We start from the raw sequence: 70,840 nt of genomic DNA on the forward strand, positions 1-70,840 counted from the left end.
CATTGTGGTCAGATATATGTCCTAGTCCTAGTTGCCATGGACAGTGCAGTTGTTAGGGGAAGGCTTTCCATGACTAAGCTCTTTTCTACCCTCTCCCAGGCTCCAATCAGTGTGGATTTCATTTATCATGGAGAAGCATGCTCCTGAACAACTCTTAGGACAGTTCTCAAGGACATTAGCAGTGATTATGCACTTGTATGAAACATGATATTTAGATAGACAGATATAATTGTGTAATAAATGATTAACCATTCCTCATTTTATCATTCCAATAGCCTTATGAGCCCACAGCTGTAACCCTCTCATTCAAATACAGCTTTTGAATTCTAGTTTTCAGTGCTAAAAATGGACCAATAGATAAATCAAGGAGCATCAAATATTAACAGCAATAAAGTGAAAAACTCTAGTTTCCTTCAAAACCTCCACTCAAGACATCCCAAGCACGAGGGGGATGGTCAAAACAGCACAAATAATAATGGGAATATGTAGCCAGAGTGTGAGCAGCACAGAGCCAAAGGATTAAAATGGGCTCCCAAAATTGATAGCCACTGAAATACTAGTAGGTTCTAGTAGGAAAGCTGGTAGTTGGAAATGGGCCCTCCAGTCGACATCAGCAGCAGAGTCAGCAGGCCGTTAGCCACATTCAGCAGCAATGAAGGCGTAATCCCCCCAGCAGCAGTCAGGGTCAGCGCCAGCAGGCCGTTAGTGGCCAAGCAGCAGCAATGAAGCAATTCCACCGACTAATATCAGCAGAAACTAGTGGCAATATTACCAAACCGATACCCACCAAGCAACAGCAATGACGACCTGCTCCCTTGGTTGCCATAAGCAACAGCCAGCAGGAACGACAACAGGACGCCAACCACTGGAAAAGCAGTGAAGAAGACGGGGTCCCCTGGCCAGCAGCTAAAACATATGATAGTGTAGCAAAATGACAATATTAGCTCAAGAATAGGATTAAACTTTAGAAGTGAAAGTGAAATTAACCTCAGGTCAGCCTGAATAAAAGTCCTGCCAGAAACCAACATGGAGGCACAGCCAAAAAACTGACGTCATTTGCTTCAGTGTCATTTTAGAAACCGTCTAGGTGTGCTGTACGGCTATGTGCCTCTGATATCTCCCCACTGTCGCTGTACATTATAAGCTTCATCAATCAGAAATGTGCATTCGCTTTAAAATGAAATTCTATCAGTCGCTTCAGAATGAAAGGCGGGCAGAAATGAGTGGTAGGGCAGTGAAGTGGAGAGAATGTGAGAGACCGTGTTATTTCAGGGTGGAAGCTGGATGCGGAACGGAAACCCAGGCACCAATTAGCACACAGCAAACCTGACCAGGGCTTTGCAGGCTGTGGTCTCAGGGCACCGTGGTTAAAACAGCCGCTGTGTGTGAGCCGCACTGGGGTTGCTAGGCAGTGCACACACAGCAGGCCACTGGCATGTTGGGAGAATCCAGCAAAGCTTGTGCTATAGGGAAGGTTGCCATTTACAGCATATTCACATCTTCAAAAACACACAATATCTGCTTTATTGGACACTCTTGGTCTAATTGCGAGTCCTGAGCATTGTGCGAGGTCATGCTTATATATTGGTCCACTGTGTGTTGATGTACAATTATAGATGCTAGCCACCCTCGAGCCAATTTCTTATTGGTCTGTTCATTTGAACTCCAACATTATACAAAATGAACCACTTTGGGGACACACAGAGGAATGTTTCAAGAGACATTCCCATCTGTGTTGTCAAAAGTAATGGAATGTGTTCTAAAATTGTTTTATAATTCATAAACAACAAAATGATCAGGTTTGGGAATGAATAAAAAAACATAAAATAAATTCTACACAGAACTACAGATTTTTCAAAGTAGGACAATTCAGAACTCAGGGCTGAGAATAAGTCTGAATTTGGTGGCCGGAGAGTAATTTCCCCTGGGTCGATTTAGTATTGCTGCATAACAGCACATATGCCATGGGCCAGTTTTCCAGGGCTGTCACAGATGAAATGTGCGCGGGTTTGTCCGCAAGAGGCGAAGGAGGAAGGTATGAGCGACACCCAAATATTATAAGACTGTTGAGACCAGTGGATGAAGCCAGCAGCCACAGCCACCAAGAGAGAGTCACACCCAACCGCATGCTAAACGAGCACTGAGATTCCAACCAGCCTGTACGGGTAAAGCTGCCCATATTGTTTGTGGGCTTCCAAGACTGATGCTCCGTTTTAATGGAAAAAGGAGGGCAAAAAGTGTAAGTGGGGTGAAAAAGAAAGACAGGCCAATGTCTTGCAGGTCGTCCACAGTCCAAACCCCCTTCTCCTTGGCTCCGGAGTGTCTTGTTGCCAGCATCATTGGCTGAGGCGTCTGTGGGGATAACGGATCACACCTCTTTTGTAAGTGTGGGATTGCACAGCAGCCAAAGCTCAGTAAATCAACACCAGCAGGCGAAAGAAGTGGCTGCAAGAAGCCAAGTGCCATGGAGGTTCAGACCAGGCCAAAGAAATTAGCTCCTTGATTTGAAAATTTGACAAGGAAAAAATTAAGCACAGAGTGGTTTTCCTTCCTGGTGTTCATGTCATTTTCAGTGCAACTGGAATAATGGAATTACACATAACACACCGTACTGGAATATGTAATACCAATGCTCGATTAACTCTGTTATTTACCTTTGAACTTATAAGTTTAACTTTGTTACCCAAAATGAGCTTATTATTCGACAAATCTAATTTGCAAGGATTTCAGTCCAAGGTCTTTGAACAAACGCTGGAATATTTCTGTAGGGGGTTAAGTGATGATGGTGGTGCAGGAATATATTACACAGATGATGACATTCATTACTCTGCTCTACAACCACAAGGATCACCATTTCCATACACCTCTATGTTACTTTCTGGGATGACATAGAGTATGCCTTGCTTGACCAAAGCATCACTCAGTATTACTCACTCTCTCCCTCTGTTGGTCACTACAGTAGCTGAGTGATACAGATAATGAGTGCCAAACAGATTCAGTTTGCTTCAACACAGATTGTCTTACTAGAAATGCCAAAAAGATGTGTGCACCTTTCTACTTGACATAATTAATTAACAAACATCATACGGCAAATACACAAAAACAGAATTATTTTTTGTAACCTCTGTACATATGAATAAAGGCTGTTCCTGAAGCTAAAAACAGTGAAAAATGCATTGTAATGATACGAGAAACGTTGTAAGTTGTTTTTTTTTTCTTTGCTGTTTTCAAGCAAGCTTCTAAATAATTTAATGCAGGATGAAGCTGTAAACGCATGCATTTCAGTGACTTCATTTTGTGTTTTAAGTCATTGTCAGTAAGTAGGAATGTGTAGATCAATAATAATAATAATGTTCATCATCATCATCATTATCTCAATTAAATTTTTAAAAATGTTATTGTAAAAGATTATCCCTAATAGCAAAATAGCATCTGTACCACAAAGCACATGCAACTGGGGGCACTGAGCCCAGGAGGGAATACGAGGAACCTACTGCCAAGAAGTTGTACCTCAATCCTTGAACAGGATGAAGAGCTGCTGATCTGAATCCCTCTGAAGCACTTCAAAACCACCTGGCTGTTACAGAGAGAATAATAAAAATAACATAACACCATTTTGCATGTTCTAAACTTGCCCTCACACACACACACACACACACACACTTGCATACTATGTTACCAAATGACCCATTAGTAGACATCAGCTTTAAAACATTGACATCAGACATGTTTGTTTGGAGCTGAGACACCAGTGACAAAATGCCTAAATTATATTCATTTTAATGTATTTATAATCCCATGGCAATGTCACATCTGTCTGCAATGTTAATGTTAATTGTGTCTGTATTTTATAAAGCAGTCCCCTTCTGATCTTTGGACTGTGTGAAAACATCAGGGTACACTGATGGTAATGGCGCACAATGACTTCCATCCATTATCTGTAAGCGCTTATCCAGTTCAGGGTCACGGTGGGTCCAGAGCCTACCTGGAATCATTGGGCAGTCCTACCAGTCCTTCACAGGGCAACACACCCACTCACACATTCACTTACACACTCACACCTACGGTCACTTTTTGAGTCGCCAATCAATCTACCAATGTGTGTTTTTGAACTGTGGGAGGAAACCCACGCAGACACAGGGAGAACACACCACACTCCTCACAGACAGTCACCCGGAGGAAACCCACACAGACACAGGGAGAACACACCACACTCCTCATAGACAGTCACCCAGAGGAAACCCACGCTGACACAGGGAGAACACACCACACTCCTCACAGACAGTCACCCGGAGGAAACCCACGCTGACACAGGGAGAACACACCACACTCCTCACAGACAGTCACCCGGAGGAAACCCACGCTGACACAGGGAGAACACACCACACTCCTCACAGACAGTCACCCAGAGCAGGAATCGAACCCACAACCTCCATGTCCCTGGAGCTGTATGACTGCGACACTAACCTGCTGTGCCACCGTGCCGCCCCAATCCTTCATTTCCATAAACTTAAATTTGCCCTCTGCTATAAGGTGAAGCATATGTTGTCAGTGCACAGCTGTACAATGCATTCAGCTCATCCGTGGGGCAACCACCCCAGCACTGGTCAGTTGCTTTGTTCAATGGTACTTCAGTCGTGGATTTTAAAGGAGAAAAAAATGCACACAGGTTCCCTACCCATCCATGGGTTTAGTCCCAAATGTCTCATCTCATCTCATCATCTTTTCCGTTTGTCCATTTCAGGGTCGCGGTAGTAATAAAGCAATAAGTAATAATAAACTTTAACTTGAAATCCTCTAAAAATGAGATAATGTAAAATACCAACTTTACTGCCATGACCAGATATAAATATAAATATTAGTCTAAAAGGCCCACCATTTCCATAACATACACACAATGTTAAACCACACAAATAGAAGTCAATAAAAACTAAGTTATTCTGCTGTGAATGATGACTTGAATATGGGATAGAATCAAAATATAATATCAGGTTTATTTTCCTTCTCTAAAAGAGTCAGAAACTAAATCTAGCCATAAACCATAGTTTACAACAACTAACCAGAATATCTTTCAATTCCACCACTGTGTGAATAAACTTAACTCATAAATGCTTAGCCCAAGAACACACAGGCACATACACACACCTCCCCCAGATGTCGCGCCGCCCCTCCGCAGCTCTTTCAGGAGGAACTAAAGTGAGGTGGGAGCTCCACTCTGGGCTCAGTACCATCACACACACACACACACACTGCAACAGCACCTCACACACTCTCTCTCTCTCTCCAAGCGCAGCCCCCTCATCCTCCTCAGCCTCATGGTGTTAACGAGAGAAAGAGAGAGACACGAGTATGGACAGACAGACCGAGAAACCCCTTCACTCACACACTTCCTTCACATCTCTCCTTCTCTCAGTGTGAGGACACAGGCGAGAAGCCGCTGAAAAAGAAAGAGAAGAAGCAGAAGAGAAAAAAAGGAAGAGAAGAAGCACCCTCAACTACCTGATGATGGATTAATTCAGCTGCTCTTTCCGAGAGATAAAACTCCTGTAAAACTCAGCTCCAGCTCCCGGACTCATCTCCTGTGGATTGTACCTCGACACTTTTCTTCTGTGGTTTCTTTTTTTAAATCGTTTTAACTGAATCTTCCAGTATGTCTTCTGAGCATGTTTTGAAGTCGCTGCTGATGCTGTTCCTGGCGCTGTTCTCCGCCAACGCGAGCAACTGGCTGTGAGTAATAACAAAAGTAACAAACCGTCCCTCATTCATTTCCATTCACTTGTTGTTAGCAGAATGTGCTAATTTTTCAAAGTCGGAAAAAGCGTCAGTGCGGCATTTTCCTTGACATTTTTTCAGTGACCTGCTCTGAGGAAGGTCCTGACTACTTATATTCCCTCAGTTTGCTCAGTGCTGATGTAACATATTGTGCTTTTGTCAAGTTTTAAATCAAATTTAATAATAATAAAAAACCCGGCACCGTTCACTGACGCTCGAGCCCGACTTCTGAGGCGCCTCACGTCCATTTCAGCCTCAGAATTATTCTTTTTTTAATTTTTATTAGTTTAATTCTGGATCGAGCTCTTGTAGTCTATTTCTTCGAAACCGCAGATAATCACTCAGTTTTAAGCTTTAATATTATATTCAAAAAGTCAAAAATAGCTGATAGAGGCTGATATATAATCCACAGAGGGACACCTGATATGATCAAATAATAACATACGTTAATGTTATCACGATGTTTTAATATTTTCTCGCTATACAACATGTATCAGGACAATAATGTTTAACAAAAGGAATAATTAGTGCTTTTAAGAATGTGAATACAAAGTTTTTTTTATTCAACAGAACATTTAGTTGAAGAGGACTCATTATTTTTTTCTTTACAAATAAACGTGCAGTTGGAAACTTTCTCCAAGCACCGGTGATAAACAAAATAGAGTTAAAAAACCTATTTCAATTATAATATATAACCAATCTGTCCACCCACAGGTCCACTGCAGCTCTATGTGCAAATTTATAATAGACTTCTGACTTTTTCCCACTGAAGCAGGTTTTTGGTTAAAACCTCTGTAACCTGGATTTTTTTTTTAACTGGACATTGTTTCTTATGTAATACTATTGTTTTAGGCTACTTAATGTGAGACACTGTTTCAGTTATTAAACTCCTTGGTCAGCAAACGATGACAGACATCATTCAGTCTCCACACCTGAGGCGGGTTGTGTCATCTGACTGAGGCTTTTGTGCTCATTCCTGTGGTGAAGTTAGTGAGTTTTTGATGAATTAAGGTGAATTAAATCAACCACAGACATTTTGTGCCCTAAATCACATATAATTTAGGCTGAAGCCATGTTAACACCATCCTTGTTTGAGATACAACCCTGAGAGGAAAACTGAAGAAAAAAAACATTCTGTGAGGAAAATAAAGTCATGATTAATGGTAGAATTTTGTAAAATATGTGAATGCCGACATATATTCTACTTAAATACAGCTGTGGCCTAGTTTGGCTTGAGAAAGTATTCTGTTGTAGCATACAGTGGCGTTTGAAGGACAGGTTACAACACCTGATTTAACATTTTAATATGTTTTAAGCATTATTTTGAATATCAGTCCGTATTAATATGTTCACGGAAAGTACAAATATGCAATGGAAAGATCAGACTGTTTTGGTCAGAGGTATCTTGGACTTGACAAGACATGAAATGTCAGTCTTTCTTATGTAGAGTCTAAATCTTCATAGGTACAGAACAGGCATTCAGAAACAACCCGTCCAGGCTACAGTTTTAGCTTCTGGATGAAATGTGCCCTATGGGGAAAATCTACAGTGCTGAATGAATGCTTACTCTGAGTTAGACCTAAATGAACTCTTTAAGTGTAAATGCAGTGCAGTATGTGTTCTTTCACCACAGTAAGGGTATATTATTACAGGTAGGTGTCCGTTTACCACAGTAAACATGGATTCTTACACTGAAACTGTTACTTCAACACATTAAGAGTTAATTCAGCTGGAGATTTGTCTATGCAAACACTATTAAAGTGCTTGTTGGTGGCTTGCGCAGCAGCTGTAGGTGTGGTGGAAGCAGCAGGTCTAGGGCAGGCATGGGCACGCCGCTCACCTGAGGAAAAAAAACATACCCCCTCACCTGTCTGCAAAATATGATTTTTCTGACAGAGTAAATCCGAACAGGAGCTCGCCCACCCCTGTCACAGAACACGTATTAGCAAGCAGCATAGGCCACAGGAGCCAATGTCAGGAAACAGACAAAACTATACACATTATATCTGCTTTTCTTACCTGGTGCAAACATTGAGAGCGAGTTTAAAATTCGAGTCCAGGATGAGGGCTTAAAGGTGTATTTGAAAATCAAAAAGTAATTTGTACACTTGAAACCGACTGAAAGTTTTGAAGAGTAACTTTAGAATAAGTTTAATTAGACTAATTATGTTCTGCTATATGCTGTATTATACTAGTATTGTTTGTTTACTGTAGGCTGACAGTGAATGGTCAGGTATATGAAGGAAGTCTGAAATCTACTGTGTCAAAACAATGATAAACTAAAAAGTGTTGCTCTATTATGACCAACACTTCTGACACTATTTAGATGACCTTTGGAACTGACTGAAACATATGAATTAAAGAAAAAATGGAGGGGGGGGGTAATTACAAAAATATATAATAAATGCATATTGATTGTACAGTGTGTAGTGCCTTTAGTAAAGTTCAGGTGTGTAGTGTATGAAATTTGCCTGTAATCTTTGATATATTTTCACATTGCCACCAATCCTGTTACATTACAAACAAAGGCTGCACAAGGTTGTTGTGTCTGTAAATGGGCTGGTTTAAAACTTGCTGTGAATAAAATGTTTTCACTTTGGCCTTGTGCATGTGCTGCTGCTTTTACAGAGTGATCACTGACTAACACGAACAAACAGAACTCATTTAGACTTGTTTGTTGCTTTGTGTGCATTGTTAGTGAAATTTTAACATCAGTTCAGTGGGACATTTAAACCTCATATTAATATTTATTTAATTAATGTGTTATTAGTAGTAATATTATTCCTCATTTAATTTTTGCAACTTTTTTCTAGCCTGTTACTATTCGCATCGGTTTACCATTCGTTCATTGATGGGTCCGGAGCTTATCCGGAATCACCGGGCGCAAGACGGGAACACACCCTGGAGGGGGCGCCAGTCCTTAGCAGGGTGACACACACGCAAACACAGGTTCACTCACACACTCCTAAATACACTTTAGAGTAGCCGATCCACCTACTAACATGTTTTTGGGCCAATGTTCACCTTTTTGATACATACTTCCAGAAGCCTGCTGCCAGAAATGATTATTGGATATTGCAAGCTTGCAGCTTGTCATGCTAAGCTAAGATAGGACTGATAGGATTAGGTAGGCTAAGTTGTGCAAATAGATAAAGAAATGCACATTTTCATAATGAAATGTAAGTCGCTGAAGGCTGCATTGGCAAAGTTGACATTTTACAGTTTTTCAAATCAACAGCTGTGGGCTCAGGCCTTTTCATGCTGGGATTTCTTCACTACTGTTCATGCGTTTGTCCATCAGCACCTCCAGTTTATACGGCACTCTATGAGTGAGCACTTTGTGCTGCACCTGCACTCTAGTACAAATAAGCAGTGCTAGGTTAATGGGCTCAATAAGCCATGAGGAGGAGGACTTATTACTTTTATAAATATGCAACATTCCATGCTGGTTTTTTGTTGCAAAAGGCAGAAGTTTTTTTAGTTTTTTGGATCAGAAATGGAAAACAAGACAATCATACTTCTATTGACACTTTAAAAAATTAATGCTTTAAGTGTTATTTATGTCACATATCTTAGTAGCCCTTGTGGTATTCTGGGGGCTTACAAAGGTTTCTATGTGTTTGATTTAAAAGGCTTTAAAAATATGTCGGAGCTCCAGAATTAAAGAAGATATAAATATTTATGTTTATGACATAATTTAAAATACCAGCTGCTGTTTAGTTACATATAAGTTTCATGGCAAATGTAGAAACAGAAATGCTCCATCAGGAAATCTTGTTATATGAAGTTACATAAGTTATGAAGGTTATCTCAGATATTTAGAGGGAGAGACAAAATAAGTTTCATAACCATGTTTTTAAAGAAAGGCTGCGGGCCAGAATTGTCTCCCTCACAACAGCAAGATTTGAACAGGCATTTATAATCATTATATTAGAGTTCGTATATATTTCAGAATGACTAACATTTCTCTCTCCAGAGCTATAACTAATTTTCTAGAACCTTTATCTGTTATACATCCACCTACTAAGAAACTGTTAACAGCATTAAGACCTACTAACATTGACAGACAAGACAGATAGTTCATTTGAGGCTTAGACGCTGTGCTCCTAACATCTGAGCTGCACTTATCTTGTTGTAATGACTACGAAGGCGGATACTTGAATGTTGTGTCATGTTTAGTGGACGATTTGGTGTCACACTGCCGGGGGATGGAAAGAATAGCGGTTTAACCATCTGCAAAAGGACAGTCAATAAATAGTCTGCAGCTGATGAGCAACTCGAGAAGAGAGAAACCCCTAATGCGAAATATATCCTGGCGCCTAACGCCACTAACACAAATAACACCAGTGACAACAGGTCAATGAAGTCGTGAAAGCTGTGTTGTCACATACCTTCAGTCTTTCAGCGGCCTATTCTAAGGACCCCCAGGATGACTACTAAAACGCTTCCTTCTAATTTGGTCCTTCAAGGACTTCCTTCGTTCATCTGGAGAAAGGGAAAGCTTTGAAGACTACACCAGGATATACTGATGCCACCAGATGACCTTCCTATCAAGAGTCTTATGAGCAGGACTCGTTTGTGTCATGGTCCAGCATGCACAGACCTGCAGTGGGCCCCTGTCGATAGACATTTGGTTTTTAGGGTTACAGGGAAGGGGTAAGTGGCCCATTAGCACTTTAGTTCAGAGTCGATTACTCCAGCTAGACCACCAGATGAAAACAAACGAGAGGCTAATTTTTACTACCCCCTTTTGCTGTTTTTCCAATGTTCACATTATTTTAATGTGCTACACGGTGCCCACAAAAAAGTGCCTGGTTTTGCTCGAGTTAATTCCCCCCCAAAAATAAAGCAGCCGCCAGAGCTCTGGAAATAACCCCTACAGGCCCTTTCTCCACCCAGGGAGCTCCAGTAATTGTGTTAATTGCCCCCTACTCTCTCGTCTGCCTTCTCTATTCCTGTATGTTCTCCCAAGCTTTACCTCAATCCCTCGTCACTTCTCAGGGGCTGTGTTTTATCACAGTGACCGCAAGGCATCGCCAGGATATGGCGTTTAACACCGTTGAGCTTCATGGCTCAGGAGCCTGACTCCATCCCCAAGATATACAGCCATACATCCAAAATGCTTCTGAAGTTTTATGTGCAAGAGTAGGCCATATATTATGATTTGCGGAAAAAAAGACTTAGCTTGTTCCAAATCTTATTTTTAGGTTGACATGTGATCTCTAACAATACGAAGCCCAAAAAATTGTCCAGATATATACTGTTTACATAAAGAAAACTGGGTGTCAGCAGCAGCCAACTTTGCATTACATGTATTCGCATTATATATATTAAAATTATAAAGCAGCGATTCCCATACTTGTTCTGTAGTGTCCCCATTTTGTAGATGAGTATATTTTCAAGCCCCACTACTTTTACTTCCACTGGAATTTATTTTAAACTTAGTATTTCATTAAAAAATTGCAACTTACTACTATTCATCCACTCTTTATCTCAGTGGCCCCACTTTGGAAAACACTGAGGTCTCATGACCATGACTAAAATTGCTAAAGTGTGTCTGAACAGCGCTGTGAGGTTAAGTGGGGTTAAAGATTGCCATTGTGAAAGATGGTCTATAGAAATGTATGGGACCGTATGAGAATGCACCGACTTGGATTTGTGGGTTTAATTCAAATCCTTTACTTAAGTACTGTATTTATCAACGGTCTGTTGAAGTTTAATGACTACTTGCATGAGAGGGTGGATCACGCTCAGATGCCAGACGTTCATGGGTTCGATATTTCTAAAAGACAATGCTGTTCTTTAAGTAATGCTCAAGGGAGAAACTGAGATAACACTGCCCTCTAGAGTTAAAAAGAGATCCATAATGCATGGGGAGAGGTGGTTAAGACTTGCCCTGAAACTGAAAGCATGCATAGTGACCTCTACCTGAGTGTCTTCCTTGCTCTGAGTTTGAGTTTAAGGAGTAGTGTATGCAATAAACATCATGATGACTGAGACTGAGCTGATATTGTGAGTCAGAGTAATGTACATCCCTCTCCCTGCTTAACAAGCACAACATTCATTTATTCACATTTGTTTGATATATCATCACAGGACTCAAACTGAGACTGCAAGGTCTCGCGTTGGTTTTGATGTTTGTATGGTTTATTTTCTTAAGCATTTGGGACTTTAAATTTAAGACTTACAAATACATTCCTTCATTCATTCATCAATTTTCTGTAAATACATCTTCATCCTGGTCAGGGTCACGGTGGGGCGTACCTGGAGTAATTGGGCACAAGGCAGGAACACACCCATCTTACGCTCAAACCTGTGGACAATTTTACACGCATTTGGACTGTGGCAGGAAACTGGAGGAGACCCACACAAACTCAGGGAGAACATGGCAAAATCCACAATCTATGGACCGTCCCAATCCATTTTATGTAAGAGCCATTTGAAAGATAATTTTAGAAACAACCAACCAGTGCTGTTTTGTAACTGTGTAAAAGCTAGTGAAATCTGGCTGTGTATCTTCAGTTGTATATAATATGCATCTGCGAGAGTTAAAAAAAATTCTTTATAATATCTCAAAGAAATTTTGATCTTTTTATAAGCAGAATCTCCTAATTTTCTGACAAAAATTTCAGGTAGAGCTTTAGCATCAGAAAAAATTTAACGAAGTAAATTAACATTAAAGAAAGGGAGAGAGAGAATTATGATATTTAATATGTATTTCACCATAAATAAAATGTAATCTACCTTCTGAACGCTACAGTAGCGAATGGAGTTTTGGCTAAATTTGGTAGCATGAATAATTAGTGTTACAAAATGTATATATTTTTTAACTTTAAAACATAAAACTCATTAACACGTTAATTTTGACATCACTAGTCTCTGAAATTTTCACATTCATTTGACCTTTCATGTAGTCCTTGTCACAAAAGAGGATTTAAATAATCTAATATAGCAACCGATAACTATGCTATTCCACCAGTAGAGAGTCACTGGGGTCAGTAGAGTGAACTGTGTTAGTGTTGTTCAGGACAAACAAATACAGGACTGATGAAGTTTATTCCAGCTATCTACTGAAGTGAACAAGAAAGGAAGTGGGGTGGGGGGGGGTTAGAATGCATCAGTTCCCCTAAACGTGTCCCTAGGATGGTGAAAGTACTCCAGATAAACATGCAGGCGTGAGTACTCAGCAGTGCAGAGCTGAGAAATATGTAAATATCAAATATTGCTATAAACACAGGCGACGTGGGGCTTTGCTCTGCACAGAACACGCAGCTCTGTTTGCTGTAAGCAGCTCTGGCAAGTTTTGTATTTACCCCCCCACCCATTTACCGTCGATAATTTTCCCCCAGAAAGGAAATGTAAACAGCTGCTAGTTTGATGATTCAATAGACCTCGAAAAAGGTGCTCAGAGAGGTCTGACTCTGTGGTGCTCTCTGTTTCTCAGCACCTTTCATCTGTGAAATTGTGGATTGCTTTTTCTTTCCGATCTCTATCCTTGCTCTGGCCTTAGAGAACCACCAAAGCCTAGTTAAGCATTTTCACTGCTCACAATCATCAGGTCAAGAACAGACTTGTTCATGTACTGACCCTGTTCATTACTGTAGGGTTAGACGATATGAACTGATATTTTGATTGTGAGATTTTCCAACTGGGCAGTAATAATACAAGTACTATATGGATCATTTTAAAGACAAATAATTATTCAAATTAGTCATGCGGTTAGGTTTAGGCTTTCAGGTGGTGAAATGGGTTGCTGATATATTTAGCCTATCTTCATTTGCTGTAGCTCAGTTTGATCCAGGTATTCATCCCATGGTTGGGATTGGACTGGGACCAACTGGCTGACAATGTGGGCAGTCAGTAGCCTTTTTGGGACAACACACTAGCAGATGTTTAGTAAATTTTGATACCTGCGTACTCTTTAGGGACACGCATATCATGCTTGTTCCAAAATGTAGTTTAGTGATGGGCGTTCTAAATTACACATCAGATTCAACTGATTTTGCCAAGAAGCCAGAGCTGATGTGTGTTTCGTTTCATAACAAAAGAATCACTAAACCTAAAGTATGGCTTGCGTTGTATGGTATCCTTACCATGGATACCTCTGACATGCTCAGCATAATGCACTTACCAAGAGAGACAACAGTGAGCAGGTTTTGTGTAGAGAAGAGTCTAATATCTTTACAAGTGAGCCTCTCTTACTCAGTTTTCCCTTTGATTCTCTTGTACGGGACGTTGCGTGCTAAGCCTCACTGGCCTAAGCCATGTGGAGCCGTCTGTGCTCAGAGGCCAGAGTAGCATAATTCAACACAAACATGTTACAGAAAGAGTGAGGCAGCCTGTGTCCAGGTGGGACGCTCAAAAAAAAAAAAAAAACTGCTCCCAGAAAGGAACAGTGAAGGCCTGCTCCCATTCCCTCCACGGCATCAAAAAAAATCCCAGTCTCCTCTCGCTGTTTTGTTAACTCTAGGCTGTGGATGGTACAGAACGGCTGGAAAGCAAAGCCGGAATAAGACAGGGAGGAAGAGAGAGCGAGAGATAAAGTGAAGTACCACAAACAAGATCACCCACGCTCTGCCCTCAAGGTCTGGGCTGGTTTATTCCCATGTGAAAAAGGGTTTCAGAACCCAACGCACAATCTCTTTCTGAGTAGTCTATCAGGTGTTTTGTTTCTGGAAGAGGCAGGCTTGTTATGAGCAGCTGGTTCGGATATTTTCGGCTCTGGTCCGGCTTTGATTTTATGGAACAGGCCAGTTGTCTGCGATCATCATAATCACATGTGCACAGGGTGGATGAAAACCTGTGTTTGATGAAAGGGGTTTGAAGAAAACTGCTTGCTCTTAGAAACGACAAAAGCTTTTATAAAGAACTGTTGGTTGAAATTAAGTCATGTACACAGACTTCCATTTGGGCAAACGTTGTCATCCAAAGTTTATCTGTAAATATGGGGCTCTAGATGACTTTCTGTTGGTGCAGAATGGCACTGAAATTTGCACCACAATGGACACTGTACTCGTTTCTTATAGATTACAGTGGACACTAGTGTCCAAAACCACAAAAGAATACCCATTTAACGTTCCACAACTCAGTAACAAACTCCCCCCACCACCTGTACTGTAAAAGGATGTTTATAGCCGTTCACCTACCCGTGATAATTAGTGTCCAAATATTAAGAAGCACTAGACTGGTGAATGATGTCATGCTGCTTGTCTGAAGGAGATAGAGGACGGTGAGGAAGAGGTTATCAGCATGGCTGAGTGCTAAGATAAATGTCTTAGGGATGAGGGGGTCTGGGTGTGCTATTTGCCCCATGAAATGAGGCCTTGTCAACACTGGAGAGGGCCAAGATACGACAAGCTTAACCCCATGGACTAACCTTGCTTTCGATACCGAATGATATGGATATGACAAGCACAGTCCAGGCCTGTAGTGTTCAAAAATGGGATTTGGCCAGCCCCTTATTGATCAGGTACTGAGGTTGGAGCATTGGTTTTGAATCTCAAAAAATAACCTCAAAGTCATCATATAGGTACTGAATGGTGTTTCAACATATATATATATATATATACATATATATATATATATATTTTTTAAACCCTTTTAGCCAACGTCTGGCACTGGGCATATTGAGCTGAAGCTAATGTGAATCTACGCCTGGTTCATCAGTTCTTTTACTGTGGTGCAAAGGGGAAAAAAATGACCCAAAAAAAATAAAAATAAAAAAAAAATAAAAAATAAAAAAACAACAAACCAATTTAAAAAAAAAACTATAAAATGGGTTTACAGACTTATTTACAGCTAGCGGGCTTATTAGCAGCCTTCTCCTCTCTAGGGCAAACTATAATGGCAAACTTTGGACACTGAACTTGTCTTGGTTGATCAACTATATTTGACACAAAAAGAACAAAGGGAAATAATTTTGTCCCCAGACCTGGAATAAATTGAAGGAAAATTACAACTGACTAAAGGCAGCTGCCCTGTGGTTCTCTACCCATGCCTACATTCACTCCACTAACGCCCGAGTCCAGCCATTAGCATCAATGCTTTTATCTGTGCTAGGTCTCGATTACAGACCCCTCTTAAATGATTTGTTTTGCCCAGCCATCTCCGCTCACTCCCATTAAGGTTTCCAGAGTGAGACGGTTGTTTGGACAGGAAACCTTAAGTGTGTTTTTGACGAGCTCGTGAAACGGGCTATTTTTATAAGGTGCCGTTAAAGGAGAGCTGTAGCGGAGCACACTCAGTGGACCTCGCTTCCTCTCCCATGTCTCCCTGACCCCTCTGCCCTGGAGGTGAGAGCGAAAGATAAATCTTCAAGCTGCCCCCTCAGTGTCCTCCCAACCTCATCTGCAGGGGCCAAGCCTTCCAAGAAGCTCCTAGCAATTCCTCACTGTTTATGTTTACGATGTTTGTGCTTACCAGATGGTTAAACAAACAGATAGCTACGAAGGGTCGCTGAACTTGTGGAATGATGCTCAAGTCGATCAAGTGCTTTGTTTGGTCAGTTTTGAATTATTTACCACACCATGTGTCCCCCTCACTTTCATCCTCCAAAGTCTCAAAGGATGTGGATTCATCTTGGTTTAAGGTTCCTCACTGCATCTGGCAAAATGTTCTCAGATGTAGGTTCTGATGCTGGGAACATGGACACATTTTTATTTATTGGAGATGCCATTGTTATTTGAAAACTATTGAATTGAAATTTAATTACAAAATGTTACATATATTTGTTCCCAGAGCAATGAGCTGCCTGCCTCTGGGCTCAGACCCCATGTCACAGAAAGTTGGGATTACAAGGATTTTATAACTAAAAATGTAACAATATTTAACACTGAACCTTGGAGGTATGGAAAATATCTTTGTAATGTGTATTTTGTCCATGTCTGTAACTAACCTTAGTGATTCTGTCTCTGTGTCTCTAAGGTACCTGGCAAAGCTGTCATCGGTGGGTAGTATATCAGACGAAGAGACATGTGAGAAGTTGCGAGGACTGATCCAGAGGCAGGTGCAGATATGCAAGAGGAACGTGGAGGTGATGGACGCGGTACGCAGGGGTGCACAGTTAGCCATCGACGAGTGTCAGCATCAGTTCCGCAATCGCCGCTGGAACTGTTCCACACTGGAGACTGTCCCCGTCTTCGGCAAAGTGGTCACCCAAGGTGAGAGAGAGTTGTTTTGTATGGGCAAAATGTTAGATCTATTTTGGATATATTGGGTTAGACAGGAGTGTTCATCAATGATTCCTATTGGAGTAGAATATTAGGCACATCCATGTGGCAAACAGAACCCGAGTCTTCTATGTAGAGGGCAGCGAGGATTGTTACACAGTTCAGTACATACTCGAAAAATTATAAATGCAGTTAAAATTAAATAAAAACTAATGGGAACTATTTATTATTATTGAATTAAGATGATATAATAATGGTTTTCCACTGGAAACAGTTCAAAGTGAATTTGCTTATGATAAAGGAACACCAGGTAGTATTTTTTTAATCTTTGAATTATAGCTTTAAAATCATTATGATGCTTTATTCACCTGTAATAGTCCTGACATTGTTACTCTGAGTTCAGCACAGCAGAAACTGCACTGTGTAACTTTGTGGTGGGGTAGGAAACAAGTGCAGTTATATTTAAAAAAAATAATAATAATAATAAGATACACACTTCAACTGTAGGCGGTGCCCAGGAGCAAAAATACAAAATCTTACCTAGTGTTCCTTAATTATTTGTACCACTCAGAATTCTTTGTTACTAGAGATTTACCTTTTGTTATAATAGGCACCAGGGAAGCAGCCTTTGTGTATGCAATCTCAGCTGCAAGTGTGGCTTTCGCAGTGACTAGAGCCTGCAGCAGCGGCGAGTTGGAGAAATGCGGCTGTGATCGCAGCATACATGGCGTAAGCCCAGAAGGTATGACAAGAAGCATTATGGAAACTAGAGGAGGATAGCTACTCATTTTAGCAATTAAAAGGTACAGCGACTGTGCTTGCAGATTTATTTCATCATCTCAGTTGTTGAAAGCAAGTTCTCACTCTCTGTGTGTAGGCTTCCAGTGGTCAGGGTGCTCTGACAACATTGCCTACGGAGTGGCCTTCTCCCAGTCCTTTGTGGACGTCAGAGAGAGAAGCAAAGGGCAGTCGTCCAGCAGGGCTCTAATGAATCTGCACAATAACGAGGCAGGGAGGAAGGTAAGACCCAAGGACAACTATGTGAACATCATTCCAAGGTCATTAGTGAGGTATTAGAAAATCAAAACAAAGTTTTGTTTGTACTCATCAGCAGCTGCAAACGTTTTCTTTTTAATGTAGAACCTCTGACTAGCATTAAAATGAAATTATTTCAGTTAGAGGTTTCTTCTAAAGACATTAATACATATTTAAATCTCAGCGAATTGTGTTTTCTCAGTTTAATATAAAGCTAAGGTAAACTCTCTCTCCTATTCCAGGCGATTCTCAACAACATGCGAGTGGAGTGTAAATGCCACGGCGTCTCGGGCTCCTGTGAGGTGAAAACCTGTTGGAAGGCCATGCCACCCTTCCGCAAAGTAGGCAACGTCATCAAGGAGAAGTTTGACGGTGCCACGGAGGTAGAGCAGCGCAAAATAGGCACCACGAAAGTGCTGGTGCCTCGGAACTCGCAGTTTAAACCACACACGGACGAGGACCTCGTGTATCTCGATCCCAGTCCGGACTTCTGCGACCATGATCCCCGTACGCCGGGCATGCTGGGAACTGTAGGCCGCTACTGCAACAAAACTTCAAAGGCCATCGACGGCTGCGAGCTGATGTGCTGCGGCCGGGGTTTCCACACAGAGGAGGTGGAGGTGGTGGACAGGTGCAGCTGCAAATTTCACTGGTGCTGCTACGTCAAATGCAAACAGTGCCGCAAAATGGTGGAAATGCACACATGCCGGTGATCCACTTCCTACTTTCCCGTGCAGAACTTTTCTCTGAACAACTCCCTCTTTCCCTACCACCTCCTTACACCAGCCCTGGGAAACAATATGAGAAAAACAACAAGGGAAGACAGACATTCCCAGTCGCTTCATTCACTGATGAAAGAACATGTCATACATGGGACGTATAAGACTTGGGGCAAAGAACTCTTTTTATTTCCAGTCCCACTTGAGAGTATTTTTCTCTCCATTTCTTCTTTTTTTTTTTTAAATTGTGGTTGCTCTCTTATTTTTGTATTTTTTAACTTATTGGAATCAGAGAGTACATTTTTAATGTGACTTGCTCCAAAGGGAGTGGTACGGAGTAGACGTGGGTTGATGGACACATTGAATAACAGTGGTGTTTTAAAGGGGGGGGGGGGTGCGTTAGGTGGAACTGGGTGGGGTAAAGTACTACCCCAACCTTGTGTTGTTGATGCTGCTTTAGGATCTCATCTGGAGTGACAGACATTAAGGGATATTGGTAACAGATTCCTAGAATAAGGAACGTTACATATTGAGATGCAGTCCAGGCGTACATTTTTTTTAACCCTCATCAAAAAAAAAAAAAAAAAAAAAAAAAAAAAAAAAAAAAAAAATACAGTAGCATTTTAGATGTGGCCTTGATGCTGCTTTGAAAATCACTCACAAATACAAACAATGTACAGTATTGGTCTATAATATAAAATATATGAGTATAAAAGAGTTCCATAGGGAAGCACACCAACTCTAAAAATAAGACTGAACGGAAGGACAAGTGTACCTTCAAAACACCTGCAGAGGTCAAAGGAATTTGTTAGAAAATCCTGGAAAGCTTGCCATCAGCTCTGATCTGTCACCACGTTTCCAAAATACGATAAACAAATTGTTTACTCGGGTCGATGTGGTTGGACCATGGATACTGTGCACGGCAACCCCAGCACTTTATCTCCAGACGCACATACCACAAATAAACGACATCCCAGAGCATTCCCTAGTCCATTAACGTGAGGCAGAGTGACCGAATTATTTATGACAACTATGTACAGCTCCATAATTCCAAGTTTTCTATAGTACAACCATGCTATCCAGTATGCTTCTAAAGAAACATAGCTCTGTAAAAGACTTATACACTGAAGAGGACTATACTGCATATGAATGTATGTGTAATTGAAATATATGCCATGTGAAAGACTGACGCAGCTGTTTTTTCTTTCCCTTTGTGAAGACGATACTGATGTCCTAATTTTATTCACACAAACAAAATTGGTTCTTTTGCTTGGTCAGACTGAATAGACCTGTAAAAAAGGCATGAATCTCTCCACCTTGTAAAACGATGGTTTCATTGTGTTACAACAGCAGGCTTTTGTCACGCAGGTTATAACTAGAATGTCTACAAACAATATTTAACATTAGAGGAACCCCTCGATAGTCAAGCTTAATTAAACACATTCCTCTTTAAACTAATTTATTTAACCTGTGTTTTGGGTGTGCGAGATGCCCTAGCCTCCTCCAGAAGCTACACAGTGCAGTTTCCGCAGTGCTGAGCCAAGCATAGCAATGACAGACTCTCCCTATCACAGGTCAGCGAAGTATCACAGTGATTTTGAAGCTGTAACATAGAGCAAAAATACTACATTGTGTTTCTTTAACGTATGGCATTCACTTTTAGATTTGGGCATTTTGCCCTGAAAATGGAAACAATATATAAGATGGTTAGGTGTTAGTTATTTTTTGAAAATTACTTTTTCATTTGTGTTTAATTAGGTCAATTTATTTTGTGCTAGTAATAAAATAACTTTCATTACCACCATCACCAACTTTCAGCCACGTCATCCTTGCAGCTCTAGTGCAAAACTAAAGCAATCAGACACCAAACGTAACCCATTTGAAACAAAAGCACTGAGAAAACAGTCAATCTAGTGACTGCTAGATGAACCATTCCCTAAAATGTTCATTTGTGCATATTCTCTCCTGTTTAAGAGCAAGGGAAGGTTAATTGCCCCCTTCGGCTCCTCGCACACAGCTGCCCGGTGACACAGCCTAAACTGCACCCAGCCAGCCGTGCCACCATGCCAAGAATAATAAATATTTATAGAAACTGTGTGTGGAATAATGGCAGGAATGAGGGATGTTACCACACATACGTGCAGCTTCACTGCTGCAATTCAGCAGCTCCTAAACTTCTGTTCTCACTCCAGCATCACCACTGACTGTCAGTGCCCTGTGGGGCTTTTTATAAGTGGATTTTCCCCGCATTTAATTATCACAGAGGACAGCGGATGCCATGGGGAATATATATTTATATTGCCAGGTTTTCGGTAGCAGTAAGACTTAGATAGGACTGTATGTGTCTCTCGCTGGTCAAAAGAAGATACCTACTTTTCCAAAAAATAAGTGTGATATACAATGTTTTCTTTGTTGGCTTGTGATAACAGATTACCAAGATTTATTTAGAAGACGACATTCATTCATCCATTATCTGTAACCGCGGTGTCTCAGGGTCGCGGTGGGTCCAGAGCCTACCTGGAATCATTGGGCGCAAGACAGGAACACACCCTGGAGGGGGCGCCAGTCCTTCACAGGGCAACACACACACACATTCACTCACACCTATGGACACCTTTGAGTCGTCAATCCACCTACCAACGTGTTTTTGGACTGTGGGAGGAAACCGGAGCAAACCCACACGGACACAGGGAGAACACACCACACTCCTCACAGACAGTCACCCGGAGGAAACCCACGCAGACACAGGTAGAACACACCACACTCCTCACAGACAGCCACCTGGAGGAAACCCACGCAGACACAGGGAGAACACACCACACTTCTCACAGACAGTCACCCGGAGGAAACCCACGCAGACACAGGGAGAACACACCACACAGACAGTCACATGGAGTGGGAATCGAACACACAACCTCCAGGTCTCTGGAGCTGTATGACTGCGACACCTACCTGCTGTGCCACCGTGCCACCCTTAGAAGACAACAGAATCATGTAAATATTTGAGCAAATATCCAAGACCATTGTGCCTTGTAAATCAAGCCAAAGCCCATAAGCTTTATCCCATAGTGATGCCAGCAAACATTCCACGTTCATTGATTACTCAGGAAGTTCCAAATAAATAAAACAGGTCCCGAAAACGATAATCTTGCTGATATCCACCCAATACCCATACAACGTCTTTACTATATTACATTGTTATTTTGCATATTGGATTTGCTGAACAAGGATGTCACGGAGTCAGCAGTAAGCCTCCAGAAGTCACGTTCTGTCGAGAAAAAAACATTTTACATCAACCCTTACTGCAGGATCCTGCTCAAAGTGTGGGTCCTATCTCAGTATCATCTGACACCTCGAAAGCGTCCAAGTGTGTAGCAACCTAATTGTGCTGCGGTAAAAGTGGAGCAGGTAGATTCCACCCTCTGGCGCTCTTTCAGCTAAGCTGCCACTTTAATTTATGTACAGCAGGTCATCGCACTGCCTGGGGGTGGTACACTTTGGATGAACACAACGACATATTTCATGTCATTTACACTACCACTGCACTTTCAGAAAAAGATCCACTTCTACAATCTGTAATGGTACCATTTTAGCCGAGCAACATCCCGAGCATATGGTTTCCAGAACTTCTTTTACGGTACTCAAGGCATGGCTCTAATAAGCTGCAATGATGCTTGGGATTACGGGAGGGGGATGGACGGTTTGAGGAGAGGACGCTGTTGTCCGTTATTTTGGAAGGTAAAATTAAAACGGGGCATCTCTGTGGATCCAGGCTGGGAAAGTCAAAGAAATCCACCCAATACCAGCACATCCTGTGTTTGTGGAAGTGCTGATATTGGGGGCCCAAACAGCACTGCTTTTGTTCGGCTCTGCCGTCTTTAGTCGGCTGAATCGTTTGGAGAGGCAAGGCTGGGATCTTGTTGTTGCGAGGTCATTAACCACTATAGCATGTGCTCGAGGACAAATTGCATTAGGAACAAGTTACATGAGTTATTACTGAAAATGGGACAGATATTTAGTGGTCTAAAAACAAATGTGCAAAAGAGAAGCGTGTGTGTGTGTGGGGGGGTGGGGGGGGGGGGGTTGGGGCGACAGACCTGAAAATCTGCTAGAGGGAGCTTTCACTTGGAGAAATCCAATCCCGTCAACAGAACGGCCCTGTCACCGCCTCTTTGATGGAAATACCACACAGTAATTTAATATTTGTGCAAGCTTTTCCTGGGACATAACATAATTATCAACCTACAATTCAATAAAGGGGGCTCAGAGATCAGGAGGCTTTAGCCTTTCAGCTACTTTTAATATGACTTTGGTCTCTGGAGTCAGCAGTGAACCCTTTGATTAGGCGAGGACATGAATGTGTACAGCAACTGGCCGACTGTTAGGACCTTTCTTTATCGCTATTCTGGAACTCCTTTCCTCGGGTTCTCGCTGATTGTGGAACGCAATCAAAGTTAAACATCAATTACCTGACAGGTAACTGAAATACCCCTGCCGTTCAGAGTCTGGTCTCTGTTAATCGTGGCAAAATGTCCTCTCTGCCCCTGTCCACAGGCAGGAAAACAACATCTGCTTTGTTTAAGCTGTTAGCAGCCATCACGACTAACATCTGCACACATTCAAAAAAGAAAAATCTGATTAGGACATCAGCATATAATAGGACATTTCATGTGTAATAAAACACCTTTAAAAGACATATTTAGGCTGAAAATAAATGTTTACTACATGGACTTTAACGTTCCAATTTGATCCTGTAGAAGAAAATGCACATGGAGGATGGGTTAAGTTGGAAAGAGGGTAATACCTGGCTTGGAGGGGAAAAAAGGGCCTAAAGTGCTTCTCTTTTGCCTCCCAAAGCTCCTTCAAAACTCAGATATCCACCAACATACTTCTCATATTAAAAGAAAACAAGTTACACAAATGAGACAGATGTTTCTTGTTTGTGATGACAGTTGCAATACTCCCCCTCCCCCCATATTTTTTTTTTCTTTCTTTCTTTCTCTCCCCTCTGCGAAGCACCAGGTTGTGCAACACAAGAGAGGCCCTCAAAACCATGGCCCAACGCTAAACGCCTCTGTGGAACAAATCCGAGCGTTGACCGCTGCCGTTTGTCGTAAAGGTCAAGCTTGTGTTCGGATGATGCAGATTTCCTCCTCGAAATCCTTCCACCCACTCCTAAGAAAACAGGTAAGCCAAGCTCCAACTGTACTGACGCAATCAAACACTTATTAAAATCCCTCAGACGCAGCCATCCATATCATATTTTTAAAAAGTGACAGGAGGTAGTGCACGTAAAATTGGCAAATGACACCTTAAATCCTCCTTCACGCTTGACAAGCGCATCCTGTTGGATTTCTCCCCAAGCAGGTACTGGCGTGGAAACCGTCCCACATCAGAAAGCTTACCCTACCTCTAGTGTTTCTGTGCAGGATACAACACAAACCTTATAGAAGCCAATGCTCAACCTCAAAGTTCAAATACAGTGGAAAGTAGTAGTAATGCATTCCCTTTCACCATTAAAATAGTCAGAGTGGGTGTCAAGCGATTTGTGCAGAATTTCATGTTGAGGCGAGCCCCCGATGTTGTTAGGGCAGCCCCTCAATGCAAAGTATTGTTTGAGGCGTGAGCCGCAAGAATTCTTTGACAATGGCTCATCCATCAAGAATTGATGCATGTGCTCTGGCTCGGCGGTTAGGAATCTAAATTTGTAGACACATATCTGAACAGTGATGCAACTGCTAAACTGGTAAAATAGGGGAGGGAGGGGGCTTTCCATGCAACCCAATATTGCACCCCTTGACCGAGCGCAGAAGAATGAGGACACAGGTGTGGAGAATATTATGATAACATTATCCAAGGTCCAGAATGGTAAACTTCCAGGATGACGGAAAGAAATGGAAAAGGGGTTAACGAGTACATGACGATTCCATCACCTGGGATTCCAACGTGCGCCAGAATCCTTCCGTCCACCTGTAGGGAGGAACGATGGTGGCGTTGCTAAGTTTGGACATGGTTGTCCTGCGTGCACGTCACGGCTGTACGGCCAGTGAGCGAGTCGGCTTAGTAGCCGGGGCAGGCTGTCAACACGGGAGCGGCGGCTTCGGTTTAGAGGCCTCGCACACCTGTAGGGTTTCTAATTCACAGCATCGTGCTTGAAGGAGACGGCCCGTGGATGAAACACATGTATCTGTAAGCCGCAAAGTGAGTTACTGTGTCAAAATAAGCTGCGCCGAGGCATGGCAGCAGTCACTGTTGACTTCCCTGCTGTTAAAACATCACTCTTGCGCTGAGGGCACTCATGCTGAAGTTGGCCAGCAGCCACGTGCTGAAAGGGTGAGAAATGCACTGAGCAGACCCGGCTCTGCGTCAGCCGCTACGCCATCATGCCTACAGCAAATGACTTATAGCGAAAGCCACATTCGTGATTTTAGCAATTGATCACAGTATGTTCAGACCGCACACGGTATAGAGAGAGACTAGCATTCATTAATTAACATCTCACAAACATTATAAACTGGTAACAGTGTTATTACAGGAAGAAAAGCTGAAAAACTATGTAATTTCACAAGCAAACCTACATTTTCTTCAAAGTTGAGTTGCTTTGCACAAAGGCCATTTGGGTTTATTCCAAAGCCTCAGGGATAGTTTTCATAGACACAGGCTACGACGAGCTACAGATGAAAAAGGACACTCAAAGACTGAAATCTAGACCAAAACTAAGCAAGATTAATCTGTCCCTCTGAAAGCCAATCTGCAATTCTGAAAAGGGGAAGAAAAAGAGCATTGGCATTATAAACACGGGTATTAGCTTCATTTTACGTACAAAGAAGGAAAAACGAGAAGCAAACGCAACATATTCCCTTAGCTGATCCAACATATACAGCCTGCGTGTTCCTACAATGCAGCCACGGTAGGTATGCATGTCTCTGGGTTCAAGATCCACACGTTGCCATGGCACAGATGGCCAAGGGGAGGGAGGAAAATGTCAGGCCACAAGATGTGGGCTTTTTGATTTACGACTCTGCGATATTTCATTACGCATAGTTGTCTCAGTCCACAGGCTAACTTTTCAACAAATCCCATGCATGTTTGGCTTTGAGTGGCTTACGGTATCTGAGGCTTCCCACAGCCGTTTTCCAAGCACGAGGGGCTTATCTACGCTTCATTGCCCACTGCGCTGACTTACTTCTGACATGTCAGCGACAACACCATTAAGCACAGGCTCGGAGGGGTAAAGTGCATCCCTAAAACAGCCAATATTTATGAGCTCATCAAACTTTAGGTAATTCTTCTAACGCTCCGGGTTAAGCCTCTGACCCTAATTGGGCCTCCCAGAGGCACTGGTTAAAACGAGGCCTTGAGACATTGATGAAGAGAAATGTCATCCTGAGGGAGAAATCACACCGCTCTCCTTAGAGATCTGACACAGCTGAGCAATGAGCCAGACTCGAGCTGAGTGTTTGCTTTGGATTGGAATTGGACCTACTACTCTGCCAATTAAGACCAGGCATAGAGACACTGGACAGTTTGGACAATGTTACAGCTGCTTCAAAATGAGGAACCGCCCGTTCACTCTGACAAATTTAATATTAACTAAAGTCCACTGGGACTTCAGTGAACAGATGCATGAACAGAACTAGATATGACGAAGCTGCACAGAATCAAACCTGCTTCAATCACACCTTGGACACGCATGCAGAACTTGCTGAGATCAAATGGCTGCACTGACTGAAACTTACAGGAAATGGCAACACAAAAGTTTAAAGGGGCAACCCCACCTTCTAATGAGAAAGATAATTAATGAAAAAACATCCACACTTGGCTTTAAAGCCTTTGGGGGTAAAAAAAAAAAAAGACATGCACTCTTGAGCAAGAAAGAAAAGATGGTTCTGTATCAACCAACGCTGTCACTCAGAATAACTATACTGTATGCATCATGGTCACAGCACAAAGCAGTAGATTCATAAATCAGAGTTCGCAGACATTTCATGTGATGACAGCACAGCTGGGGATGTTTGCACAATCCATGAGTGGAGGTAAGGAACTTGACTTCATGCGTGGCCTTTCTAGCAAAGCTGTCAGTGGGCCCGGTCTGCACTGTGACGCTGATAACCAGCATTTTCCTGCAGGTGGTCACCCTCACCTCCCAAAACACAAGAATACCAGCCATTCCACACGTGTCATAAATTAATCGCTTTGTGCAGCTATTTAGCGCAAGTGCTTGCTGACAGACATCATACAAGTTACTCAAGGAATGTGTCAAGGACCTTGTACAGACTCAACACCCCCAACCCCCATCAGCAAAGCAGATGTGTCTTGAGGGGGCTCAGATTAATATTTAGGCTTTCCCACACATCACCCCAAAAATATAAAATTAATAAATACATTAAAACTGGGTAAGGCTTAACAACATAAGTCTATATTAAAAAACTCAATGATTAAAGCCTACTCTGATACGCTGAATAGTGGATTCCAGAGCTACTGTTTCCACATCCAGAAGTTTGGCACCAAGTATGATCACCACAAACCCTCCTCTTCAGAAGGTTTGATATATTCCATCTCTAAAAAGGAAAACAAGGTGAAAAGATGACATGCAAATCTCCAAACACAGAAAATCCATCAACGCCTCAGGACATGTGGTTCAAGAATGTTGATCTAGGACCAGAACATCCCGTCAATCACAGAGAACTGAGACGTAAGTGTAGATCACCAGTCTGTCCATGCCTATGGCTTTAGCAAACATGATGCATATTTTGTTAAACCTACAGCCATGGACCCATATTCACCAAGGATCAAATTCATCTACTATAATTTTAGAGTGTATCAGATACGAGCACTCCTGTTCTTGCGACAGTAATAAACGTAATCTTAATAGCTTTTATTACATAAAAACAGTTTTGAAGCTGCAGACAAGACTAAAACAGTGAACAAATACTAGTTACATCAAGCTGACATCATTAGCTCATTAGTTCTGAGCTCATGTGTGATCAAACAGCTCCCTCTGCTGGTAAAAACAAGGTTTGTTATTTCTGAAAGGGAAAAGAACCACCACATCCTGTCAAACACTCACCTAGTCAGTGCAAATTTGCAGGCTCTGTTAAAACAATCCACAAGGTAGTCAAGCATAAAAAGTGTGCAAAAATGGACACTGGGGCGTGCACATACTGAATTGAGCATCAACATCCTCGGGATAGACAGGAGTAAATCAATATAAAGGCAATTAAGGTATAAGTTTAATAATTCTTAAAAGAATGCATATACAGTACAAAGGACAGACTTCATACATAGCATTTGGTTGTACACCAAAACAAACACAAACGAACAAAGGGTGATAATGACTGGACATCAGATCAACCTTGATCCACCTGTGCCACACCAACAGTAAACTTGGTTCTGTCAATGAGTAGTTGCAGGTAAGCTTGGGATTGAAATTTGTTTGAAAATTTTTTTTTTGAAGGAGGAGGAAAGAGTTGGTGTTCATATAATCACAGGGGGATCAGTGTGTTGCTGGGATCCAGCCCCTAAAACACAAAAGTGACAAGAACCATTTTCTCAAAGAAAGAAAGAAAAAAAAAAAAAGTCACAATGGAAAAAAAAATAATCAAAAATAAAAAGAATGTTTTGGTAAAAACAAGTGGAGTCTACAACAACATTTGTCAGCTTACATCATCATCATTATTAATTAAAGTTAACCTATCCAAAGGAAACCAGAGGCTTACCTACATGCATTACAACAAGTTTCTGAGAAATGCTTCTGTGGTCCCTGGTAACGCATAAGGACACGCCACTTGATCTGCTAACACTGTTAGAAAGTTCCCTGCTTGAGACAACCAATTCTTGCCACCATTCAATACACTCTTATTTACATGGTTACTGACTCAACCGTCTATCACATGGGGATATTGGCAAAGAAAAACAAAGCAAATTTTTTTCCAAGCACTTCCGGTGGTGTTCTAGGGTGAAGCAGGGGTTAGGGCCAACTCCAGCTAGAGAGAGTAATTCACAACGCTATGAGCAAGAGCAGGTTTTTCACTCTGGTTTAGTGAACCACAAACTCCTCCAACAGCAAGAAGCTGTTAAAATTCAGTTAAACGACAAATTCTCAAAATCAAGGCAGCATCTCTATAACTCACCGTGAAGTACAGGTTTAGAATATGTCACATCTAATCTAGAAAAGGCCCTCTAGATTCTTGGATTAATAGCTGTGTTGATAGGATATTCAACTTTATAATCTGACTTCTGTTGTGTGACAACATGTGTGCTTTGTGTGAGTGTGTGCGTGTGTTTGTTTGTGTTGGGTAGTCTTTATATATAATTTTATTGCAGAGCAAAATTTGACTCACTTCTTTCATACATTGCTTTAGAGTACAAAGCTGTTGGCCAGCCTTAGCAGAGCAAGGAGGGGAGAAGGAAAATATGCTCATAGCAGCACACATTTACGCTTCTTCTTGGGCTCAGGGGGTTCCAGGGCTGCCAAAATCGCCTCGTCAAATACATTCTTTAGGCCTTTCTGTGGACACAAAGCAGGGAAGAAATGGAGACTCAATGTGGGTCAACACAGACAAAAATAATAAAATAAATAAAAATCAATGAGAAGTTTAGGGACCAGACAACACTGCAACAAAGAGTGACAAAGCTGGGAGGATTTAGACACAAATGAATAACAAATTGATGCACTGGAAAATTAAAAAAATATTAATACATAAATGAAGGGGTTGACTAAAAAGAAACGGTACATGCCACAGGAATTCCATTTTTTGTGTGTGTGAGAGAGAAAGCAACATAAAGTAAAAACGGGTGAATTACACAATTACCAAAGTCTGCTCAACAGGATTCTTTTTTTGTGCAACTTCCACATTCACATTTTTGTTTGTTCTGGACCTCAAAACCTGGACATGCTGAAAGGTCACTTTGGCACAACAGTGGTGTGAAACGGGAAAGTGGACGTGAACACAGGCTCAGAGAGACAAGGAGTGCCGAGGTGAAAAGTGCAAAAAATCAAGCTCAAGCCACTGGGATAAAGCAAATTCACACACAGACACATGAAAAGTAAAAGCTGTGGTTAAAAAAAAAAAAAAAAAAAAAAGCACTGCAAAGCATTCTTCAGTACCACAGGAGTCTGCCCTTTGAGGCATATTCAAATCACTAATGTTGACAAAACAGCTTGCGGAGGGGACTTAGCTGACGTCAGGTGACTGCTAATATGAGAGCAAGCACGTACAATGGCTTTTTATGAACATATGCTCGGATTAACAGAAAGAGGTTTTTGCTGCCAAAGGAAATCTCAAACACATCGGTCAAAAAGAGCAACTCAGTCTGCAAGGACTAAAGGAGCGCACACAAACAAACCTTGCTGTGCATAGGCCTATTACACAGAAGGAAAAACTGAGGAGTTCACACAGATGAATAAACCACTCCACACAGTGTGAATATGCTTTTTTTCCTGAGGTATCACAACCAATTGGTCCTTTTTTCAGTCATAATTGAGGAGACACATATACAATTGCAATTTTAGCTGTCCTTTATTAATGACACAAATCATTTGACAAGATTATTGTATGTTTGCACCCAATTATTAATCATAGTTTATATTATGCTCAGATTTTAATTTCTATGATACAATGCTTGTAGTACAAAATAATACATTGATATAAGGAATGAAGAAAAAAAGACCTTAATTGTAATGTAGTAGAGCTGCTTGTACCTCTGACTGCCCGCCCCCAAAACAGTAGAAATGAAGGAATGAAGTACTTGGATAATACAGATGCCTACTGCAACATTACCAATAATGAACATAAAATGCAAAATAAAATCTGCATTACAAACTCTTCGACTTCTTGTTTTGAAATCAAGCAAGTACAAAAACAAAGAAAAAAAAAAGTTATAATAATAATAGCTCAAAAACTGGAGAGGACAAAACAACCTCCATTTATTCCAAGAGGCTCAACTGTAACAGCAGTCCAAAATGGCAAAGGGCAGAAAACTGAAGAAATAAATAAATAGAATGGCACAGACAAACACTTCAGTATTATGAAGCAAGAAACATAAGACACTGGCTTCATTTGTTAGCAGTCAGGAAACCTTTCTTTTTTTTTTGGATCAAGAGGTAAACTATAGGAAGCAGCAAACATCTGGGGGAGAAGCTGGGCATTAGAAAGAGAACAAGACTTTAGAATATACAGCACTTCCGTTTTCGCTGTGTTTCAGGGGGTTCAAGGGCAGCTAGGATAGCTTCATCAAATACATTCTTCAGACCTCTCTACAAAGACAAAGGGGAAGGGAAGAGAATAAGCAGCAAGGTTAGCAGTTACAGCAAACAGATTTTAGAAGAAAGTGAAAAAGAGCAGAATGCAGAACAGAGCAAATATGATAAATATGCTAAAGCACTACAGGAATTTAGTACTGCAGCTATCTTCAGAGGTGGGGCTAAAAGCTTCCTCTGCGAAGAGGAAGGAAACCTAATGAACCACAGGACCTGAATGTAAATGTCATGAGGAAACTTAAGAAAAAAAACTCTTGCACCACTGCAAGAGGAGTGAGTTTTCAACCCTACAGTCAGCAATATGTAAATTTAGAGCCAGCAAAACAATGAAACACTGAAACTAAAGATATCCACCAAAATTTAAATAAAGCTTACCTGAATTAAGCAAGCTTCTTCATTCATTTCCTATTTCCATGCATTACGTTAAAAATCAAACTTGCTTTACAGTTTCACATTGGAAATACTTAAAACCTAATTCTCAACAGGCTGAAACATTCATAGCCCAGCTTCTCATTAACATATGACACACCTGCAATCCCAAACTGAAAAAACTTAAAAAATGTACAGACTTTAAAAGGAAGGATATTTTTGAACTACATGACAAACATTGCAGAATGAAATGAGCCAAATGTGTCTCTGAGCCTCTGTACAAAAGCTTCCACTTTATTTACATGCATTGGCTTCTTATAAAAACTTACCTTGCAGTTGCCATAGTGTGAGCATCCCTTAATTTCCAAAATGTGCGCTACATTCACAATGAGATACCAAGCTACTTTGATGACAACAAATATGAATGAACTCCTCTGATGTGGTGTCATTATTAAATTTATATGCTAGTATGTTAGGATCACTCTGTACACAGACACTAGTCAAAATTATGACAAACTCACAGATTTGATGAATAATATAAACATAATCTAAACTATTGGGTGTATAAATAAGCCTGATACTTCTAACAGAATCCCTGATTTACATAGATCTATGATGATCTTTGAAGGGAAAAACAAAAACAAATAAAAGCAAGCATAGCTGTCTTTTAAGTAGTGGAAGGGGGGGTGTGGTTAAAAATAAATAAACAAACAAATAAATAAATAAAAATCCACACACACGCTACTACTCCCTTTGCTGTCCCACACACATTCTCTCAAAGAACAGAAAGTGATTACTCATGAGTGATTCATGTAAACCTAATGGAACAGGCCGAAACAGCTTTGTTTCTATTGTCTACATTATTACGGCTGAGCCTCAGTGAGGAATCCTGCCTTTTGTGCTGTTTGTACTTGAGATAATGAGGCTTCACCCACCTGTGTCAGAGCAGAGCACTCCACGTATTTGACCGCCTTCAGATCACGGGCCAGCTTCTCAGCCGTCTCCGGAGTGATTGGTTTCTGTTTGTTCTTCGCAAGTTTCTCAATAGTAGATGGGTCATCCCTCAGATCAATCTGCGTGCCCACCAGCAGGAAGGGCGTCTTTGGACAGTGGTGGGTGATCTCAGGTACCCACTGAAAAAGATAAAAATCTCTGGTCAAAAATGCTGCCTTTTTTGTTGAAAAAGAGAACTTTTGTTTATTCATTTATTTATTTTTTTTTTACTTTTGTTTGTTCAGTTTTGTTAAGATGGCATTAACTGCCTTGAATCTTTCTCTGTCAATGATACTGGGTTTTAAAGGTCTGTGCTGTAGTACTGAATCTTTAGAATATATCAAATTTCTTTTTATGTTAAACCAATGCCATCCTAGCCTGTTGACAGATCTAGCCTAAGGCCCTGGCCAAAAGAACAGCATCCAAACAGCTGCAAAGAACATTTCCGTGGTCCAAGGAAACAACATACATACTGCATTAGAATCCTCACAGCAAACACTGTTTATATAATGTCTACAGACTTCTCAGGGAATGCCCATATTCAGATACGTAGACAGTGGGTTCTCAAAAGAGGTGAATGTAAGCCTGTTCTAAAAGGTTCACTAGATCACTGGAACCATCACCAGCTCCTGTATGAGCAGTATATTGGTGAAAAAAAATGGTGAGAAATAAAAAAAAAGTCACAATGAGTCAAATAAAAAGAAGTGTGAAACCAACCTTTTCTTTGACGTTTTCAAATGAAGAGGGGGAAACAACAGAGAAACAGACTAAGAAAACATCTGTTTGGGGGTAGCTCAGAGGTCGTAATCTATCGTAATCTTCCTGACCTGTTAAAAAAAATGAATACTCATTAATACACACATACACACACACAAAGTCAATATGATGCCAGGCAACAAAGGATTCAACAAAAACGTCAACAAGGATTAAAACAAATAACAGTGTGAAAAATTTGTCCAGTAAGTCAACTCATTACCAGTTAACCAAAAGGTGGTGTGGACTACTGCTACTACATTTTGAGACATTTTTCATTTTGTATCATTGTATATCCCATGTGATATATAAACAAAACAAAATGAACAAGCTAATAAAAATAATGTCCATCCAGTGGCTGACAGAACACATACATAGTAGCCATACACTCTGAATCCACACCCCTCCAAAAAAAGCAACTACCCACCACAAGAATGCCTGGAATGCAGCAAAACCCTGTGTTTCTATAACAATGACAAGCATTCTCGTCATTGATACTAGGGCTTCTCCCTGTACTGATAGAAATTCTCTTCTAGGAATTCTCATGCACGTAATTAAGTGACTAATTAAATTATGAAAAAAAATGTATCACAATGGCAACAACAAAAACAAAATATTCAATGTTTAATTTTCTTAAATTAAAAAACAAATGAACTATACCTGCAGTGTCAAACAGTCCAAGGGTGTACGGTTCCCCACCGATCATAACTGTTACTGCATAGTTATCGAAGACCTGGAAAAAAGTCAGTGACATAAGAATACATCCAAAAACCCAACTGAAATTAAAAAAATAAACCCTCTTTAAAATGTAAATAAAATGAACATTTCCAATGTAAATAACAATACTAAGCTTAATTACATTTCTGATAAGATTCCTTTTGTTTTTCCACGTGCTAAATTTAAATCATTTGACTGTGAAAACGAAGAAAAAACAGTGTTATCACTCACCGTTGGTACATATTCAGAAGGGAATTTGTTAGTTGTATAGGAGATTAATAGACAGGTTTTACCAACGGCACCATCGCCAACCACAACGCACTTGATCGTCTGCATAGCTGTGCTTTTATCAATCCACTTTTCTCATTCAAGATCTACAAAACAAAGGAGAAAACAGAACTGTCATTTAAAAACAAAAATATGCGCTTCTTGGCAATAGAGATGCCAGAAAATATTATAACAGTGATTGTAAGTGAATAGGCTTGTAAAGTCTGTTGTTAGACTTAGCAGATTCCCAGAGATGCAATTAACACCCCAATCAGAAAACATGGCAGTACAGTAAGTCTGACTTAAGACTATTTAAAAAGTCATGTCAAAGTTTAAAGACACCTGATAAAGTTTATTACAACGTGTCATAACACTGGCTAAATTGGGATGACATTAAAATGGACAAAAACTGCATTTATGACAACAGAGAGTTTTTAGATTAAGACTTTGTAACAGCTTATGTAGCTTTGTGTCCGTTCACATGAAAGTCTTAAGTGTGCCCTTCAATAAAGTCTTACTCAATTATTTCACAATCGCCTATTTGCAATTTTCCACAGTTGTTAGCTTTCACAATCCATTGTTTGTCACAACAAACAGATTGTGAATTGGGTGTGTTGTAACCAGATGAGCTAAAGAAAAGCTCAATTCACAGAAAAATAAAAACATAAGTCCTATGAAAAATTAACCCTATGATTGGTGCTAAAACATCTTGAGGAGGGCAAACTAGATGGAGCTGCTAAATGTTGACAACTAAAAGTAAGTAGACAATTTTCTCACAACCAGCTTGTATTGAAACAGCTACTGACAATGAATAAAAGAAAACAACACTGTTCATTAAAATTACTCTCAATAATATTAATATATAATTTCATAATTGTGGCAGCCTTAATCTTAGCAGCCAGTTGCACAGAACAACCATATTCAGGCTCTGCATGCTGAATGACCCTCCCATCTGAACAGGAGGCGAGTATATGCAGGCCATTCTGATGACTACAGGCAAAGACTTATATAGTATAATAAAGGACCAGGCAAAAAAAAAAAAAAAAAAAAAAAAAAAGAGAGTAGACAGAGAGGACAAATGAGGCAGAAAACCTAACCACATGCTTATGCTGCCTTTCACCACAAAAAATAAACTGCAAATATTATTTTTTACCACAACACTGAACCAGGCCTCATAGTCCTCAGACCATCTTTCTAAACAGAGTATTCCAAACTGTTGATGTAGCTTGTCCACATGAGCAACCACCCTCCTCCCCAACCCCGAATTTTACTGAGCACAAGGAGATTAAGCAAAAGCAAAGACTATGGTCACCAAACGCATTATCATTAAATTGAGGAATAATACTTCCTTGAAAAACTAATCAATGGTGGATAAACATCATTTAAAATCAAACATGAAACAAAACTGCGGGAAAGTCACCAAACCTGGTAATTTTCCTGAGAATTTAAAGTGAATTTAATGGCACTTTTTCAATGCATGGAATATACACTACTTGACTCTGCTCTTTTGCTTTTCCACTGGCCAAATCTGGTACCAAGTCCCTGCTCGGTTACGGTTCCTACAGAGTCGAGTAGGTACTAAATCGTGACGTGTAAACCATGCAGGATTCTAATTGGCCAGAGAAACCAGTCAATACTTACAAAAATGCAGAGCTCCAGCACAAACTCACTGCTTGTTAAATCTCTGAACTTACGGCAACTCACATTTATTTTTATCCAACGGCAGCTCATGACATTACCCAAAAGTGCTTTAAAGAGGTTTAAACACCTTGGACAGATGTGACACGTAAATGCACAATGAGCAAACAGCGGCTAACTTTACTGCCACCATTATTGTGATTTTGAAAGCTGGTGGTTCCTCTTAGAGACAGGTTTTCTGCGACATCGCGGGCTCCGTTTCACAGGGGAGCTGTGCTAGTGGAAAAGCAACAAACTAAAAGCGAACCGAGCCGAGTCTAGCCAATCCTGCGCAGTGGAAAACACCATATGCCACTGCACTACACTTCTTCATACCTAAACCACGCTGAATATTTCCAAGCGTGACATGGAAAAACTCTAAATGTACAATGTGTGTGTAAGAGCAACACCTGAAAGTGTTCAGACCCGATTCTCCAGACTCTTTCCGGAGAGTGGAAAACTGTAGAAAGTTGTGGAACTGAAACTTGTTACATTAACCTGTTTATACAAACAATCTTTTTGCAATACCTTGGCATACCATATTACCATCACACTGCTCAACCCTATATCAGACCTTCCAATTTACATTATGTGCAAACGCACATACGTTCACGCATGCACACACCTTTCTTGGAAATCTGCTGTTTATGCCAGAACCTGGCATGTTTATAAACACCACAATTCAACTCCTATCTAATGTCATACCACACCTCTATCTTTAGAATAATTTATTGAAAAAATCAGAAAGTATATTTTACTTAACAAAAGAGTGACTCTAAGCCAGTTAATATATTAAGAAAGCTAAAACAGTTAACAATTCAAATTGGGGGGTTGCTATGACCATAACATCCTTTGTCCTCCATGTTCTGGCAGAAACAGCAAATTTGTAAGAAAGCTGTACATTAAAGAGACCCCTAAACTGCACCTCCTCCATCCTTGCAGACCAGTCAGCCCATCCCCCGTCCCAGATTGTGGGTCACTGCGGCTTTAAGCTCCAGCATAACGTCATCTGTTCAGTCGCAACCACACATGCACACTTATGGAGAGACAGTACGATCAGCCTCCTAGCACATGAACACATGCCATTCACAAGATCCAAGCCTGTAACAGGCACAGAGAGACAGGGACGGTGCATAGGACGCCTTCACTGTTCTTTCCACGAAGAAATACGACAGAAAGAGAAAGGCCAGTAAGCAGTTTTCCTGCCATTTGCACGGCACCTCAGAGGTGGCTAAGCCTCTGCAGAGCTCTGCAGTAGTAAGCAGAGGCAACAGACACAAGCACACAGATGGACTTGGGCAGGGAGGGGATGGAGCCGGCCTGTCCGTTTCCTTTCAGGCTCACACAGCAATCTGCGGAAGTCAGTGCTGACCTCATCCCACTGTTTCAGTAGAGAGTACACCCACTCTACACGTATGGCACTCCTAAGGGGATTGTTTTAGTGCTGTCTCAACCTCAAGTACAAAAAAATATATAATCATAATAAAAACTCACTTTGAAAATAACTTCTGATTATGTGCCAATTCGCATAATATCTGTACGTCACATAAAATAACAAAAATAGTATTTATATCTTTGTTCCATTAAATCCAAAATATCAGGTGACTGTCTGAAAGCAATTTTCATTATGCTTTGATAATTAAACTGAATCTCTAAATGAGTAAATAAATAAGAATAAGTGCAAAATTATTCTATTGGTGGGTTAAAACCCCAAAAATTTTAGGCTACAAATCAACTATGTCCGGCAGTCTAAAAGCCACATTAACTACACTAATCTTGGGCTTTTAAACAAGGTCTCTTATATACAGAACAGTTAAATCCACAATGAGGGCACATTCCCATAAGTGCATTAAAGGGCAACTATTCTTATCCGTTTTAGCAGTTACAGCCTAAAAGCTAAGTCTGAAAAGACTGGATTAAAGCAAGAGGCTAGCGCTCATTCTATCAAATAAAAATCTGACCGAAAATATTTTGGGAAAACAATACAGTCTATGCATATTTACTAGATACCTAGGAAGGCAATGTTGAGCACCACTACACAAATGCTAAAAGTACAACTTTACGTGCCCATATCACTGTTTAAAACTGCACAATTATAAATACAACTGTAAGATGTGCATATATGAGCCCTGCCTTCATACTATGATTGTATTTTATCAGTGTGAAAAACGGGGAGAATTCTTTGTGATATTTATTCATTTAAAAGCAAACCTCATATTCCTCCACTTACATATCACTCGTCCTAAATATCTGCCCCTTTGAAAAGCACCCCTCCAAGGGAATGGAGAGTGGTCCTCTGTGCTAGTAGAAGTAGTCAATATATAAATAATTCAAAAAAATTGAATCCAATAAAAGAAAAATAACACACTCCAATTTCATCCTAAGAGATGCCTGAATGGATTCAGCAAATGTAACCAATTGAAGAATCCTATCTGCTTCAGCAAATATACGGCTTCAGGCATCTGATTTAGGATGGCTGTAAATATCCTTATAAGGAGCTGTTATACGATAGTTAGAAGTGGAGATTATTTATTCTATCCAGATGGTTTGGGATAGAAAAGTTTATTACCATAATTCTAGAAATTTCAGTCAGAAAATCTTTTCAGTGTGATGTATGAGTTCTGTGTGTGTGAAAGCAAAGTGACAACAGTTAAATGACAATAAAACCAACAACAATCATAGCTACTGACATAATGACAAGGTAGCTACGTTTATTATAAATATAAAAACACACACCAATTGTAATATTCTCAACTGAATTATTTCTCTAGAACAAATGAGTGTGTGCTGGCTAGTGAGTTGCCAAACCAGAGCAAAAAGAATCTTATTCAAAGTGTGCCAAGTATCTCAGCAGTTTTAACACTGCTGTAACAGCTTCACAGGCCGGGCATTAGTGCGAAAAACCAACACATCTCAGAGTACATTATTCATAAAACAATTGTGATAAAGAGCCTTAACATGTAATGTGTAAAGACCAATACATATATTACCAAAAGTTAGTTATTCACATTCTAAAACATGAGTACCTCCTCGCCACCAAAGTTTGGCCTGAAACCCTTTACATCAATGTGGTTCAACCAAGTGGAACAGCTGATCAGTGACATGCTCAAAACAGTCTCGGCAACTTAAAAGGTGTCACTTTGGGCAGAAGGTCACCTATTTACTACAATATATTACTATATTTCCCATGATTATTGTTTTATCTATATTTCCCCATTGACTTGATTAAATCAAAGTTGATTTAATAGTTGCAACACTACACCTTCACAACTTCTAATCAGGGAAGACTGCACCACGTTCTCATCACAGATTTTTAAGATGGAATGATTTTTAAATAGTTGTTTCATGCAAATAAATAATAATAAAAAAAAAGTCAGCTTTCCTTCTGAAAAAACGCAGTGTACTTTTGGGGAGCCCAACTGGACTCATACATTTGAGTATAAATTAACTCAATTTGAAATTACATTCAACTTGGTGGCCAAAACAATTTACGTAGAGGACCTTTATTTCTGACAGTTTAGGTGATGGATCACTGCAAACATCACTCCTTAACAGTTAAATCCGACTCCAACTCTAAGATACATTCGTTACCAAATAAAAAATGATTCTGGACTTCAAACACACACAAGAAAATGTGAATACACAACAACGTAGCTAACGTACGCCAATTTACAGACTAAAGCTTGGAAAACGTAGTTAGATAAGTTAGGTAGCAAGCGCCCCTGAGAATCGGAAATGGTGGTCGGTGCGTTACGTTAAATACATAGAAATAATTGTAGTCAAAAATAATAATGACTGACGTTTATGTTAATCAACCGGTTAATATCTCTATGAACATAAACGTCTATTTCGTTTAACCAATTCCTCCGGCAATACCCTTGTTAGTTAGCGATAGCTAAGCTGAGCTAGCGTTAGCTCTACCCCGGCCAATTCCGAGGTTAAAAACTGGTTTCATATCCTAATTTCCATTTCCACCTTAAACACTGTTGCTGTTAAAATTCTACTGTTCCAAAGAAGAACGTAACCACTGCGCTGTTTAAGGTGGAACGAAAAATTTGAATAATAAACCAACTTACTTCAACAATAATGATGACAACACGGAGAGAAAATAATATCAGTTAAATTTCCAAATGTCTCTATTATGTTGTTAAACCACTGCCCATATTAAATTAATGTATAATTTGAGTATATCTTGAACCGAACCTTTATATTTTCTGACCGGTTTCGCCCAACGTTACTCTAAAAAAACCGTTAGCACAGTTGCTAACTGTCTTACGGATGTTATTTCAGACGCATTGTTAGGCAAATTATAAGACAAAATGTACTGGTTTTCAACATAAAATTCCTTCAGGGAGATGCCTTTCACTTTCCTATGAATGTTTTTGCTTAAAACAGTACATTTATTAAGATATTAGAAGGTTATTTGACTGCACTCACCGTATCCTCTCTGTTTGTTTCTCTGCGCCGGGCGTTGGCAGCTCAGTACTCGGGGTTTCCCGAAGAAAAGCGCAGGGGCGTCACGTCAAGAAAAAAAAAAAAAAAAAAAAAAAAAAAAAAAAAAAAAAAAAGTACAATTAAATCCAATAAATTCGTGATTCGACATGTATTATGTGTGATTATTATTTCCAGGTGTGCTTTGTGCCAATAAGTGAATAACTTTTAATTACAGTCTTCCGAAGAAATGAATTTAAGAAAAAATAAAGAATTAATGAATGAATACATAATTAATAAACACACATTTACGATTACAGTTATCAAAAATTTTCTTCACAGCTCTTCATTTCTGTGAGTGCACATGCAACGATCCTTCTCTGCTTTAAACGTATTGAAATATCAAGCACCATTTACAAAATTACTTCTCCAAAAATAATAATAATAAACAAATAAAAACATTTTAAAAATGAAAAAAAAAACACCATTTGGAGCATTCACTATGATCTGGTTTTCAAAACTGAAAAGAAGTTTTTCATTTACAAAATCAAAATTAAAAAAATCAAATTTTTTTTACTTTTTTCCTTTTTATCTGCAGGGTCTTAATTTTTACTTTTTTCTCTACTTTGTTTTTAAGACTGATATATGCATATAATCTATTGAGTGTACTGTTGTATCATTAAAAATAAAAAGATTTGGAAACTGTATGTACAGTGTAGTTACAATTTTTGGACTTTAACTGAACATTTTTCACTATTCAAATAGAAAGACTAGAATGTTCTCTTTCCGTTTACTGTAGTTAAATGGTTATTAGGGCTTATCCTGTTTATTTGAAGGACAGGATGGTTTGTGTACACAGGTTTTAACAGCATTTACCTGCTACATCACTTTACAAAATTTTAATAGGCTCCTAACCGGTTGTCTATGACCTGGGCACTTTAAACACAGCAGCAATTTTGACCTAATTCTCGCAGCCAACGAGCAAACACACGGTGGCGATAGAGTGCCTTTCCGTTCAGAATTAAGGTCAGTCTCTCCCGTCAAAATAAAAGCTTACCACCTACCGTTTTTTCTGTTTAACGCAATATCTGAGAGTGCAAGCTCTTACATTTGACGGACAGAGTGCTTGTTTTATAAACAATATTCCCATTAAATGAACCAGGGCAACAGATATTGATGTATTACGTAAAATATACTTTAACACGTAGAGGGAACTTTTATATTAAAATGTGTGAATCACTACTTCTTCATGTGACATTTCGTGAACACATGACATGAAAACATTTGGAGAGGCTCTTGAGAAAAAGATGAGCTGTAAGTTTATTTTCCGTTAAATTACACATTTTATTTATGTTTTTAAAACGGTCTCTAAAGTTTCGTTGAATTATTTGCTTGTTAGAGTCTGTTTCTCTATTCTAATGGGAGCCAATGTTGTGGTCCAGTTAAAATCAGGGGTTTGACTGTTAACACCTCCATTTGGTGTTGTATTTTTGCTCGAAGACATGTTGTGAGAGCTGAGTATTTCCACTTTGTAACTGGAGCGTCCCAAAAAATCAGTCTCAAATGTAAGGGTTCAGACAGCATGTGTTTATTACATCATAAACCCTAGGAACCAATCCTGTGAATTTCACGGCATTGTAACAGAAGCTGTATGGAGTTTTCGGTCTGTAGGCTAGTGGTCTGAGAGTGAGTGGAGGTGGTGGCTGGTAACTGTTCATAGAGATGTGTGAAGTGGAAGTGAGGAGCTACATGCAAGTATTTTTAAAGGAATTAAGAATGGCACTTTAGGCATTTTCAAAAGCTGGGTGGCAACATATAAGGGATTTATTTTGTAATATCTTTTAGGTTATGGCTTAGAGTGAACATGCCAAATTTCACGTATGCAAGTATTCAAGAGAATTGAAACTTTTGCTTCTGAAAGTATAGAGGACTAATGTTAGAAATGGGTGATTGCATTCTATCTCAGGACGATCTGAAGTTTGGAAATTGGAGGTTCAGAGGTTTCCTCACGTGCATGCAGAAAAGCACGGGCACAACTTGGTCATCAGTTTGTCACCAGTTCAGTCTATAGCCAGTTCATTCTGTACCCAATTCAGTCTGTTCTCAGTCCAGTCTGTTCCTGATCCAGTCTAACACAGTCTAATATTTTAGAATGGCCTTATATACATTGGAGTAGTGGGGGAAGGGAATTGGAGGAAGAAGAGGAGTTTGAAGAGGGGTAAAGGTGATGGTGAAGATGATCAAAGAAAGAAAGTGATAAGATAGAGTAAGGAAGGGTAAGAAGAGGTGTGAAAGGAGGGGTGTGATGTAATGATTGGTGGGAATGGGGGATGGGAAGATGAGAGGGATAACAAAAGGTCACACAAAGATACAAAAAGGCCATATAGTTTCTTTCACCAGGAAATCCATCAGAACTGCATTATCCAGTGAGGTCACAAAAACCATGCAGAATGTGTGTGAATGTTGTCAGTAATACAATGTAAACACACTTGAATGTATACTTTTAATAACATTTAGTATGAAAATAGCTCTTATAAAATAATAGCATGATTACATGGTTGTAGTTGACTGATGTGAACATAGTTATAAAATACTCTGTAGATATCTAAATAAATAAAGAACCAAATATCTGTACTTCACTAGAGCCTCAACCTTCACGCCCTGGTAACAGACTTGTGCTGTCTTCACCATGATGCCTGGAAGCTCTTGGGATGAGAGGATTTCTGCATTTTTGTTGAGCCCCTCACAGTTTCTGTCCTGCACCACCCCTGAGATTTTTCTATCAGAGCTCCTTGATGAACTGAGGGATGACAAGACAAATGACAACAAAAAGGTAATAGTAATAAACATATGTTCATGACTCTACTTTAATGAATATCTTGCTGTAGAATGGCATGCACAGCTTATAGAATCTCCATAGAAAATGAGCACATGAAATTACATAACCATGGGTTCTAAGGGACAAGGAACTGCATTTTCTGGATGAATGCAAATGAAATACTCACAGCAGTGTTCTTATAGCTAACATATGAAGGGGGTTGGACAATACTCCATATTAATATGCGTGTTAGATGAGCAAATGTTAATAAACATTTGCATTTATTGTGTAGGTAGAAAACTGATTGGCATTCAAACTCACTGTTAAGCTTCCAGCTTTATATGAATCTGAATTACGTGTCGCTTATGTTTTGATAGGTGGTACTCCTGTCCGCATTATTGGAGCATCCTACAGTCCTCTGCCCGACCATCTCAGCAGGAGAGGGGACAGCACAAGAGCTTATATCAATCCTCAACTATACTTCACAGAAATCAGTCAGTCTTAAGTGCCACATTATGCTGGCTATTACCAATGTTTTAATATGTACATCTTGCTTGGCAAGCCGAACAAAAGTAGCAGAAGACTACTTGGACTTTCTGTTCAAAACTATTCAGGACACAAATGATAACACTGGTGGGCTGGCTTTCCAACCCCTCAGGGCTATGGCTTGTGACTGTCTGAGAGAAATGGAGTCCTGCAAACCTGGCCTTCTCTCACAAAAAACAGAAGCTCTGTACTACCTAAAGCAACAGGAAACTACAGTTCTTCATCAGTCTTATTGTATGTTGTATACGCAGAGTCTCAAGAATGCACTTTATCTCTTGACTGGAGAAAAAGACGTAGATACATTAAAGCTTAGGAGTATCTTGTGTGGAAATGAAGGCTTTGTATGGAAGACTAATGAGTTGTCGTTATCCATGTTGCCATTCAGCATGATGACGCATGCCCCTCAACTGCCAACTGTACTAGATTGCAGAGAGCTGAAGTCTATATTGTCCTTGCTTTTAGAGGATTCTTACCTGATGACTCCTATCTCACAAGCTGCCTTACTTCGAGGACTCGTAGACATTGTTGCCACTGTACCAGCCATTTCTCCGGGAATATTCAAGTCTCAACTGTTGCGACTTTTTGGTACAGCAGAGGTGGAGCTGATGCATGCGACACTGCTGATGAAAGGCACGTTCACAGACAGTCTCTTCACGGCTGAAGATGAGCATTTCTTAATCAAGCGTCTTGTGGGCATGGCACAACATCCACTACTGAAAATTCATGAGAAGCTGTTTTACATGGACTGCATCCTTCATTTCCCTGAGAATAGACCAATCTCTAGCAGTGGAGAAGAGTGTCTGCCTGTGCTTGTCACTCCTCGGCTTACTCTATCCCTCCTCCCTACTGTGTTTAACGACAGTGCCACTATGCTTTGTAGACTAAACCTCCTATGCCTGGCTCATCTGGAAGCTGATGAGGAAGAAGAGGGCAAAGGTCTGTCCTACCTATTTGATCACTTGATGGCCCTGCTCAAAATAGTTGACAATAAGGGAGGCAGAGAGATGGTAGTGACATCCTTCAGAGCAATCTTTATTTTTCTCACGCACTTCAACCACATGGAGAAATTCACAGAGAAACTGGTCAACAGCTTGTGCGACCTGTATTCCAGACACTGTCGCCTGGCACCAAATCAGATCAATCTTGCAGACTGCATCCAGGAATGCTTCGAAGATTCCCCTTGGTCAGTGCAGTTGTTGAAAGCTCTTCAAAGGTGCATTGTGGAAAAGCCCCCATTGCAACTGACCCTTCAGAATTTGAGCTGGCACCTCAAAATCTTGGGACGAGTGGCCCAAGAAGGTCAGATTGCCCAGAGGATTACGATCTGTCTCCTTCTCAATGTCCTTATCAATTCCAATCTTTGTGAAAGGAGGAACTGGCAGGTGGGCAATGCCATTCTTGCGGTTTGCCGTAACTTACTTCAGCATCCCACTCTGAACCAGATGTTCATCGAACTGGCAGACCTCCTGCAGTACATGGCCAAGCACTATGAGGACACAGACATTCAAGAACATGCACGGTTCTACTACACCTTGCTTACCAACTTGTCATGGGAAAAGCTTGCAGGTGTCCTTACCATAGGACCCGAAGGAGGGCAGGCTAAAGTCAGATCATTATCTTCCATTGTGGCTGAAAGTGATGGGCTCACCAGTTGCTTGACTGTCCAGCAGACTGAGGAATGCGTTCTGCAGCTTATGAAGGTCCATGAGCAGGAATCCCAGCGTGCAATTATAAGTAGAGGTACTCTTGAGAATGGGGGTGGGAAGGATTTGTTTGAAGTCTATCAAGCGCAGTTCGAAACCCCAGGCTTTGCATCTGAGATCACCTTGAATTATAACCTGACTCATACAAAAGTGACAGATCCTAGGTTTGACAGAGTCTTTACAATTTGCCTGCACTTTGACTTGAACGACTCACACTATGCAGAAGTGAGTGACATCTATGTCCCATGCCTCTTCAAAAACAGGAAGCCGCCTCAAGTTAGCCTGAAGCTGAAACCCTATCAGCCATACCCAACAAATCTAAGGCTGAGTGCCATTTTCACTACTGAAGATGGTCTCTCTTGGCATACTCAACTCCCTGATGTAAAAATCTCATTCCCAGAAATATTCCTCCCAATTCCTTTGCCGCTGGGTGCATCACATGAGTTCAAGGAGGTTGTGTTTGACCGTATTTGGAAGGCTACATCCTCAGGGGAACCTAGCAGTTCAGCAACTAGCCTATATTGTTTCATGACTGGGAGTAGCACACTGGCAGATTTGATACAGATGAATTTTGAAGGTTTCCTGATTACAGAGTCACCCGACAATGTTTGGAAAGTTCTGTTTTTCCTTCCCCCTTTGTTTCATGTTCTGTTGATGATTAGACAGGCTGAGGATGCTGTTCAAGTCAGCATTGCAACAGATAACTGGGAGCTGCTGCCTCATGTCAACTCATACCTTCAAAATATAACTGCCCCCTGCAACAAAACAACTACTTGATGTGTAGGTGTGGAAAAGTGTTCACAGTGGCACTCATTAAACATTTTAAAGTCACAGACGGCTTGTAAATTAAGTAATGAGTTAGACTGGGGTTGTCTCAGCAGGGAATCTCTAAAATATTGTAGCATTAGAGCCACATGCTTGATTTTAATAAATGAATATACAGTTTTATGATGTTTATACCAGTTTAATTGCACTTACTGTGTTTTGATATGTTGGCATTGTATTTCATTCATAATGTGTTGTAAAATTGATCAATTTGCAATAGTATGTACAGTTTAATGATATGTATAGTAAATTAAATAATAAACCAAATATTGTAAATTGAGTAATAAACTGCCATTACATCCTTCTTTTTCAATTTTTACTTATAATTATTAAGAAATTATAACTAATAAATCACTAAGACAGAAAACAAATGACTGTATATAATTTAATCAGATGATAAAACCTTTTGCACAATTAAAGTGATCTGTAAACGCAAGGGTCTAGTTAATTAACACAAGTAAATATAAAAATGCAACAGTTTAATATATATTTTACATGTAGACTTTAAACTGTATAACCTTAGACATATAGCTTGTTTTAGCAGCCGTCAAATCCAGTGTCTGGGAACCAGAATTTCAAGGCATAGTCCAGATATTAAGACAGTAATTCATATTATCCCACAAGTGTTACACCATATTTTCTTCAGTGTTCAAATCAATTGTAAACACATCTATTTCATTCTACAATTAAATATGAACCTGTTTCACTCCTTTTCGGAATAAGACCAGTGGTTTTTGAAAGGCCTCATTATGATAGTCAGTGATCTGTGTCCTATCACTTTGAGAGACCTTCAAAGTTGGGCCCTGTGCATGCAGGTAGAGCTGTCTGACTGTTCAGAAGCTTGTCCATTATACTGATTTCAGCATCCCTCTTTTCAACCTCTTCCACTGGAGTCCAGGACATGTCGTGCTGCAGTTTGTATGCCCCGAGGAACTTGTGTGGACAACTGGGACCCCATTCCTACAAATCAAGGATCAAGGAAAATTAGAAAAATGCTCTAATCATCTAATATTAATGGATGAAAGACATGTCTGAATCCATACTTATTAGTGCCACTCCACCCACATAATGTGTCTTGGTACAGTAACCCAATCAGAAAGGGTAATCAAATTCTGCCACAGTACAAGGGTATAATACTCTTGATCATGATGTAGAAATTATGAGAAAATTCATGAATGTGTATTTGTATCTGTACTACGCAGTACCACACTCTGGTGGAAATGTAACATAAATAATTTTTCCAAAAACTAAAGACACACTGGTCCCAGAACAATTTCTTGCATTATTTTATTGCTCAAAATTTAGAACCTTACCTTTGGAGACAGAATAGAAAAGTAGCGCTGTCCAGATTCGCGCATGTACAAGTAATACATGTTTCCAGGCTTCTTCACAACATTGCAGGCTGCATGGTGGAGATCAGCATCTCTCTTGGCATCTTCCAGCACCTGAAATGTAGAAAATACAGATTTGTTCCTATCATTTTTCCTGGTTAATAGGGCTGGTTATTAAAAATCAATACAAGTTTTGTAATGAATTACTTCAACATTGAAATATACAGAGAAATTCTGCCAATAAATTGCCAATGTCAGTGTCTTAGTGGTCATTTAATAACTGATTGCAAAAAGACAATAAAAGCAAAATGTATATACCCAGCCCTATTCACAACATGAACTTAACATTTTAGCGCTGGTTCATATGACACTGTAATAACACATACACATAAATGATCCTTCTCAAGGATTAAGTCCAAGACTACACAGGACTCTGAATTAAGATTCCCCTCTGAAAGGAAGATGTGGTGGAGTACTAGACTTAAAAAAAAAAAGAGAGTATTAAAGTCATAATTTTAAATAATTTTAATGACCTTTCTTGCTTGTTCCTGCAGGTATCTTATTTGGTCAGCAATGACTGTCAACTTGTTGCAAGCATTCGCTCTGATAAATTCATCTCCCTGCAAACAAACCAAAAAAACAACACATTAAACAAATAAAGTAATGTAAAACTAAGGAGCTTCATGTTAAAACATGGGTTACCTTCTGAACTTGCTGTGCCAAAGCAACAAGGTCCATAGGGTCTCCCACTCGATTGGTCTTGTAGGTGTTTACCAAAACCACTCCACTTGGATTACTGCTGGTTTCCACCAAAGTGACTGAAATATAAGAAGTATCAAACCGTAAAATAACAGGCAACCCGTAATTTAAAACTGCTTAGTAAAACACTGTTAAAGATATAAAAATGTGTCTTTGCTCCAAAAGTCAGTGCCGCCATATGGCTTCTTCCCTTAAATATATTGGTTTTATTATTTGTCAGTTAAGGGAGGGTTTATTTTTTTTACATTTGCACCGTTATTGGTCTGTATGTCACTACAATGTATCTGCTAAAAATACAGTTTTTGACCATGGTGAAACCTTGCAAAAGAAAGAAAAATATAAGATTGGATAACAACTGTCTATATGATCACAGTTGTAATAGATAGTGATAAATGATGTAGTTATAGCTGTTGACAGCAGACTCAGTCTCTTATTATCGTTAAAATGAAACTTCCACAAACATCCCATTACTGAAATAATTATTTAAGAGCCAAGGTTCGATTTTCATTGATTTTCACTGTGAAAGTCACTGTTGGTGATTTTTCAAGCTGCCCATCAAAACAGGTAAATAAGAAATGAATAGAGTTCATATGAGCGCTATTAAATACAATGTTAATTGTATGAAAAACATTTTCCAGTGAAAATCAAACGGTTTATCTTGTTAACATGTCTGTGTGCGGTTGGTAATAGGCTAGAAATGTTATAGACAATAAGCAGTCAAAGCCATGATTTAAACTTTTTTCTGTTTTGAAAGTCAGTGTGAAACAGAGATAATCAGATTATAATCAAAGCCAGGATTTCTTATGTCATGAATCTAATGAACCAACAGTGTAAACCCATAAAATAACTATGTATTTTTTTAAGTCTTTTTAGAAGTTTTGGAGAAGAATTTAAAATAGTCCCAATTTCAGTCTTGTTTGTACTCAGTGTTAATACTGGTGCCCAGTAACTGCTGCACCATTTAAGGTGGAACAGAAAATTCCCAAAAGAATTTAATTTCAGCTTCGTGTGAGAACATATTTTTGCTTTCTTACCTGTGGTGGTTCGGTCCAACTGGTCTGGTAAACTCACAGTTTTGTCCATTTTACTGCTGTGATAAGCGTTTTGCAGACCCTTATAGTCCGTCAAGTCCAATTCAACCGAAAGGAACAAAAAAAAAGTAAAGAGAGCTGAGTCTCTTACTTAATGACTAACTGAACTTTCATAACCGCACTGTCCTGATCCAGCAAAACACTCCCGACAGCTCCAAACGGTCATAACGCTCCTTCTCATAAAAATAAAATATTTAAAATATTATACGTTTCTATTAATTATTTGATTTTGAATTTTTTAACTTGGTCTATCGGGTTTACTTTTATGGGAATATGTTTGATTGGTTTATTTGTTTATTTTAATATATTAGGATATTCGCTCAGGCACGTGAAGGACAGCCCCCCTCAGGGTTGCTGGGAAATGTAGGCAGTGTTTGCAGCGAAAGATTACCACATAAAACAACACATAGCAAAAATGCTTTATAATATCAATGCATAAAAATTATAATTAGTAATGTAAATGCCTGGGAACTGATATAATAACTAAATTTTAATAATAATTTCCACAATTTTGATGACTTCCCATCCCTTTAAATATTTTCAGTTTATTGCATATGAAAAGATCTTTTTAACGATAATCAAACACAAATATATATATATATATATATAATGTATAAAATATAAAATATGTATATTTCATAATTTCTCTGTCTCTCTTACACCGCAATATTTATACAGCTTTTAATATTTCATATTATTTATTGAATAAACCATTCTAAAATTCACTTTTCTCCTCCAGTTCCTTTATCTCAACTTAGCTGGGTTTTTTTTGCCAGTAATTGGGAAACATTGCCAGCATTAATACATTAAAGTCTATTAATGTCCATGTGTTATGCCACTTTGAAATGGCAAGGTTCCACACAAACAAACCTAAGGAATCATTCCCATCAGCCAAAATCAAATAGTGGGGGCGGGTGTGGGGGATAAACAGAGGCCGGGATGCTGCACATTCACAGATCTTCCTGCACTGAATGAAGGTAAGATTTGTGTTAGGGGAAGAGTTATGTTAAGCCACTTTAAGATATAATTTTTTCCCTTGTAAATAAGTTCTAAATATGAAAGTTTGAGACTTGAGCTGTAAGGGGATCATTGATGCTTGGAGGGGAATGGGGGGAACACTTATGTGTTTTGTTGCCAGATGAGTGTGGCTTAAATTTTGGTTTGGTTTTAGTCAATGCTTTTCATAAACATTCAACACTCATTTGCAAAGCAACTTTAAAAAAAGTTGCCAAACCTTGGGCCTACAGCAGATGGAGCTGACAGGAGCTAGATTTCACAGCAGCAGCTTCTGAAAGGGCTCCACCTCCTGCAAAAAGTTCTCTCCTCCATGCAGGAGTTGTAGATGCGTGAACTTTTCTCCAGTCTTCTCCAGCAGAGCTGTGATCCTCCAGTATGTGGTCCGCCGCGCTGCTTCTAGCGGCCCTTACTTTCTCTGTTTTGGAAAACCCCGCAGTTAGTGTTCAGTTTGGTGGAGTTTTGGAGCCGTATGACTTACTGTTTGATAATGCGGTCGAGGCGTACTATAAGCAGGACTGGCTGGCGGTGATTCTGAACATGGAGCGGGCTCTTAGGAATAAAGCCATGGTCCGAAAGGTCCGGTCTCTGTGCCGGATAACATGCGCCAACCAGACCGCATTCGAAGTGCCCGTTCCAGGCATGTGGTCGCCTATCCCCGGCGCTGGTTCTTTGGAGGATTTGGGGTTTTTCCAGAGGGTTTTAAAGCGGGCGGAGTGTGTGAGCGCCTGCGAAGTGGACAAACTCGGACCACCGACTCTGCACAAAGTTAGCGACGCAACTGAACTGGAGTTCAAGAAGAGAACTCCTTACAATTATCTGCAAGTGGCTTATTTTAAGGTAAAGTGGTATTTAAAAAGGCGTCGCATTTTCGAGAAAACAACGGTTCTCACTAACGACGGACAAGTTGCTCTTATACAACTAACGGCATAACATTCTCTCCACAAACGCTGAGGGAAAATGTTTTATTTTTGCCATTCTTTCTCCAGATAAACGACCATTTCGACCAGTTCTGACCCGTTTAATGGAATCTGTTAAATCTAAGCTCCCCCTGCCCCCAAAACTGAGATGTAGGTGCCACGTCTGTAGTCTTAAGGTGGAGTCGACTGTTCAGGGCAAAACGGTCGTGTTGAGACACATCTCGAGACCTTAAGAACCCATTCATTTCATGAATCCAGTAGTGCTTTAGAGACCTTTTAAACCCAATTTTAAGCTTCCAATGGGCATTTCATAGGTATGCTGACTGTAAATGTGAAAAAGTCTGGACTTATAGTTAAAAGGCATAGATACATTTAAAAGTGAAATAAATTGTTATTGTCTCCTTAGATTCAATAGAAACATTAACACAATATGTTAAAGTCAGCAGTGACCAGACATTTTCTACTATACACACTTTTGGTCCCATAATTAATTAGTTCCCAGGTCTTTGACATATCTTTATCCCAGATCTAAATAAAGCGAGCAAGACTGAAACATAACTTCAGCTTGAGTTTGAGATAAAAGTCTAAAGCTGAACAGTTATGGCAACAAACTTTTGGCCATCAGGCCATTTTTATGTACATACTGACAACATATTTAGGTTAGCTGAGCTACTGATGTTAAATGATTAGTTCGGGATCTCTGATGGCACTCCAGTTTATTCCAAATGAATTGGGTGGTGCTCCATCACTCAACAGAGGGATAAATTCCCCTCTAGTCAGCACTTAATACTGAGCATATAACACTACTGGCACTGCTTTTCTGCAAAGATTATGGTAGATGTTTGTGGAGTTAAACATGCACCAGCACTTAACGTGGCTTAAAGTAACATGTAGTGCACGAAATAGCTAAACATCCCTTACTTCTTCTTGTGCCCACAGATCAACAAGCTTGACAAAGCTGTGGCTGCAGCAAATACATTCTATGTGGCAAATCCAGATCATGTGGAGATGAGGCAGAACCTGGAGTACTACAGTCTGATGGCTGGTGTGCAGGAGGCAGACTTCAAGGACCTAGAAGCAAGACCACACATGGTAAGATAATGAAGCTATGGATGAGGATTTAAAATAACATCTCCAAACAATCCTTTACCACCACATCAGGAGAAGACTTTGCACTAAGTGTGTTTACATGTGAACCAATTCCGCAATGATTTAATAAAACCTTGCCATGAACTGAGCATATTTCTTTGGAAAATTGATGAGCAGAATACTGCCGTATGATTTTCAGAAATGATGAGGTTCAGAATCATTTTTAGGGTTCTTCAGCTTATCCTTGATGGGGATATTTGTTTGGATGTGTGACTGTATTTACACTGCTAATTTTATTCTGGTTACATAACGGTTATGTAAGAAACAATGAAAGTGTGGATGGTGTGCCATATATTTTCATTAAGAAATGTCCTGAATACAAGGAAGCAAATCATATATTCACAAGATGGCAAAGAAAATTAGGACCCACAGGAAGGTCTCAGTCTGGGGATTTGTTAGTATGACGAAGTACTTTTGAATTTTAAGGCTGTGTATAAGACGTGGTTAGGGATCCCAGATTTGATTTCTGTTTCACATCGGGAACTCTATCAACAGTTCTAAAAAAACCCACTTTCTGTTAAATGTAGGATGGAATTTTTTAGGAGAATGGCATACATATAGATCTTCTTGCCCTGCACACATTAAGCCACAGCTAGCGATGAAATGATGGTTTCCTCTTGATGTTTCAGGCCGAGTTTCTGCAGGGGAAGAAGCTCTACAGTTCTGATGAGTTTTCCTCAGCAATCGATCACTTTGAGGCTGCTGTGGAGGAGTATTTCACTGCTGATGAGGAGTGCAGGGTTCTGTGTGAGGGAGCTTACGATTATGATGGATACAACTACATGGAGTACAAAGCTGACCTCTTCCAGTCCATCACAGGCAAGTGCCTTTTCCTACTGCTGTTCATTCAAATGTCAGCATTTTCCACAGACCTATGCCACTTTTTAAAACTCACATTCACAATATAGGCAGCATGGGGGCGCAGCACGTATTGTCGCAGTTGCACAGCCCCAGGGACCTGGTGGTTTTGCGTTCAAGTCTCGTTCCAGGTGACTCTCTGTGAGGAGTTTGGTGTGTTCTCCAAAAACACGTTGGTAGGTGGATTGGTGACTCAAAAGTGTCCATAGGTCTGAGTTTGTGTGTGTCGCCCTGTGAAGGACTGGCGCCCCCTCCAGGGTGTGTTCCTGCCTTGCGCCCAGTGATTCTGGGTAGGCTCTCGGACCCACCGCGACCCTGAACAGGATAAGGGTTACAGATAATGAATGAATGAACATTCACAATATTAAACATAGTTTTGCTATATTAGTTATTCAGTAATGTGTATGTAGTTATTTTATTTTATATTGTGTGTTATCTATGTCTGATTGTGCTTAATGTTTCACTACAGATCACTACTTGTACATTCTGAATTGCAAGCAAAATTGTGCTGTGGAACTGGCCTCCATTCCTGGACAAGACAAACCAATAGAAGAGTTCCTTCCTTCACATTTCAACTACCTGCAGTTTTCCTATTATAATAGTATGTTACTTCATTGCATTATTTTGACATGCTGAGCTTTCTTCACATTTCCATGTAGAAAATTATTTCAGTTCCTTGTAGAGGACGTGTCTATGTAATTTTAATCTCCATTTGATTAGGTTCATCCAGCTTTTTGACCACTGTCTAATGCAGTCCAGTCACTCTTTCCAAACTGTCACTGTCCCTGTCTCTCTCTCCCAGGTGAGAAATACGAGAAGGCCATAGAGTGTGCTAAGACCTACCTTCTGTTCCACCCTGAGGATGAGGTCATGAAGCAGAACCTGGCATACTACTCTGCTGTGTTAGGCGAGGACAAGGCCGTGGACATCTCGGCCAGAGAGGTGCTGACCAAACAGCTAGACAGTAAAGCTTTTGTGAACCAGAGTGGCAGGATTTTGCCTTCTCAATTCAAGATTTTTTCCTGTAGTTTCTTGGCTTTCAATTTGACAATCGATTACGGATGCTTTGAAAACACTGCCATTGTCTTCAAACAATATTATCTTAACAACCAAATGTATGCGAAAGCTATGTTAGGTAGTGTTTTTGCCACAAATTACAGTTTCAAAATCATTGATGTCAACTGACCTGTAATATTGAGAATAGTGCTTCTGTCTTTGCTACTCTCTGCAGATACTGCACTATGTAACTTCTAGAGGCAGCCAGACATTCTTCTTGGTTGTCCCCAAGCCAATGGCAGATAAATCAGTGCATCAGGGAATTGAGCACCAAAATCATGTGAATGACTATAGCCTTAACTCTGCTGTAAAACCCTTAAAGTGCTATTGGTAATTTTTTTAAAATTTTAAAAAAATTTTAAGTAGCAGAGTATTTATACAATGTTTTATTTATTTTACATTTATTTATTATTTTCCTATGAAGTGCAACTCGCATGACGTGAAGAAACAAAGTGCTTTGTAGTCCCTGAATTAAACAGTTTATTCTTCATAGAGTGGATCCTCTTAATAGGACAGTGTTGTTAAAAAAAACATTCAAGGACTCAGACAATCTGTGATATATCGAGGTCATTAGGCATCAGTTTCATAACATGTCTGTTTCATAACATGAAGAACCACTGGAGAAAGTGGCTGATTGCTCATTTATCCTCATCCAACCTAATCCCATTCTTAATCCTTATTCAGACGCAGATAATCAGTTGAGTTTCAAAAGCTTGTTAAAAGTTTGAGCAGTTGTAGTTGAACAGTAGGGCACCATTTAATTTAACGGTGACCAAAATTTTATTTATTCAACACGTCTAGACAAGAGAGTGTGAGGTGCTAGTAGAACAGTCTAAAATTAAGCTTGGGCTTTTAAATATTCATGAGATAACTGAATATATATTAATAAAAGATTAATCCCACCCTAGGAATGTGACATTCTGTTCTCACTGTGTGGGTGAAGCGGCTTCATTATTCTTTGTTTTATATTTTAGGTTGTTCAGCGGCATATCAAGAAGTCTTTGCTGGAGAAAGAGCTTCTCTACTTCGGTTATGAAGTTTTTGGAATCACTTTTGTGGATCCTGTGAGTCCCATAATATAGCTTTACAAAGTGTTATGTTTTCTGTGTCTGCTGCTAAGAAATAATCAACTTGTTTTTCCAGGACACATGGACCCCTGAAGACGTGATGCCTAAGAAACTTAGGGACAAGCAGAAGTAAGACATACAGTGGCTTTATGGTGGTTTTGATGAATTAAAAAAACCTAACACCAGATTAAAAAAAAAAAAAAAAAAAAAATCTCAGGGGGCGGCACGGTGGTGCAGCAGGTACAGGCGCAGTCACACAGCTCTAGGGACCTGGAGGTTGTGGGTTCGAGTCCCGCTCCGGGTGACTGTCTGTGAGGAGTTGGTGTGTTCTCCCTGTGTCTGCGTGGGTTTCCTCCGGGTGCTCCCGTTTCCTCCCAATTCAGGGTCACGGTGGGTCCAGAGCCTACCTGGAATCATTGGGTGCAAGGCGGGAATACACCCTAGAGGGGGTGGCAGTCCTTCACAGGGCAACACACACTCACACATTCACTCACACACTCACACCTACGGACACTTTGGAGTCGCCAATCCACCTACCAACATGTGTTTTTGGACTGTGGGAGGAAACCGGAGCACCCGGAGGAAACCCACGCAGACACAGGGAGAAGACACCACACTCTTCACAGACAGTCACCCGGAGGAAACCCATGCAGACACAGGGAGAACACACCACACTCTTCACAGACAGTCACCCGGAGGAAACCCACGCAGACACAGGGAGAACACACCACACTTCTCACAGACAGTCACCCGGAGCTGGAATCACAACCTCCAGGAGCTGTGTGACTGGCACACCTACCTGCTGCGCCACTGTGCCGCCCTGCAGCAATACACTTTTATGCAAAAAGCACATAAGCCAAACCTGGGTTTAAAATTAGCTTGTCATGTGTTAATTACAAAGTTATACCTATGTTTGTTTCTGTTAAAGTCCATAGTACATTCTAAATTAGGTACGCACCCCACTGGTGAAATTATTAGCTCACCCTAATCTCTTTATGCTCCATGGAGTAGGTCCTCCAAATGTTTTAAATAAGTTCTTTAAAGAATCTTTAATATAATCAGGTAAATAGATGTCATCATAATAGTGTGAAGAACAACACTGCTACATTTTTATAAACATTTACAAGTGGCTATCTGCAACTCAGACCATTCCTGTGAAATTCGACTGTGTTTCCAGGGCAGACAGAGAGACAGCCGCGCGGATCACAGAGGAGATTGGTAATCTGATGAAAGAGATTGAAACACTAGTGGAAGAGAAGACCAAGGAATCATCAGACATCACCAAGATAATAAACGATGGTGAACAGCCTAAAAACAATCATTTTTTTTCTCTGAAATCCAGTTCAAACTTGTTCCTGTTTGACATTAATGATATTTTTCATAGCACCCACTAGAGCTCCACCTGCTGCAGGAGACACTACGATGTTTGATGATGTCACGGTTACCATGGAGTCCTCAGCTCTGAACGGTTCACAGAGGGTGGTTCTGGATGGAGTCATCACACACGATGACTGTCGAGAATTACAGCGACTTTCCAATGTAGGTGTTTTGCCTTCCCATATATATATATATATAGAAAGAGATACTCTATATTGGTTAAGGTGTTATAGACTTAATGAAGTCTATAATCCCATTAATGGGCATGTGAATGTGAATCCTACAGGCAGCAGCAAAGAAGGGAGATGGCTACAGAGGTCAGCCAAACCCTCACTCACCAAGCGAGATGTTCCAGGGAGTCACTGTCCTCAAAGCTTTAAGGGTGAGAAACCTTAACACATTTCAGTCTGATGAATAGGATGAGCACTGCATGTAGGCACATTTAAAGGAACAGTTTGTAGAAGAGCCAAGTTTACAAAGTGTCTGTCATATATCTATTAATTGCAAGTCACACAGACCTATAAAGGCTTACATTCTGAGGTGATTGGACATGGGTTTAAATAAGATTTTCCATTGAATCATTACAATAACAAGAATGAGTGAGTTTTGTTCAGATTTCAGGTTTTGTTTGTCACTGAGGGCCTGTGTGTTCAAGGCGACATATTGTCTTCACAGCTCGGTCAGGAGGGAGTGTTTCCCTTGAAGAGCGCTCGTTTGTTTTTTGACCTCAGTGAGAAGGTGCGTAAGGGAGTGGAGTCTTACTTCAGTCTGACGTCTCCTCTCTACTTCTCCTACTCCCATCTCGTCTGCCGCACCGCCATTGAGGGTAAGACGCATCTGTGCTCTGTATTGAATAGTACCTAACCTGAGACATATGACGCTGTCTGCTGGACAAATACTAGTTTCTCAGATGTATAGTACTCCTTTTCCAAATATTCTTTATGCAGAAGCAACAATAATAATCATTTCTGTCTTTAACAATGTTCTTGTCCAGAGAAACAAGGCGATCGCGAGGATCTGAGTCACCCTGTACATGCTGACAACTGTCTGCTGATCTCAGAACAAAATGAGTGCATCAAAGAGCCCCCAGCATACACACACAGAGACTACAGGTGGGACACTACCAGCAGAGCATGTCGGACATGTGTGTGTGTATGAAAGCATTTCATTGCATCGTAGTCAAATACTAATAGGTAATAAAGCAGGTTATTTTCTTTTCAGTGCCATTCTCTATCTTAATGAGGACTTTGAAGGGGGAGATTTCTTCTTCACTAAACTCGATGCCAAAACAGTCACAGTAAGTATTGTTCTGCACCTTCCAAAGTGGTTCTTCAGGAGGCGGTGGGTTTCAGAATCATGGACATTTAAGAAACAATTTGAGTGCATGTTTATGATGGAACACCTTGTGAAATATTCTTTAAAGAACCTTTTATAAACAGTTCTGGATAGCTAGAGGTTACACTAGTTTGCTAAGAGTGTACTGTATATTTGACAATGTTGTAACATGTTGTTACCACTAAGTGGCACTGTTGAGTCTTGTGATGATCTGAAATCCCAGATGGAAATACAGTTTCGGTCTAAAATCCCAGAAGAAATTAGGCCTTGGGCTGGTGGATTAAACAGAAGCTCCAATGATAGTTGTACCACTGCAAATGTGTTTATGCCTAGACTTAAGATTTATCTGCATCCAGTGCATCAGCCTTTTACATAACTGTCCTGTTAAAAGTAGAGTTGGTGCACAGGCGAGTTGAATATAAGGGCTCTGTCTTCTCTGCAGGCCGTGGTGAAGCCTCAGTGTGGAAGAGTTGTGGCTTTTGGTGCTGGCAAGGAGAATCCTCATGGTGTTAGAGCAGTGACTAAAGGTCAGCGATGTGCTTTGGCCCTCTGGTTCACTCTGGATCCTACACACAAGGAGAAGGCAAGTCTGTTTCAATAGCATTGTAATAGTGTAACAAAAAAGCAATAGTATAGAGTCTTCTCTTTAAACTAAATGTACAGTCAGAAAAGATAAGCTTGGTATCAATGATTGACTAAATATGCTGCGTAACTAAGGTAGAGGGGGTTGAATGGTTTATCTTAATTTACATTGACAAATCCCATCTATATTCATTTAAGATTCTTGTGCTTTTTTTCGTTCCATAGGAGCGGATTCAGGCTGAGGAGCTCCTAACCTTGCTGTCCAGCCCGGTGGATAAAGAGTTCCAGCAAACAGAGAAGGACAGCAGTGCTGAGGCAACTTCAGAGCCACAAAGCCCAGAGCAGGATGAGAAAAAGAAAGAAGAAAAATCGAAAGAAGAGACAAAGACACCTGCAGAGGAACAACCCAGCAAAACTGCTGAAGAGCACACAGACAAAAAAGATCACCAGGCAAAGGCCAAAAGTGCAGACAAAACAAGCAAAACAGTGACCAAAACGAAAGCAAAACCAGCAGGAAAAACAAAAACAAAGGAGGCAACCAAAACAAAGACCAAAACAGCAGACAAAACAAAGGCCAAAACAGCAGACAAAAAGGAGAATTCTGCGGACAAGAAGAAAGTAAAAGTAGTGTCGAAAAAGACTGCTGACGGCTCAGCAAGCAAAAAACCCAAAGCAAAACCCTCAGAGAATAAAGACTCAGAATCAAACTCACAAAAAAACAAAGAAGAGCTCTGAGCCTTTTTTTAAAAAGTAATTTTTTAAATAAGTTTTTATGTTTTTCTATGAGCCTGTCGTCTTTTATTGTGCTGTTTTTTGTCATACAACAAAACAACTTATTGATGCTGAAGACTGAAGACAAAAAGTTACAGCTTGAGTTTGTGTTGAGTAAAATTTTCACAACATAAATCATTTCAGATCTCAGGAATGATGGCAAAGCGCAGCTGAAATATGACCCATCGCAGTTGACTGAATAAAATTGAAGTAATCGGAGATGAACAGTGGTTTCTGTCTCTTTTTATTAACGAAATTTTGACAATTGACAATTGTCTGAACTTGATGTGGGCGAGACGGTGGCACACAGTCACACAGCTCAAGGGACCTGGAGGTTTTGGGTTCGATTCCCGCTCCGGGTGACTGTCTGTGAGGAGTGTGGTGTGTTCTCCCAGTGTCCGCGTGGGTTTCCTCCGGGTGACTGTCTGTGAGGAGTTGGTGTGTTCTCCATGTGTCTGTGTGGGTTTCCTCCGGGTGACTGTCTGTGAGGAGTGTGTTGTGTTCTCTCGGTCTCTGCGTGGGTTTCATCCAGGTGCTCCGGTTTCCTCCCACAGTCCAAAAACACACGTTGGTAGGTGGATTGGCGACTCAAAAGTGTCCGTAGGTGTAGGTGTGAATGTGTGTCTGTGTGTGTTGCCCTGTGAAGGACTGGCGCCCCCTCCAGGGTGTATTCCCGCCTTGCACCCAATGATTCCAGGTAGGCTCTGGACCCCCCGCGACCCTAAATTGGATAAGCGGTTACAGATAATGGATGGATGGATGGATGGATTAACTTGAAGTCTACTTGACAGAGGCTAGATTGGGATAAAGGACTACACCTGAAACCACCCCCTACATATTTCACACTCTCCAAACCCCTCCTTTTCTCTTCAGCTTTTATCTCCTGCTAAGTGCTGGTTGGTAGGAGTTCAATTCCACACTCTCAAGCTCAGTTTTGGGTGTGGTCTATGTGTGCAATAGCTGCGTTAAAGTAAGCTTGCACTAGATGGCAGGGTTTAATTACCTTTATGGTGCATGTATAATGCAGCACGGTGTTCAGAGACTCAGCAGCAGTTCCACTAGATTTGTGTGAGGTATTAACAGTTCACTACAGAAAATACAAATCTGTAAATTATTACTTCTATAGATAATGGCCAGAGGTATCTAGGATCACAACATTTACTCAAGAAAAAAGCAGTTTTAATGTGTTTGTACTTTCTTCTTGTTTTACTTTTTACACCAATTATTTTTTGGGTTTCATTTTATTCTGGTTAGTTGCTGCTATGAGATTTTGACCATAAAGAGAAGACAAGAGCTGTATAAATTCAGCTCCAGTAGTGTGTTCTCCCTGTGTCTGGGTGGGTTTCCTCCGGTTGCTCCGGTTTCCTCGCACAGTCCAAAAACACACGTTGGTAAGTGGATTGGCGACTCAAAAGTGTTGGAATGTGTGAGTGTGTGTGTGTTGCCCTGTGAAGGACTGGCGCCCCCTCCAGGGTGTATTCCTTCTTTGCGCCCAATGATTCCAGGTAGGCTCTGGACCCACCGCGACCCTGAAATGGATAAGCGCTTACAGATAATGGATGGATGGATGGGTTCTTAGGTTAGGAAACCCTAGCAGTCTGAATACACAAAATATATTTTAGACTTATTTTTGGGTGTGATACATTTTCTAACATGTGAAAACACACACAGACATGTTAACGAGGTAACTTAAGGTTATTTATTCCATGGACGGTGTCTTTAATGTGAGTTAATGTATGAACGTTTTAATACAGTGATGTTTTTTGAGTTATCATCTGCAGTTTTCTTTGTCTCAATCAAAGTATTGTTAAACAAAGAACAAGGAAGTGTTAAATGCTATGTGGTGACCTGCAGGGTGTCTGTGTTGTGCATTTGTGGGTGCTGGACCCTGGAATGGTGCTGCTCGAGTTTTGCATGTGAATGGAGTTAGACCCTAATAGAGCACTGAACGTCACTGGGATATCTAAGGACAATATACAGTTCAAACAAGAAAATTATACTGAGGCATAGAGAGGGACTTTGTCAGGAATAAGACTGCACTGCATCTCAATTAAACAGAAGACGAGTGTCCAGCCATATGCTTTCAAATGTCTTTCTCATCCGTGCCATTGTTTATCTCAGGAATGGACAAAGAGAGGAATGAAGGCCACCATACTTTTTAGACTGAGACACTTTATGGTTTGTGTGAGTTGGAGGCAGTTTGCCAAAATGATATGCAATGTATTCCCACGCTCATCTACTGAAGTAATGTATTATTGATGTTATGAACACTGCTGACCACTGAAATCAGAGCCTGAATTTTTGAGTTCAGACCATGGCTTTAATACACTACATGACCAAATTGTTTGATGACACTTGCTCATCTAACATTTTTCCTGTAACCACGTGTGATAATATGTACTTTCTTGCCCATCTGTCCCATACATTCTGACCATTCTGGTGTGCGCATAAAAGCCAGCCCTCTGGAAAGCACACAATACACACAAATTTACGATTTTCTTATTGCATTTAGATGTGAGTGCAGAACCCCTGAGCTGAAAGTGAAAGTGTATAGAAAGTGAACAAGCTACAGCTTTTGTGCCTTTTGAAGAAAGTTCATGTCTTTCTGTTGTTGGGCTGAACAGTCCCGCTCTGTCTTCGTCCTACTGGCCGAAGAGTGGGTGGATCCATCCATGAGTGTAATGCCAGGGACAGTCAGGAACAAAGGTCCAGGCCACAGAGGAGACCAGCATTAAAGCCCCTCAGAAGCTATGTTTCACATTAGGTTTCGTCACAAATGTTAGCTGTTTACTGATACAGTGCTTTTCATAATGAAAAAAACAAGAACCAAAAAACCAAAAATGTTAGATAACGTTAGATGATAAAGACCCACCATATGCTCCCTTTAAAGTGCACACTATGAGGTAATGTAGGAAGTGCATACTGCACAATATATTGTTCACTTCTAGACTCAGTGTAAAGGACAAATTTTAAGAGTAGTTTTATTTTGCTGGTTCTTGAGTAAGACCAGGCTTGGGTAAGAATGGGCAGTCTTCCGTAACTAAAAGGGAACACCTCACTAAAGCCCCTTTCTTTCTCACGTACATGGTAGCCCAGAACTTTTCCACACTTTCGCCAGAGGAGCCTTATGCGTGAAGGTATGTAAGTATGTAACATTTGTTTTGGACATTACACAGCCTACATAGTACAGAGTCTGGGTACATTTCCAGCTGTACATTACATGTGTAAAAGGACAACTCTGGAACTCAAAGAGTTCATATATGAAAACATTTTAACACACTTTGCACACCTTAGAAATATATAGGGTTTTTTAAAATTGTTTTTAAATTGTGTATTTAAATGTAAATGTCAGAATTTGTGATATAAGTCTTATGATAGTAACAATATTTGGTACTTTGGATGCTGCATGTGCTAATCACTAGCAAAACAAGAAAGTGTTTGGGTTTTAATATGTTGGTATCCCAGTAGGACTCTGCCGGGTGAGCAGCTAAACCTGCACTGGGCCAGCAAAACATGGGATAAACCAGTTTAGCCATACATAGAATTCTAACTGGTCTCTGCTGCTTTCCAGCAGGGAAGACTTATACTATGCTAGCATTATTAGCATGTCTGAGGATAGTGACCTTGAATAGATGGGTGATCACTGTAAAAGTTGGTTCAGCTCATGTGCTTTGGTCCAAATAAGCAGACATTTAATCTTATGAAAATTTTCTGAAAATAGGGAGCTGAGAAATTAGATTTGTACTTGTTTTTTGAAAACCTCAGAGAATGCTAATGTCCGACAGTGGTCAGAGATGGTTTTTGCCAGGCGTGTGTCCCCTCTGTGTGCTGTCTTTGTGCGGCTGTGCTCGCTGTGTCCTGGGGGTCATGCCAAAGCTGGAAGACACAGGCCTCATTGTCTTCAGCAGGAGTTGTGATGCTAGCTGTTGTTCTGCCAGAGAGCATGAATGCTAACTCCAGCACCACAGCATGTGTACAGTACAGTGCTGCACGTAACTGCTATGCGTAACCCCCCCTTCAATTCAGACACACACAGGAACAGTGGTGTGTGTAAATTCAAGTTAATACATCCTGTTGTGTCCACATTACAGCCTTTGTTTTTCTATATTAGAGGACATCCCGAAGAACAATGGTGTCAGGCACTAATTATTACCTCCACTGAAGAGACTTTTAATCTTTTGTACATGGAAATGTTTTTTTTTAAGGTCTGTTTTTCTAAGCCAAGAGGTCTTACAGACCTTTGCCAATAGATCATTTTGCAACAAAATCCCCAAGCTCTCATAAACACAGCACAATCATTATTCAACCCACAGATACAGAAATTAATTTTTAATGGCCAAGTGAATTAATTAATGAATTAATTAATTCATCCATTATCTGTAACCCTTATCCAGTTCAGGGTTGCGGTGGGTCCAGAGCCTACCTGGAATCATTGGGCGCAAGGCGGGAATACACTCAACGTGTATGAACTCACTCCTCACAGACAGTCACCCGAAGCGGGTCTGAAACCCACAACCTCCAAGTCCCTGGAGCTGTGTGACTGCAACACTACCTGCTGCACCATCTCACATTGGAATGGTCAGTGATACATTTGTTGGCCAATGTGTCAAAATCTCTAGAAAGCAGTCCAATTTTTGTATATGAATTTAAATAGTTGTCGAAATCATAAAACCTAGTACTTCCACAGTAATTACCCTTGTATTTGAGCTTCAGTGTTCATCAGGAACCACTACAATCGAAATCATTAAAATGACTAGTATGTTGTTATAGAAGCAAAGCCTTTCCTTTTGTAGTTATGGATGGGTTTCCCTGTAATGAGGCGGGACATCATAAACATTTTGTTACAGAAAACAGTGTGGTGCATAAACGCACTTGGGAAATCTACATGTGAAAATGTAATCATGTGCTTTTTATTAAGTGTGCGCTACTCTCAAATAAAGTACATCGTTCATGTTGCTTCTCTTTTTAGTGGTTAGGCCCAAAATGAAAGTGGAGATTGAAAGTGTCTATTAGTGGTTTCCAGGGAGGCAGACGCAGCACGTCTCTGCCGGGGCTGGATTAGGCCGGACACAGCGGGATGTGGCCTGACAAAATTAATTCCAAGTCTGCCTTGAAAAGGTAGCCAGGAAAATAAAGCAGCAGGCTAAGTAGACCTGACACAGATTGGGCTGGAGTTTCCATGAGGCAAGAGGAAGAGCCTTAGTGTATCTTCACTGCCTGCTTGGACTTCATAGAAAGTAAAGAATAAAATAGAGGGGCTTAATTAAAGGTCTTCCAACTTGGGAACTCATCCACCCCAATCATAAACGTTTGTTAATCAAAGTTAATTAAAAATCATCTGGGAAAGCAATCTGACTGATCGTATCAGACTTGGGGACCCTGTTTCTTATTTGCTAGCCTAGAAAGTAAAAGTCATTTTATTTGGCCTCTGTAAATTACACAAACACAACAAGAGAGACTGCATGAAGCTTGAGGTTAACCCTATGGCATCAAGCATTTAAAAAGCATGTCAACTTCTTGAAAGCATCTAAAGCAAACATTGTTTATATGGCAAAAAAGGAATTCATTGTGCATGGCTTTGACCGATGCCTAAATGATGACTTCAGCGGCCACTGCTATGAACTGTCTCCTTATTGCCCCTTAGACTTGAATGATTCCAGTGCCGGCCTGGGACAGACTCCAAGTCATTGTAGTAAAGCCTGGAAAACCAAGGGGACTTGATGAGGGCTGATGTGGGACTCTGGGTGGTAGGAAGTACCCCTCATTGGTCAAAATTGCTTATATATAAAGGGACTATATTTTAGGCAGCTAAAATCACAATGTCAGTTTACACTTATCACTGTATTTCAATGCTATTTAAACCAAGCCATTTCTGAACCAGCAGCTGCATAGTAGGCTACATGTTTAAACTCAACTTTTCAATGGTGAATCAGCACTGGGCAAGTTGCATTTAAATCCAGAAAGTTCAACCCAAACTTTGCAAGAAGAATACACTTTTATGGGGTAACATTTAGTAGTGGTCAGTTCTTAAACTCTTAAACTAGAAATTCTTAAACTCCGTTGAGCTTCTAGTCTGCGATGACGGTGAAAGCAATTCCCAACTCTCCACAATGTGAGCTGAGTTGCAAAAAAAACTGTGCACTTGTAACTGACTTTATGTCAAACAATGTGCAACACTGTACTGGTAATGCACTCATTACCTGTAAATCCTACTGACTCCATTGAAATCCATATTTGAAGTCATTGCACAGCTCTAAACAGTCAAAACTGCCACTTTACAGCTACTATTTAAAACTAAAGAGAGGCATTTTTTCAGAAAAAAAAGTAAGTTCAGCATGAGTAACTCTCAGCATCCTCTTGGAAATCCCCCCATTAGCACTTTCAGCCGACAGCATGTGCTAACGTGAGCAGTTCGGAGCTCTCTTGTGGCCTGAGAGGGGCATGGATTCTTGGAGCCTCTTTGTTTCAGGCCTGTCAAATAAAGATGTCATCAAACATCGCCATAGTAACCCCAGGCCAAAGCCAGGCATGTCTGCCACAGGGTTGAGCTGAGCTGAGCAACAGATGGGGAACGTGAACCAAAGGATAGAAGCTGTTTACCTGCTTAATTTACTTAGTCCATAGATTAGGAGAGGTCTAAACAGAGACATCATGTGGAGCATAGTTTCACTTTCTGAGTTCCTCGGAATACAATCTGAGATCTTAGATACATATGAATACCTTGTTGAGTTCAGCACTTGTTTCTGATAATACCACCAATACCATGAACAATACAAACACCTCAGATCTTAAGAAATAATTGTGCTGATTAAATGTAGAGAAAAGGGTTATTTAATAAAGGGAGAGGACTAAAAAACAGTTTCTGCTCCTCACTCCTGGGCACCCGCACTGAACCGGGCTGTTTAGACAGGGGTAGGCAGCTGCTGTGGTGTTGGATCCTTGGGGTATTTTGACCACAGCATATTCCAGAGTCATTCTTCATATCATTAGGATCCCAGAACTAGATCATTTTTTGTTGAAAAAATGGATAATGTGACCCCATTAACAAAAGACAAAGACCACCATAACAAACAACTTCTCAAGTCTCCAAAGCCAGACCATCTGGGAGTCTGACTTGCAAAGTCTCATGCAAAGAGTTAATATAGTTCCATCAGAATATTAGTCATCCCTCTACCTTAGTTTAGGTTTTTTCTGGATGGAAGAATGCCCTTCTTGTCTTTGGGGCTGCCGAAGAGCTAAGGGCTATAGCACAATGGTGGATTAGTTCGACACATTACCCTCCTAATCTCCTCCATTTTCAGCCTCTGTGCCCAGCTCAGCTGTTGTGCCCCAGGGCTCAAGCCGGTGTAACAAGGGCATGTTGACTATAGCCAGCCATCAAGGATAGTCACACTCCACCCATGCCAGGTGGACACTCTTCAGCAGGGGCCTCCTTGCTGCCACTTGAACTTGATTTTTTCCTAGGGGTCAAGTGGCGGTAGCTATTGAGGGGCCGCTAGCAACAAAGGGGCCTATCCGGATACGGACAAGAGCAGAGTCCTGCACCAGGCAAATAAGGTGGGCCCCCTATTTACGCTTATTTCTTTTCAGAGTTCGCTAATGTTGAGAGCTCTAAGACCCCAACATGGACCCTCCAGACGTTTGCTATAGAGAGGGAGAAAAGATGCTTCCCACCAAGGGACGAGAATTTCCTGGTCTGACCTGACAATTGGAGCGAAGGAGGAGTAGCAGGGAAGTCTCAGGACTTGGAGAATTGGAAAGAAGGATGGAAAAAGGCAATTACAGAGCCTAAATGGACAATTACAGGACTCCTAAACGAAAAGAACAAAAGTCGGTCCTTTCCCATGTCAGGGCAAGTAGTGCAAGTCCCCGTCGTCTGGGAGGTCTCCCCATGCATTAGGAACACTCGGGTCTTGTTAGCCACAATATGACACGGCTTCTTTGATCAAGTCAGCTGATTTTTAAGCTCGGCTTAGTGCTGGAAGGGCCCGGGCAAAAGTCTGTGGAAAGGGGAGTGGAAAAACAGGTGCAACATTTACCCACCCACTTTCCATGATGGGCTGTGTGCTTCTGGGCTCATTGCACATTGATTGGCAAATCTGGACAGGGTCATGAAGCTTCATACAGATGGGGGCATGAGATCATTAGGGCATGATAGGATAGAACACTTACTATGATACTCATTTCACCTCATAAGTTATGTACATGAAAGTACAAAGCCCCTCTCTGGCTGGTGGCTTATCCCAAATTGATTAACCTTAGCAGATCTGCAGAAACAAACTTTGGTAGACTTCAATTCATGGTTAACACAAGTTAGAAAAACACCCACTCCTCAAAATGTCAGAGATTTTATCGTGGTATACTTAAAGGGACAGACAACTGTGCATTTCTGTAAGGATAAGACTGAATGCTGATATTTGGTGAATGAGACTACACATTTTAGTATGAAGTCCCCTTACAACGCTAACTGTCCCTTAATTTCCAATAACCTAACTAACTCAGTTCAATAGGCATCTTAAAACTGGTCATCAGTGGTTACAGGACAGGACCTACAGGATGCTAATGGCTGGATATTTTTTGGTTGTTGAGGTGTTAAAATCTCCAAAAGCGCTGCTGGGTCTGATCCACTTGTGCAACAAACACTAACACCACCCTAATATCCAAATATTACTTGCTCTGTGGAAGTCCTGTGTTGGTCCGGACTACACAGCAATTTCACCAGTTTTAAATCAACACTATTAGTGTTTAATAAACACTCTAAGTAGTGTTGATTTAACACTGGATAATTTGTTGTGTATATTCTTGGTGAATTAAGTAAACCACCAAGTATATTATTGTGAGTCCACCCTTCACCTTGAATTTCAGGGTCTGGTCTTTTTGAGAGGCATATTTTCAGCTTTTCCAAAAAAAAAAAAAAATACACCCTTTTGCAGTTCAGTCCAAGAGGTTGGTTACATTTTATATTTCCAGTTCTATTATCTATAATTATGTTCATTCATTCATTATCTGTAACCCTTATCCAGTTCAGGGTCGCAGTGGGTCCAGAGCCTACCTGGAATCATTGGGCACAAGGCAGGAATACACCCTGGAGGGGGCGCCAGATCTCACAGGGCAACACACACACACACACACACACATACAGACACTTTTGTGACACCGATCCACCTACCAACGTATGTTTTTGGACTGTGGGAGGAAACCGGAGCACCCGGAGGAAACCCACACGGACACGGGGAGAACACACCACACTCCTCACAGACAGTCACCCAGAGCAGGAATCGAACCCATAACCTCCAGGTCCCTGGAGCTGTGTGACTGCGACTGTGCCACCGTGCCGCCCTACATTGGTAATTAACAGCTCCAGGGGCCTGGAGGTTGTGGGTTTGATTCCCGCTCCGGGTGACTGTCTGTGAGGAGTGTGGTGTGTTCTCCCTGTGTCTGCGTGGGTTTCCTCTGGGTGTTCCGGTTTCCTCCCACAGTCCAAAAACACACGTTGGTAGGTGGATTGGCGACTCAAAAGTGTTCGTAGGTGTGAGTGAATGTGTGTGTGTGTGTCTGTGTTGCCCTGTGAAGGACTGGCGCCCCCTCCAGGGTGTATTCCTGCCTTGTGCCCAATGATTCCAGGTAGGCTCTGGACCCACCGTGACCCTGAACTGGATAAGGGTTACAGATAATGAATGAATGAATGAATGAATGAATTACCAATTTAGATTCAGTGGCCTATAGGACACTATCGTGTCAAGGGTTGGTGTTTTGGACTCTGGGGTGGTCAGTCCATTATTCTGTGAACACCAGCAGCCTCTGTGGTTCAACGTGTTTTGCTGTCTTCTCACAGTACAAGAATTAACAGTAACACCTGTGGGTTTTTACAGATCTGGATCTTGATTTTCCTCTGTCTCTGAAAGTTGAAAACGTACACTTACTTTCCAATGACTTTTCCAATCCCTTATACTTAATCTCCTCAGAGAAATACATGATGGCGTGTTTGGACTGTAAAATGACCTGAGATGTTGTCTGACTTTTTATTTATCTTCATCATCTACCTAAGCTGAAATACAAACAAGTGATTTCTTCTCTTTCAGCACAATGTAGCATTTCTTTCTTATTTTCCATGAAGTCTACTGCTGTCTACAGAGGTGAAAAAGCCTCCTTTGAATAACTCAGCGCTAATTAGCCAGCATTGAACTTGACCAGATGGCCGTTTGAATGGTCAGAGTTTCCCAGCAAAGTCCTAAGCTGCTGGGGTTTGAGTTGGGAGGGGCTTCTATTATAATCCACTGCAGCTTCTCAACTCTGAAGAAGCTTCACTCTGAATCTGGGCCTCATTACTCGGGGTCTGCTGTAGTAGCTACTGATTAGTTTAGGTAGCAGCTGATGCACAAAGCAGCAATAGTTCTCTTACAACAAAAAGAGCCCACAAGGGATTTGCAATCACTGGGGTCATACAGATACATGTTAATGAAAAGACAGATAGAGTTGAATGTAAATGTATGGGTGTCGCTAGTCCAATGATCAGGTTTTATAGATTTTATTAATGTATATAAGGGAATGTCCTTAAAAGAGGACATATTTCTGCAAGTTTTAGTACATAATTATTGTTTTATTGCCTTTTAAATGACATATAAAAAGGTAATAGGTACATTTTATAGGTACATATTATATATAACTGGAGTTTTGCGTCTACGTGGGACTATGCATTGCTTATAGTGTAGATTAGACACAGAAGGATTAACTGGCCTTTAGGAGTGTGGTTATGTTTATGTGTGGGGCTTACATTTAGGGTTAGGTTTGGACATAGGGTTAGGATTATATCTGGATCCAGTTTAAGGGCAGCGTTAAGGATGATTTTAACATTTTAACACTACACTGTAAAAAATTTCTTGTAAATTTTACAGTAAAATAGTGGCAGCAGAGTTTCCAGTCATTTACCGTATTTTTACAGGAACACTACTGTATTTCAAATTTAAAGCATATTACTGTAATTGAATAATACAATAATTTACTGTAAATACTACAATTTGCAGTAAAATACTGGCAGCAGAGTTCCCAGTAATTTACCGTATTTTTAGAGGAACACTACTGTATTTCAAATTTACAGCATATTACTGTAATTGAGTATTACAATAAAATTCTGTAGCAGACTTGCTGTAAATTTACAGCAATTTTTTACAGTGTAGGTAATCATGAGAAATTAAAATATACGTCCATGAAAGGAGAACTATATTGCATACACAGTGTACGAATCCTGGGAATGGTCATCTAGTCAAATCAGTTTAAATTCACCTTGAGACTAGACTGGCAGATGATACTGTCACAAAAAATGATCACTGATATGGGCTATATATTGTGTGAAAATAGTCGTATTTACATTTTTTAAACATTTTTTTTACCCCTGCCTTCACAATTTCAAAAGGTAAAGATGGCTAGACTAAAGTTAGGTGATTGAAGGTTCAATTGCCACACCTCCCTCCAATC

General features: G+C 40.5%; 5 protein-coding genes across 7 annotated transcripts; 3 read left to right on the forward strand and 2 right to left on the reverse strand.

Moving 5' to 3' along the window:
• The first annotated feature begins 5,237 nt into the window (after positions 1-5,237).
• Positions 5,238-20,417, forward strand: wnt4 (wingless-type MMTV integration site family, member 4). Its single transcript, XM_066670706.1, has 5 exons — positions 5,238-5,727; positions 16,696-16,931; positions 17,551-17,682; positions 17,818-17,960; positions 18,218-20,417. Exons 1-5 carry the CDS (start codon positions 5,651-5,653, stop codon positions 18,686-18,688), a joined length of 1,059 nt encoding a protein of 352 aa, XP_066526803.1. The 5' UTR covers positions 5,238-5,650; the 3' UTR covers positions 18,689-20,417.
• Positions 20,418-27,881: 7,464 nt separating this feature from the next.
• Positions 27,882-40,253, reverse strand: cdc42 (cell division cycle 42). 2 transcript variants are annotated; one of them, XM_066670244.1, is made up of 6 exons: positions 40,170-40,253; positions 34,020-34,162; positions 33,732-33,804; positions 33,036-33,145; positions 32,261-32,458; positions 27,882-29,204 (listed from the first exon to the last, which is right to left on the reverse strand). In XM_066670244.1, the coding sequence occupies exons 2-6, from the start codon at positions 34,122-34,124 to the stop codon at positions 29,115-29,117; spliced, it is 576 nt and encodes a 191-aa protein (XP_066526341.1). In that variant the 5' UTR covers positions 34,125-34,162; positions 40,170-40,253; the 3' UTR covers positions 27,882-29,114. The 2 variants fall into 2 exon arrangements, with proteins under 2 accessions (XP_066526341.1, XP_066526342.1); XM_066670245.1 differs by lacking the exon at positions 27,882-29,204 and adding an exon at positions 30,182-30,953.
• A 1,090-nt stretch (positions 40,254-41,343) lies between these two features.
• ap5b1 (adaptor related protein complex 5 subunit beta 1) lies at positions 41,344-46,352 on the forward strand. 2 transcript variants are annotated; one of them, XM_066672763.1, is made up of 3 exons: positions 41,344-41,477; positions 42,807-42,996; positions 43,359-46,352. In XM_066672763.1, the coding sequence occupies exons 2-3, from the start codon at positions 42,853-42,855 to the stop codon at positions 46,005-46,007; spliced, it is 2,793 nt and encodes a 930-aa protein (XP_066528860.1). In that variant the 5' UTR covers positions 41,344-41,477; positions 42,807-42,852; the 3' UTR covers positions 46,008-46,352. The 2 variants fall into 2 exon arrangements, with proteins under 2 accessions (XP_066528860.1, XP_066528861.1); XM_066672764.1 differs by lacking the exon at positions 41,344-41,477 and adding an exon at positions 41,710-41,728.
• A 47-nt stretch (positions 46,353-46,399) lies between these two features.
• Positions 46,400-49,393, reverse strand: c5h1orf50 (chromosome 5 C1orf50 homolog). The gene is made up of 5 exons (XM_066672765.1): positions 49,180-49,393; positions 48,089-48,204; positions 47,920-48,006; positions 47,369-47,500; positions 46,400-47,015 (listed from the first exon to the last, which is right to left on the reverse strand). Exons 1-5 carry the CDS (start codon positions 49,226-49,228, stop codon positions 46,830-46,832), a joined length of 570 nt encoding a protein of 189 aa, XP_066528862.1. The 5' UTR covers positions 49,229-49,393; the 3' UTR covers positions 46,400-46,829.
• Positions 49,394-50,512: 1,119 nt separating this feature from the next.
• On the forward strand, positions 50,513-59,579 carry p3h1 (prolyl 3-hydroxylase 1). The gene is made up of 15 exons (XM_066671454.1): positions 50,513-51,090; positions 52,110-52,262; positions 52,949-53,138; positions 53,647-53,778; positions 53,980-54,119; positions 55,208-55,297; positions 55,377-55,429; positions 56,478-56,599; positions 56,685-56,839; positions 56,964-57,059; positions 57,353-57,503; positions 57,672-57,789; positions 57,899-57,974; positions 58,455-58,595; positions 58,820-59,579. Exons 1-15 carry the CDS (start codon positions 50,629-50,631, stop codon positions 59,327-59,329), a joined length of 2,589 nt encoding a protein of 862 aa, XP_066527551.1. The 5' UTR covers positions 50,513-50,628; the 3' UTR covers positions 59,330-59,579.
• The last annotated feature ends 11,261 nt before the right edge of the window (positions 59,580-70,840 follow it).

The sequence above is a fragment of the Hoplias malabaricus genome, chromosome 5 (genome assembly GCF_029633855.1).
Source record: "Hoplias malabaricus isolate fHopMal1 chromosome 5, fHopMal1.hap1, whole genome shotgun sequence".
Classification (NCBI taxonomy): Eukaryota; Metazoa; Chordata; class Actinopteri; order Characiformes; family Erythrinidae; genus Hoplias; species Hoplias malabaricus.

Excerpts from the sequence above, each read along its gene's own strand:
- ap5b1 (XM_066672763.1), top strand. The coding sequence starts at position 42,853 with ATGATGCCTGGAAGCTCTTGGGATGAGAGGATTTCTGCATTTTTGTTG. Across the intron at positions 42,997-43,358 it reads AGACAAATGACAACAAAAAG|GTGGTACTCCTGTCCGCATT; the intron begins GTAATAGTAATA and ends ATGTTTTGATAG.
- c5h1orf50 (XM_066672765.1), bottom strand. The coding sequence starts at position 49,228 with ATGGACAAAACTGTGAGTTTACCAGACCAGTTGGACCGAACCACCACA. Across the intron at positions 48,205-49,179 it reads GTTGGACCGAACCACCACAG|TCACTTTGGTGGAAACCAGC; the intron begins GTAAGAAAGCAA and ends CTTATATTTCAG. Across the intron at positions 47,501-47,919 it reads TGCAGGAACAAGCAAGAAAG|GTGCTGGAAGATGCCAAGAG; the intron begins GTCATTAAAATT and ends TCTACATTTCAG.
- p3h1 (XM_066671454.1), top strand. The coding sequence starts at position 50,629 with ATGTGGTCCGCCGCGCTGCTTCTAGCGGCCCTTACTTTCTCTGTTTTG. Across the intron at positions 56,600-56,684 it reads CACCAAGATAATAAACGATG|CACCCACTAGAGCTCCACCT; the intron begins GTGAACAGCCTA and ends TATTTTTCATAG. Across the intron at positions 57,975-58,454 it reads TCGATGCCAAAACAGTCACA|GCCGTGGTGAAGCCTCAGTG; the intron begins GTAAGTATTGTT and ends TCTTCTCTGCAG.
- cdc42 (XM_066670244.1), bottom strand. The coding sequence starts at position 34,124 with ATGCAGACGATCAAGTGCGTTGTGGTTGGCGATGGTGCCGTTGGTAAA. Across the intron at positions 33,805-34,019 it reads CTTCTGAATATGTACCAACG|GTCTTCGATAACTATGCAGT; the intron begins GTGAGTGATAAC and ends ACTTTTTTCCAG. Across the intron at positions 32,459-33,035 it reads TTGAAAACGTCAAAGAAAAG|TGGGTACCTGAGATCACCCA; the intron begins GTTGGTTTCACA and ends TATCTTTTTCAG.
- wnt4 (XM_066670706.1), top strand. The coding sequence starts at position 5,651 with ATGTCTTCTGAGCATGTTTTGAAGTCGCTGCTGATGCTGTTCCTGGCG. Across the intron at positions 5,728-16,695 it reads GCCAACGCGAGCAACTGGCT|GTACCTGGCAAAGCTGTCAT; the intron begins GTGAGTAATAAC and ends TGTGTCTCTAAG. Across the intron at positions 17,961-18,217 it reads ATAACGAGGCAGGGAGGAAG|GCGATTCTCAACAACATGCG; the intron begins GTAAGACCCAAG and ends CTCCTATTCCAG.